At 38.1% G+C, this 72,089-nt stretch overlaps 3 protein-coding genes and 1 long non-coding RNA gene across 4 annotated transcripts; 1 reads left to right on the forward strand and 3 right to left on the reverse strand.

Moving 5' to 3' along the window:
• Positions 1-9,338: 9,338 nt before the first annotated feature.
• LOC145131943 (uncharacterized) lies at positions 9,339-10,598 on the reverse strand. Its single transcript, XM_079066584.1, has one exon. It carries the CDS (start codon positions 10,596-10,598, stop codon positions 9,339-9,341), a length of 1,260 nt encoding a protein of 419 aa, XP_078922710.1.
• Positions 10,599-29,065: 18,467 nt separating this feature from the next.
• Positions 29,066-31,560, reverse strand: LOC145128346 (uncharacterized). Its single transcript, XR_013716829.1, has 3 exons — positions 30,766-31,560; positions 29,786-29,843; positions 29,066-29,226 (listed from the first exon to the last, which is right to left on the reverse strand). It is a non-coding gene; the product is annotated as an uncharacterized LOC145128346 (long non-coding RNA).
• A 27,875-nt stretch (positions 31,561-59,435) lies between these two features.
• LOC145130010 (ALA-interacting subunit 1-like) lies at positions 59,436-61,050 on the forward strand. Its single transcript, XM_079064859.1, has 3 exons — positions 59,436-59,872; positions 59,942-60,242; positions 60,623-61,050. Exons 1-3 carry the CDS (start codon positions 59,514-59,516, stop codon positions 60,962-60,964), a joined length of 1,002 nt encoding a protein of 333 aa, XP_078920985.1. The 5' UTR covers positions 59,436-59,513; the 3' UTR covers positions 60,965-61,050.
• A 47-nt stretch (positions 61,051-61,097) lies between these two features.
• Positions 61,098-63,995, reverse strand: LOC145130009 (uncharacterized). The gene is made up of 7 exons (XM_079064858.1): positions 63,508-63,995; positions 63,165-63,305; positions 62,717-63,082; positions 61,996-62,238; positions 61,832-61,924; positions 61,534-61,734; positions 61,098-61,460 (listed from the first exon to the last, which is right to left on the reverse strand). The coding sequence occupies exons 1-7, from the start codon at positions 63,811-63,813 to the stop codon at positions 61,248-61,250; spliced, it is 1,563 nt and encodes a 520-aa protein (XP_078920984.1). The 5' UTR covers positions 63,814-63,995; the 3' UTR covers positions 61,098-61,247.
• Positions 63,996-72,089: the final 8,094 nt, after the last annotated feature.

Raw genomic sequence — 72,089 nt, forward strand, 5'->3', positions numbered from 1 at the left:
ACCCCCAAGTGGTACTCATGTCCCAACTGGAACTCCCAACCGATTCCTCTACAATCTGCTACCAGACATCTCGAGAATGAGGTCTCACAATTGGCAAGTTTTTCCAAACTTCCAATTCACACTGTCCTCAATTCATACAGCCACCTGGGCCGTCTTCCTTTCTGACATGAGAGCGAAACTTATCCTAGTTTCAAAACTGCTTCTGCTCCCATAACATGATTGTTTCTCCCCCACTTAGCTTCAGCTAAGTCTTTCCTGCCTGCGAAAACCCGAGGATTTCCATTCCTTCCTCCCTTGCACGAAAGGCATGATAACTACCATCACCTTGATGCCGCTAGCGATCCATCACTAGTCCGTTCCAAATACCGTACGATTACCGAATACTAGATGAACACCTCCTGCATCCCCGATACGGATAATCCCCTGAGCTCCAACTAATGCCCTTAAGGTCCGAATGACTAATGCTCCGAGCAACCCCAGCAGTGATAGACCACTTCCCTTGATGCCTCTAAAAGCTATCCCAAGTACCAAGACTAGAACCACCAAACCCTAATGATGGTGGAGGGCTACTCCATGGACTCTGTCCACCAACCTCCACGCAACGCTCCTGAACCGCTTTGGTCATAATCGAGATAATACTGGACACTTCGAACCCGAAGTGAGGGATGACCCTACACTAGCTACTAATAGTTCCCGGTATGCAATTGGCATATGACAATTCTGAAAGTTCAATCCGAATACAAACAGAGAGACAACTCATACATACTATTACCTGAGTCCGGGGTAAGAACAACCCTAATACACATAGAATCGAAAATATCCATAGATACGTACCTGCAACATTCCCTGCTGTAATCCAGATCTCCCTCATCTGTCACTGCAAGGCCCTACCCTCTCACCCATCCGTAATCCTCGAAGTTGTCGGGGCAGACGTACTCCCTGCTCCTCCCCTCACCGTCGGGCAGTCGGCCTTCTTGTGTCCCACCTGATTACAGTGAAAACATAATGGGCTTGCCCCCTGTGGGCAGTCCCTGCTGACGTGACCATCACTGCCACACTTGTAGCAGCCTAAACAGTAATCATAGTCAAACATAGTGCCTAATGATTAATCATATGAAAAGGTTACGTCTTGCGAAACTGAAATCTGAGTTTTTAGCCTGACATGGCTAAAAACGGATTACAAACAGTGGAAATAGAATCTAAACGATAAATCTTACTAAACTACGGATTTGAATCGAATCGTCTCCTTTAGATCTGCGTTCTTCACTTGAAAACCTCTGAAAATCGCCTCTGAATCGCCAGGAATCGCCAATTAGGGTTACTGGAAGAGTATGGGGCAGTATTTATACGTCTAGCTGTCAAAACGACGTACCTGCGATCGCAGGTAGGGAACCTGCGATCGCATGTATCACCAAAAATGTGTCACGAGACTCTTTAATGAAGTATGTTGCTCTTTTGAGGCAGTTTGACCAACCTGCGATCGCAAAGGCACAACCTGCGATCGCAGGTTCTCTTTTTTTTCTCATCTGATGAATTTTGTGACTCGTTGGAACCTCGATGGCAACCAGCGACCCAACATGCGATCGCAAGGTAAAACCTGCGATCGCAAAGGCATAACTTGCGATCGCAAATGAGGCTTTTTGGCTCTTTTTGTTCGTCGTTCCTCCTTCCAAGTAGTTCTCGATCATTTCCCCGCATCCTTCCTTGGTCTAGACTCCAATTAAGCTGCTAAGCATCCACAAACGCATCCCGAACTTGCTCAATCATCCATGTGCTCCAAATAGCCCTGAAAAGTCATAACAAACGTGAGTAGTACGGGCATTCTACAAAATAATCATGAAACACGAAATACATAAGAATAATCGGGAATTAGTTAACTATTTATAACGAAATACGTAGGACATTATGCTAAAAGATGCATATAAAATGCATCTAACAAACCTCCCCAAGCTTAGACCTTACTTGCCCTCGAGTAAGGAAACGATAACTTTGGAAACGGAATTGGGGCTAAAGGCAATAACGGGACAACCTAGACACACGTTAACTAAAAAACAAAAACCTAAATAATAAGAACTACCAAAGCTAAACATAAAACATACATGCAAAGATAAAGAAAATGAACAATGAACTAAAATAGTATGCAAATGAAAAACGAACAACTAAAATGAAACATGCTTCTCTCTTTTTTTTTATATATATTTTTTTCTTTTTATATTTTTCTTTTTACGATCAGACTTTACATCGATAATGTGCTCCAATCACTAACACCAAAGCAACCATCCTGCTATCTTTCATGTATCACAGACTCCCAAAGTAAGGAAGACCACAAAACGGTGTAACACAATAATCAAACTCTAGTTTTATTTAAACTTTGCACCTTAATTAGCTTTATGAGCGAAAATAACATAGCCCGGATCTCATGTCCTTAAGACTAGATGGCCAAGAATCAGAATCGACGCATCCTTAAGAACCCGCACGACCGAATCAGCTTTCGCCGACGCAGCAAGGGCCAACCCCCGTAGGAGCCCGAGCTCTATGCTTTCACTTTTTCGAGAGCCACAAGTATCATATCACACAGTTCTTTATTCGCCAAATGTAACTTTGGAACGGCTTCTAATTTGATTGAACTTGATTTATACTTCGTTTTGAGCTTGATTCCTTCAATCTTTTTTTTTTTTTGGAATTTCTTGAAGTTTCTTCAATTAAGCGCTTGAAATTCTTTGATTTGGGTACTAGATATAACGTTGTACCCTTTATTCATTTTGACTGTGTGGATCTGATACTTAAGCTCTCTGTTACCGTGAGGGTAACGCCTGTCAACAAATAGGGCCATGTTCTATGGGTTCAGAGTTGCCGATAAAGATTCTTTTTAAACATTAATAAGCAAATCATCCTAGAGCTGTTATTACCGCCCAAAAACGTTTCAGTACGCTATTTTTTTTATTATCTAAGGCTGGGGTCTCGAATCACGGTGTCTTGGGTCCCCTGGTTATGACAGCTGATTCTACACTTCCAATAACAATCAAGTCGCTTCGGATTTTTTTCATTTTCAATTCTCAATATCCCACTTCATGGAGCTATCGTATGTAAAGAGTGTCATCATCTCGTAATTTATTTTTTTTTTATTTTTTTTTTGCAAATGCAGAATGCAACAAAATGAAATTTTTTTTAGAAAAACTAGGAATAAATAAAATGATAAATAAAAGAAACATAAATGAAAAATCTTTTTGGATTTTTTAAACTTTTCTAATTTTTTTGGATTTTTTTTTAAAACAAAATAAAAACTTTTTACAAAAAAGATAGGAAATCCCCTCCCCAAGCTTAAAATTAAGCATTGTCCTCAATGCTTAGGGAGGAGTGGAAGACGACTACTCGGACGGGGGAGCATAGCGACGAAAGAACTGGTCGCGGAAATCGTCGCGCAGACCTAAGAGCTCGTCACGATAGTCGGTAACCTGAGTGCTATATTACTGATAGTCGAGGCGAAGACCAGTCATCGTCTGCTGAAGGGAAGCAATATCCCCACGGAGGTCAAGATAATGCTGGTAAGTGAAGGGAGAATTGGGGTGAGGGTGGGATGGCTGGGTGGGTGGGGGCTGATCCTGAATGTCAGTCTGCATAGGATCAGGCTGGCTAAAGGATATAGGTGTGGCGTCTGCGTAGGCTGGGTGCTGAGTGGATGAAGATGGTCGATCAGACTGTGGACGCTGTCCCGGACGTGGGCGAGGGGGTGATTGGATGTTCGAAGGAAGCACCCACTCAGTCTCGCTAATGGGGTCAGCGAGAGCTATGACATCAGGTCCAATGACCTTGAAATAAAGGGAGCGACCCTGCATCCAAACATACCCACCTGGGGCAGTACGAAGTATGTGCATAGCCCGTAGGTTCTGCAGGGACAAACGAAAAGAATCACCCTGGAAAAAGGTGTACCCGGGAGGAGATCGCACCGTGAGGGCGTGGGAAATGACAGAAATCAAACCACCACAACGAATTGCACCGCCGGTGCGAAGGGCTATAACTCTATGGAACCGTCTGCTGATAATATCACCAAGATGCGGGCAGTGCGACCCGGTAATCATGCACCACAAAAGAAAAAGCTCGGCTTTGTCGGATTTCGTAGTCTCAGTCTGTGCATAAATGATATTGCATATAATTTTCAATGCAATTTTGAGAACAGGGTGCACGATACTGGTCTGTACGGATGAGGTTGAGTCATAAGAGTCCAAACCGGTAATAGAGTACCAAAACTCACGTACGTCAAAAGCGGGGGTGGGCTGGGATAAACTGGTGATAGGGGTATGGAAGAAAGTACATAACTGGTCGACGTGAATAGTGTGAGGGGTGCTAAAAATACGAAAAGCTACGTTTCCCTCATGATTTACCTCACTAAGTGTAGCTAAAAACTCTCGGGTCAGTAGAGGACAAGTGGCAAAATCCGCAGATAATAGGCGCTCCCAGCCAATATTGGCAAAAAGAGCGTGAACACCATCATAAATATGGAGTTCCCACATGAGTGTGCGGCTAGGGGCCCAGGCCTGTGGCATAATCTCGCGGTCAAGAAGCCGCTGGTAACAGTCAAGTGCGGCCTGTGAACCTAAATCTACAGTGACATTGTCCGCCTGGACTGTGTATGACGACTCTGGAGCGTCAACATGTCTGCGTGAACGAGATGGTCGAGGGGGCATTTTGCAAGGTAAATTGGGGCAAGGTAGACACAATTTCCAAGTAAAAATAATAATAATATGAAAATAAGTATTTCTAACTACTCCCAAACGACCGCACAAATATATAACAAAACAGAAATTCAGTTTCAGAACGAAAATACCTGACTGTGCGCTGAGCAGCAGTATATTTTTCGTGCCGAATTTTTTTTTGATTTTTGAAATTCCGTTCGGATGAATCTCTTCTGAATTGCGTCGTGAGCAAATGTTTCTACTTTTCGTGGCTTGCGGATGACTAACGGAACGTAGATCTGAAAAAGAAACTCACAAAAAATTCGAATTTCAAATGAATAAAATGAGATTTTTGGAGAACTTCAACCGTGAAAACATGATTTCGTTACCGCATAGATGTTGTAGGAGTAAAATAGAAGAGATTGATACCTTTTTTTTCTTGATTTGGACGAAAAACGAGCGATTTGGGTGTTTGTTGGTGAAAGAACTCGAAGTATAATGGATTTCAGAGAGTGTTTTTGAAATGTGGTGGTTACAAATGAAGGATGCGATCGCAATTTATAGGGAAAACACAAACTGCGACCGCAAGGAGGGAACCTGCGATCGTAGGTTTGACTTTTTGACCGTTGGGCACGTTTTCCAATGCAAGGTAACGGATAGATTATAAGAAACGGATACTTGCGATCGCAAGGGGGAAACCTGCGATCGCAGGTTCTGAAAAACGTCCTCAAATTGATTTTTTTTTCAAAAGTGAGACGGGAACAAAAACGAGATACATGCGATCGCAAGGGGCAAACCTGCGATCGCAGGTTTGCTGATTATCTCAAAATTTTGATCTTAAAAGGGTCGAGGGTAAAATCGTCATAAATTTTGTTACATGCGATCGCATGGGCTTTACCTGCGATCGCAGGTTTGCTTTTTTGAAAAAAATGACCCAAAAAATCCCCGACTTCCTGATGCGACCCTAATCCGTATAACCTGCGATCGCAAAGACTGGACTCGCGGTCGGAGGTTCCACCAAAATCTTATTTTTCAACTTTTTACAAAATCTCTCTGTTCCTTTTTATTTTAAAAACACGATTCAATTAAAAAGAAACGACCTAAGTTGCTAAAAATACACAAAAATAAAAAAGAAGTTTCAAAAACGAAAACCAAAACAAACGCCCGGGTTGCCTTCCGGTAAGCTGCCCGTTTTTACTGTCGTTGGTTCCACATTGTTACTTGGTTTCCTTAGTTGCGGTAAGTCGGGAGCTCGACTACCTCCACTTCTTCATTTGTGACTTGAAACCCTTCGTAAAATGGTTTGAGACGATGACCATTCACCTTAAAAAAATTTCCTGTTTGTTCACTCTTAATTTCTATAGCACCATGATCAAACACGTTAGTAACAACAAAAGGCCCCACCCAACGAGACCTCAATTTACCAGAAATAAGTTTGAAACGAGAATGGTATAAGAGTACCTTTTGACCGGTAGTAAATACCTTTCGCAAGATCATCTTATCGTGAAACGCTTTCGTCTTCTCCTTATAGATTGCCTCGTTCTCGTAAGCATCATTCCTGATTTCTTCTAACTCTTGAATATCCAATCTTCTTTTCTTACCAGCCTCATCCATGCTCATATTCAGATTTTTGACAGCCCAATATGCTCGATGCTCCAATTCAACCGGTAATCGACAAGGTTTGCCAAAAACTATTCGATATGGTGACATAGCGATAGAAGTCTTGTAAGCTGTCCGGTGAGCCCATAACGCATCGTCCAATCGAATACCCCAATCTTTCTTGACCGGACTGATGGTTTTCTCTATAATGCCCTTGATCTGTCTGTTTGAAGCTTCAGCCTGTCCATTGGTTTGCGGGTGATATGATGTGGATACCCGATGTGTGACACCATATTTCTTGAGGACAGCTTCGAGGGTGCGGTTGCAGAAATACGTACCCCGATCACTAATAATGGCTTTTGGTGTCCCAAACCTAGCAAATATATTTTTCTTGACAAAATCAACCACAACCTTGGCATCGTCGGTTCGTGTAGCTTTTGCCTCGACCCATTTGGACACGTAATCCACAGCAAGTAAGATGTACACAAACCCGAAAGAAGGCGAAAACGGACCCATGAAATCTATACCCCAAACGTCAAAGATTTCACATATTAAGATTGGAGTAAGTGGCATCTGATTACGAGATGTCAAAGACCCAATCATTTGACATCTTTCACAGGTTTTGCAAAATAGAAAAGAGTCACGAAAAATATGAGGCCAATAAAGACCGCTGTCCAAGACCTTGCGTGCGGTTCGTTGCGGACCATAATGCCCTCCACAAGCTTCTGAATGGCAGAAATTCAGGATTGACTTGACTTCATCTTGAGGTACACATCTTCTAATCACCTGATCAGCACAGTGTTTCCATAGATACGGCTCGTCCCAAACATATCTTTTCGCCTCCTTTTTTATTTTATCTTTCTGGGCTCGGGTGATATCTGAAGGGAGTTCTCTGGAGACAAAGTAGTTCACAATATCAGCAAACCAAGGAGGGTTCTGAACAGCGAATAGATGCTCGTCAGGAAATGTTTCGCGGATCGGTGTCGGGTCTTCAGGTGGGGTGAGTCGGCTCAAATGATCAGCTACCAAATTTTCTCTACCACTTTTATCCATGATTTCTATATCAAACTCGTATAGCAGCAAAATCCATCTAATCAGCCTTGGCTTTGAGTCTTTTTTGGCAAGAAGGTAACGAATGGCTGCGTGATCCGAAAAGATTATGACTTTTGTGCCCAACAAATACTGTCTGAATTTTTCCAATGCAAAAACAATTGACAGCAACTCTTTTTCAGTGGTGGAGTAGTTTGCTTGGGCGCTGTCCAAAGTCTTTGATGCATAATATATAACGTGGGGGACCCGGTCTTTTCTCTGTCCTAGAACAGCTCCAACAGCAGTGTTACTGGCGTCACACATTATCTCGAATGGTAAACTCCAATCTGGGGGCTGAATGATGGGGGTAGAAGTAAGAAGATTTTTCAGCACATCAAAAGCCTTCTTGCAATCTTCATTGAAGTCAAATTCAGCGTCTTTCTGCAATAACTGGCACATGGGAACTGATATTTTTGAAAAATCTTTTATAAACCTCCTGTAAAACCCTACATGACCAAGAAAGGAACGCACTTCCCGAACATTCTTTGGGTAGGGTAAGCTCTTTATAACATCTATTTTTGCTTTATCAACTTCCAAACCTCTTTTTGAAACAATATGTCCAAGAATCAGACCTTGGTCAACCATAAAGTGACATTTTTCAAAATTTAAAACCAGGTCTGTTTCTATACATCTTTGTAAAATTTTTGTGAGGTTTTTCAAACAAATATCAAAGGAGTCACCATAGACGGTAAAATCATCCATGAAGACTTCTATGGTATTTTCGACATACTCAGAAAATATACTAACCATACACCTTTGAAAGGTAGCAGGTGCGTTGCAGAGTCTGAGTGGCATACGCCTATACGCGAATGTCCCGAAAGGGCAGGTGAAGGTCGTTTTCTCCTGGTCTTCTGGAATCTGATGGAAACCTGAAAATCCATCCAAGCAACAGTAGTGGGATTTTCCAGCAAGCCTCTCTAGCATCTGATCTATGAATGGGAGAGGAAAATGATCTTTCCGGGTGGCTGCGTTTAATTTTCTATAATCAATACAAACGCGCCATCCGTTCTGAACCCGAGTTGGAACCAACTCTCCTTCTTTGTTCTCTACCACTGTCACTCCAGCCTTCTTAGGAACAACTTGAACTGGGCTGACCCACTTGCTGTCAGAAATTGGGTATATCATCCCAGCATCCAGTAACTTCATAATTTCTTTTTTAACCACCTCGATCATTGGTGGGTTTAATCTGCGTTGGGCTTCTCGCGATGGCTTATAATCTTCTTCCATCAAAATTTTGTGCATGCATAGAGATGGGCTGAGTCCTTTAATGTCTGCAATAGTCCACCCGATTGCGCTTTTATACTCCTTCAGAATTCTGATCAGCTCTAACTCTTCTTTTTCTGACAGCTTGTTGGATATGATAACTGGTAATGTTTCTTTTTCTCCAAGATATGCATATTTCAGATGTTCTGGAAGTGTCTTCAGCTCCAAGATGGGGGCTTGCACTACAGAAGGAAAAAGCTTGGAGTTAGAAATTGGTAATTTAAGAGTTTGGGTACCATACCTCAGCTTTCTCTGCTGGTCCATATGAGCTGCCATTTCTTGAACTTCTCTATCAACCACATAATTTTCTGATATAACCTGAGCTACATTAATAGACAAATTTCCGTGGAGCACTAATGCTAGTGACTCACGGTTAGCAATCTCAAAATTGTCTGCAGTTAGTGGTTCAATTACATCAATAAAATTAAGGGCTGAAACATCATCAGGATAACACATGGCATCATAAATATTGAAGTTGATAACTTCACCATCAAATTCCATTGAAAGGGTACCATCATAAACATCTATTTTGGTTCTGGCAGTTTTTAAAAATGGTCTCCCCAAAAGAATGGAACATGAGTTTGGTGAGTCGTCATCTCCCATATCCAAAACATAGAAATCATCTGGGAATATGAGTTCATTCACTTGAACCAAAACGTCTTCCAGTACACCTTTTGGGTGTACCAGAGAACGATAAGCTAACTAAATGATGACTTATGTTCTTTTTAAAGGCCCTACCCCGATAGTTTTAAAAAGTGAATATGGTAAAACATTTATAGAAGCTCCTAAGTCCAACATAGCTCTTGGCACTGAAAGGTTCCCCAATTTGCAAGGAACAGTAAATACTCCTGGATCCTTACACTTTGGGGGTAGCCTTTTTTGTAAAACAGCTGAAACATTCTCGCTTACTTTAACTGTTTCGTTTCCTTTTAATTTTCTTTTTAAAGTACACAACTCTTTTAAAAATTTAGCATATCGGGGTAGTTGTTTAATTGCATCAAGAAGGGGAATATTTACCTCAACCTTTCTGAAGAAATCCATAATTTCTTTATCTTCCTTTTCTTTTTTCGTGTTTTTCAGTCTTGAGGGAAAAGGAGGAGGGGTAATTTTTACTTCAGGTCCATCTTTTTTCTGCACCTCTTCAGTTGCCTCAGATTCTTGCTCAACCACGATCTCTTCTTCCTCATCTTCTTGCTGATCTGGTCCTTTGTAGTTTTTACCACTTCTGAGGGTGACAGCACAAGCATTGTGCTTCGGGTTTTTCTCAGTCTGAGATGGGAATTTTCCTTGGGTTTGTGCTTCTAGTTTGCTCATGGAGTTCGCGAGTTGTGATACTTGCTGCTCCAGATTTTTGATACTGGACTTTGTTTCATTCTGGAAAGCTTGGGTACTGGTAGCAAGACTTTTAACTATGTCTTCCAAAGACATGCTGGAACTACTAGCTTGTGACTGAACAGGTGGTTGCTGAAAATTGCTCTGGTGCTGATTTTGCTGAAAAGATTGCTGAAACCCGGGTGGAGCTTGATATTGGTTTCTTTGCTGAAAACTCTGTTGAGGTCTTGGCTGGAAATTGTTATTTAGAGGCCCTCCCCAAGCTTGGTTGTTGCGATGCTGATCAAATGGCCTTTGCTGAAATCCTCCCATAGCTTGCACAGATTCATTATCTTCTTGAAGTATTGGGCACATATCAGTTGGGTGCCCGGTTTTGCAGCAGATCCCGCAAGGTTTGACCTTTGGCTCTACACCTTTTTCTTTTGTCAACAAAAGAACAGCTTTAGTCAATTCTGAAATCTGGGATTCCAGGTGGGCATTGCTCATCTCCTTGACTCCTCTTGAATGGTCTGGGTACCACTCTTCCTCAGTTGCTGACTGTTTTGATTCATTAGCCAGCTTCTCTATTAATGCCCTGATCTCTGTTGGTGTCATGTCTGAAAGTGACCCTCCACTAGATGCATTTTTTAGTCGCCTCTCCATAGGTATCAATCCTTCACAGAAACACTGATAAACTGATAATCACTAATGCCATGTTGTGGGCATCGGACTAACAGCTTCTTGAATCGCTCCCAATAAGTGTGGAGAGCTTCTCTTTTGCCTTGCTTTATACCCAAAATCTCTCTGCGTAGATTTGACACTTTCGTCTCGGGAATATATTTTTCTAGGAAGAGCTTGGCGAGTTCATTCCAGCTTGTTATTGAGCCAGATGGAAGGTCATATAACCACTCCTTTGCTGCATCTTGAACTGAGAAGGGAAACGCCCTGAGTTTGATCTTGTCTTCAGTAACTCCATGGGGTTTCATTCCAGAGCAGACAACATGGAATTCCTTGAGAAATTTATGAGGATCTTCATTCTCAAGGCCTCGAAATGGGGGTAGCAGATGGATTAAACTGGATTTGAGCTCAAAATTTCGAGCTTCTGGAAAGGTGATACACAAGGGCTGCTGGGTAACCTCTTGTGTTGCCCACTCACGGAGAGTTTTTTCAGCTTCATCTCCGTTTTCACTCATGATGAATTCTGATTCGGTTTCAGAAGAATCTGTGAGTTCGGGTTTGTCTGAAGATGATGATGAGTATGTTTTGAACGGGCTGTTAACGGGTGAAGTAGGTGGTGCTTTCGGAAAAGGTTGAAATGAGTGTTCAGGTTCGTTCCACAAGGGAGTGCCTTGTGGTATGGGTGAGGTTGAGGTTCCTGTTTGTTGCTTTCGAAGTTTTTCTTCCTTCTTTAGCTTCCTAGCAGTCTTCTCAATCTCTGGATCAAAAATCAGATTACCTGTACGTGAAGATCTTGGCATAAAACTATTAGTGTTTTACCGTGTCCCCGGCAACGGCACCAATTTTTTAATACCGCTGTCGTACATGATTTAAACAAATAAAAATAATAAATAAACTGCTTTATGGCACTAACAGGTAGTACAGGTAAGCAGGGTCGGATCCTCAGGGACATGTTCTAATGTTTACACCTCTTTGCGTAAGGTGTGGTCTAATTCTTGATGAATGCAATAAACATAAAAAGGGGGGGGGGTTATTTCTGAAAATTAAACTAATAGAAATCGAAATTGACAAAAGAATAAATAAATTTAAAGTGATGAAAATTCAATTAAAAGAAAGCAATTCCAGTTTCGCGGTGACTCCTCTAATCATATAATTAACCTTCAACACAATATTTGACTATGCACTTGTTTAAACTGGTACTAAGGTTCATTAACAAGCTCTAATGACCTTTATTACAAAAATTCATTTAATCAAAATAAGTTCTCTGAATTAAATCTAACTTTTTACTAAATTAACCAAACAAGCTCTTGATTAACAAAGAAAAGTTGTATTAGACACAGTGTAATTCCCAGTAAAGTTCAATACCTCTCATAAGCTCGGAGGCGTTAAAACTTGTTTGATCATTTCATATTAGAGTTAACCCTAAACTCATAATTAATCTAATACTTGTCACTTTTCACTAATTAATCTAGACAATTACGGATCTAAACAATTAGATGACTAGAATGATTCACAAACAATTTAAGTGGCCAACAAAAACTGAAATCAACATCAAACATTCAATTTATCACAGAACTGATCAAACTAAACAGTAATCATAGTCAAACATAGTGCCTAATGATTAATCATATGAAAAGGTTACGTCTTGCGAAACTGAAATCTGAGTTTTTAGCCTGACATGGCTAAAAACGGATTACAAACAGTGGAAATAGAATCTAAACGATAAATCTTACTAAACTACGGATTTGAATCGAATCGTCTCCTTTAGATCTGCGTTCTTCACTTGAAAACCTCTGAAAATCGCCTCTGAATCGCCAGGAATCGCCAATTAGGGTTACTGGAAGAGTATGGGGCAGTATTTATACGTCTAGCTGTCAAAACGACGTACATGCGATCGCAGGTAGGGAACCTGCGATCGCATGTATCACCAAAAATGTGTCACGGGACTCTTTAATGAAGTACGTTGCTATTTTGAGGCCGTTTGACCAACCTGCGACCGCAAAGGCACAACCTGCGATCGCAGGTTCTCTTTTTTTCTCATCTGATGAATTTTGTGACTCGTTGGAACCTCGATGGCAACCTGCGACCCAACCTGCGATCGCAAGGTCAAACCTGCGATCGCAAAGGCATAACTTGCGATCGCAAATGAGGCTTTTTGGCTCTTTTTGTTCGTCGTTCCTCCTTCCAAGTAGTTCTCGATCATTTCCCGGCATCCTTCCTTGATCTAGACTCCAATTAAGCTCCTAAGCATCCACAAACGCATCCCGAACTGGCTCAATCATCCATGTGCTCCAAATAGCCCTGAAAAGTCATAACAAACGTGAGCAGTACGGGCATTCTACAAAATAATCATGAAACACGAAATACATAAGAATAATCGGGAATTAGTTAACTATTTATAACGAAATACGTAGGAAATTGTGCTAAAAGATGCATATAAAATGCATCTAACACTACTCCTGCCACATATCACATATCACATAACTATAAAAGTTATCTCTACCATTGGCAGATATCATTTAGCTATACAAGCTATCTCTACCGTTAGCCACAAAGGCTATCTCTACCATTAGCCACAAGGCTATCTCTACCATCAGCCATAAAGGCTGTCTCTACCATTAGCCACAAAGGCTATCTCTACCGCATATCACGCATACATACAAATCACACACCTCTACATAGCAAGTATAGCAACTATCATAAAGTGGGTCGGCCTTGGTGCCTTAGACCCATAAGTATGGTGAGAAGACTCGCCTCTCGAATGCTGAACTGATGACCTAAGATGGCTTGAAACGACGATCTTCAGGCATCGGAATAGTTATGACATTTGTCACCTTAGGCCTGCCGGCCTAACTCTAGCTAAGAGTTAAGGTGCGGGATTGTCAGTCCCATATAGATCTATACACAAATTTACGCTCTCCCTCCAGGAGACTCTGGTTATAATTTCAGGGCTTGGTTGGTAATTAGGTAAGTACTTGAAGTATGTCTCACAAAGCTATACTGACGGTTACGTGTAGAATAAATGAAAATCACTTTGTAATGAATAATTGTATGCATGTTTCATAAACTATACCTATTATAGTTTATATTTGTGTTTCCGTAGTGTAACCTGAACTTAGTAAAAATAGTACATATGTTCCATAAACTATACCTATTATAGTTTATATGTTTGTTTTGTGTTGTATCTCTGAATTTAGTAACAATGATGTAAGTGTTCCATAAATTATACCTATTATAGTTTATTATGTAAGTTCTTGTATTGTTTTGTGACAACCGTCAATTTTTGGTCAAGACAAATTCAAATAAAGTCAACAAGTCAAACCCTTGTATATTAGGGTTTACATTATGTTTACTATTGTACAACGCACCATCTTAATACAAAGTATCCCTTAGAGGTTTCATGTGTTCAGGAAATCTAAGCCCTAATCAGAATAAGCGATGAAACGACTCGATAAAACACAACTACATACCTTACAGGGGCATATAACACTCATAACGAGGCATAACGGGGTTTACAAAACTTGCATTAAGAGTCTAAACACTAACAAAAGTCACAAAAAAAATCTCTCCCAAATCTCTCTCAAAATCTCTTTTAACTGTTTATAATCACCCGGGGGATCCCGACCCTTAACTTAGTCAACAATCACTCGAAACGAGAAGTTTATTTGAAAATCAGCCATATATGGCCGAACCCTCTTAGAACCGAACCCTCTTAGAGCCGAAGCTCTTAAAACCGAACCCTCTTAGAACCGAACCTCTTAGGACCGAAGCTACTTATGAACCGAACCCCCCTTAAAGACCGAACACACCCTTCGGCCCGAAACCTACTTCGGTTCATCCCACCTTCGGTTCGGGTTAGTCACTTCGGTTCAGATCAAGCCCTTTCGGTCCATTTTGCTTTCGGTCCATTTCGCCTTCGCCTCCCATACACCTTCGCCTGCGAGCTTCATGGACCGAACCTACTTTCGGTTCTAGGCTTCATGAACTGAACCCTCGTAGGTTCGCTCCTCACTTCCGGTTTTCGACCACATTCACGTTTTAAGCCCGTTTTTCATGATTTTAACGTGTGATTTTCACCCAAAACCATATTTTACTATTTTCAACCTTCTAAAATCATAATGTATCCATATCTTAGCAATTTCTAAGATATAACTCATATTATTGATTAAGATAAAGTGCAAAGTACAAGGTACAAGAAGGTACTTTTGAGTTTTCCCATAAAGCTATGACAACAAGCCGTCCCCCATACCCACTCTATGACAACCTCCAGTCACTATTCACATCAGCCTTAGTCTACTCATTGTACTCCTACCCTTATTCAACAAGTTTCCTTAATCCCACACACACAAAGAGTCAATACTCCTCACATCCTTTAGATCTCATTCACTTCCACCAAAAAGCAAACTCATTTCTCTCTCACATTCTCTCTCCAAAAACTCGAAATTCCCAGGAAGATCTTGAGTTTCTCCTCTACTCTTGGTAAGTGTCTTCATCCTACACTTGAACATTCTACACTTCTTCACACAAATCACGTATTTTTTATACAAATATCGTCATAATCGTTCTTAGATCTTCAAATCTTCAAGCATCTTTCAAGTGTTCTTGACTTGGAAACTCCTTTTCTTCATCATCCATCTCAGAAAATCACTCAAGGTGAGTTCATACCCCTACATTTTCATGTTTTCTTCAAGTTTTAGGGGGGGGGGGATACAAGTTATAACACCAAAAACTTAACTAAAATCAAACATCAGCTTTCATCAGGAAAGTTTAGTTCCATTCACGGACTGTTTTTAACATCTTAAACTTTTTAGTTTTCAAAACTGTACAAGGTACAAATAGTTTAGGTTTATACCTTTCTAATGACTACTTGCACATATTCATACGATTTTTCTACAATTTATGGCGATTTTTACAAAACTGCCTATCATTTCAGAAACAACTTCGGACCAGTCTGTGAAGTTGAACATTTTCACACACGTTAGAGACTTCTAAAAATCATGATAAAAATTATGAACAAACTAGACACATTTTCTAAAATTTCAGAGTTTACGGATTCAGTTTTCGACTTCGTATGATTTTTCTGTGATTTTTCTAAAACAGTGCAGAAAAGTTAAACAGCTTATAATATTAACAACACTTTGTAACATGTTGAGGAAAGTGTATAACAATAAGTTTCTAAATGTTGGATGCATTCTTGTTAGTTTATCATCATAAACAGAAATTAGTCATTCATGATAAGGGTTCTCATTCACTTCGAACACATACAATAAACTATAATAGGTATAGTTTATGGATTTTACATTACACACATACTACATAAAAGAGGATTTACTTCCAACACATAAAAGATTTTACATTCAAACCACACGTAAACTCGTTAACATAAGTTGCGAGACAATTCTTCATTGTAATCTTAGAGTACGGGTTAAAATTCCTGTAAGTTATAACCAGAGTCTCTTGTAGGGAGAGCGTGATAATTGTATATAGATCTATATTGGGATTGACACCCCACACCTTGCTGCTAGCTATAGCGGGACCTGCACGTCTACGGGTGACAAATGTCATAATAGTTCCGACGCCTGAAGTACGTCGCAGCAGGTCTACCCTGTCATAGTATGGTTGTAGTGACTCACATAGGGAGTTAACGACATTTCAAGTTTACGGGAAATTCTACTTTAAAAAGGGGGTTTTATCTATTTAAAACTCCATACATCGTTACAAGTACGAAACACACACATACATTCGGTCTTGGGATTTAAGACTACATAACATTTTATAAGAAAAATATTGGATTTTTCTTGAGTATACATTACATTTACAAACACGTTACAAGTACGAAACATACACATACATTCGGTCTTGGGATTTAAGACTACACAACATTTTATAAGGAAAACATTGGATTTTTCTTGAGTATACATTACATTTACAAACACGTTACAAGTACGAAACACACACATACATTCGGTATTGGGATTTAAGACTACATAACATTTTATAAGGAAAATATTGGATTTTTCTTGAGTATACGTTACATTTACAAACAAAGGCTTTCAAACTCTACATCCAAAAGCTTATGAACTCACCAACTTAATTGTTGACACTTTTTCAAAACTACTTGTATTCTCAGGAAATTAGTAAAACAGGTAAACCACAGCTTTTGAGGATAGGACGCTAAGGCGTCAAATAGTTCATTATGTCATCATAGTGTAATTGATCTTGAAATATGTAAACTCATACCATGGTGTAACTTTTTCAATTATATTATGATGGTTGTATTTGCTTTGGTCACTATTATACTCGTTGTTATGATACTATACATGAAGTCATTCTCACCCCCGGACGTTTCCGCCATCCTTGGTTTGGGGGTGTGACAGATTGGTATCAGAGCATTGTTTATAGTGAACTAAGTATATCAAACCACATAAGATATACAAACTATAAATGCATTGGGGCTAAAAGTCTCTGATTTAACATTTTCAAAATAACTATACTTTTAGAAACAAATCGTTTCTTGTTAAAAAGTATGAATACATGCGCACATGCGAATATAGTGTCATATCTAGGTCGATACAAAAGTAAAATGAGGAGTTGGACACTACGAGTAGACCTTGGGATATGTAACCAGACTTGGGATGAATATTACCTTATCAACTATATTTATCTGAGGTGTGACTAATGTATGCCGGGGAAGGGTCGTAGTGAGCAACAAGCCTAAAAGCTTCCCATACAAGAAAATCGTTAAGAACCAAACATAACATTTAAAATACTATATGAGTATTTTGTGGTACTATAACTTATGTGAAAACTAAACAGATTCTTGGTAGTAGGTCTATAATCACTAAGTGGATACGCTAAAGTTATATATAACTTAGATATTATAGACTTAGAATCTGTGATCGTTACTTTACTACCTGTTCCTTGTTTGGTTGTGGTCTTAGAGTAGGATCAATTATTCGAAGGTCTATCATATCTTTTGTTGAGTATATAACTGGTATGCACTATGTCATTATAGAAGTAACTAATGAGAATCAAAACCCTATAAGTATTTCTAGGAATATGACTATATTATATGCCTCTTACCCCTTCTATTCTCGCAAGAACATAATGGCAAGATTCTACTTACCAGGCAACCCCTACTTTCCGAACCCGAGAAAGGGTGGATGGTTAGGAGAAGAACCTGAAGAGGATCCCAAAGAGGTGTTCGAGGAAAGAGCCCGAAAAAGACGAAGGGGAAGAGTTGGAAGTGGAGCCAGAGGTCATCAACTCTCCGTACATAGCCAGGGTTCTCGTGAACCGTTTCGACTACATCGGACATGTGCCCCGTTGGGCAACATTGATCGAGGGGTGGAGTCGCCATCAGCGACAGCGATCACCATTTGGAGACCAACGAGGTTGCAATGGACCGGCTGACGGAGCCCTCCCGGTGATGACCCAGCAGATCACGAACATCGGTGACCAAAACAGGGAGACTACGAATCGATTTCGGGAACTGTGTACTGCTACAGACGCTACCATTTCACATAACCAAGACTTGGAAAGAGACTGCTATTTAGGGACCAACTTCTTAAGTACATTGTCGCCGCTCGGGCGGAGGCAGAAGAGTATCAGAATAGACACTCGACACTCGAAGAGAGAGTGCTTGCATCTCATATATATATATATATATATATATATATATATATATATATATATATATATATATATATATATATATATATCAGAATAGACACTCGGCACAACCAAACAAGGAACAGGAGTTAAGGCGAGAACACTAGTCCTAAGCCTGTTGAATCTCATATATATATATATATATATATATATATATATGTGTGTGTGTGTGTGTGTGTGTGTGTATGTTTTGGTAAAAACAATAGTTGAAACAGTTGAAATAATATAGAATAGCTTGAAACAGTTTAAAATAGTTTGAAACGTTTGAACTCGTTTGAAATTGTTTGGATGTTAACACAAAAATTTATTTGTGTTGTACTTGTACTCCCCCCCTAAAAACATGGAAAAATAGTGAAAACGTAGGGGTATGAACTCCCCTCGAATGCGTGTTCTCGTTTGGATACGAAGTGGTAGCGGTAATCCTCGGGTTAGAACCCGTGTGAATAGTCGTATCCTAATAATAATTATACACGATATCGTATTTAAATTAGCGTAATAATTTAAATAATAATTTAAAAGTGTTAGACAACACTAAATTATGTAAGAAATACTTACAAAAAGCCTTAGGAATTATTTGAAGGAGTTCTTGGTGTTCTTGGGTGAAATATGAAATATTTGAAGATGTGCTTGGTGTTCTTGAGGAAAAACTTGAAGATATGAAGGAACTTATGAAGATTTGAAGGTAGGATGATGATTTCGGTTGAAGATTTTAAGATTGGATGAAGATCTGGGCAATATCTTATGAAGATATGAAGGTTTTCAGATGATATCTGAGAGCAAATTGAAGGTGTTTGCGGCCTAAAAGTTGAGAAATGAATTGTGTTTACGGTTGAATACTTATATATAGAGGGTGTTTTCGGTCCTTAATGGGCCTCAAAACAAAAGGGTTTTCGGTCCTATAGTGGGCCTTATAGTGTTTTCGGTCTTAAAGTCAACAAGGAAAAGGGTTTTTGGTTTTTAGTCACATAGAAAAGGGATTTTGGTCAAGCTTTTCATCCTTTAGGGTTTTCGGTTTTTGACTTCTTTTAAAGAAGGAGTTTTCGGTTTTGCATTGGGATAAGATTCCCTAATTCGAAAACTATATATACAGCTTGAATTATTATATTTTAAGTTAAGTATTAGTCTCCTGTATGAATAAGTGAAACCTTTATTTGAATTAGTTTTACTTACATGGACTTGAAATAAAGGGTTGTTACATTATCCCCCCGTTAGAGGGAATTTCGTCCCGAAATTATTTCTATAGAGAGTATTCATGGACTAGGGAAAAGATGCGGGTACTTTTGTTTCATCTGGACTTCACGCTCCCAAGTGAATTCAGGTCCCCACTTGGCATTCTAGAGAACCTTCACTATGGGTATGCGACTTTATTTCGTTCGTTTGACTTCCCTATCCATGATTTCTTCTGGTTCTTCCACAAAGTTTAGACTCTAGTTTATCTCGATTTCATTGAGTGGAATTACAAGAGTCTCATCAGACAAACACTTCTTTAGGTTAGACACGTGGAAGATAGGATGTACGTTGCTAAGTTCTCGAGGTAGTCGGAGTTTGTAAGCTACTGGGCCGATTCTATCAAGAATCTTGAACGAACTAATGTACCTTGGATTTAGCTTTCCACGTTTTCCGAAACGTATCATACCCTTCCAGGGTGAGACCTTCAACAGAACGCGGTCACCAACCTTGAATTCCAAGGGTTTTCATCTCTTGTTAGCGTAGCTCTTTTGTCTATCTCTAGAAGCTTTCAGTCGTTCTCGGATTTGGACGATCTTTTCTATGGTTTTTAGAATGATCTCCGAGCCGGTGAGAGTGCTGTCAGGAGATTGGCCTCTAGCTAGTTGCGTGTCACCCACTTCAGCCCAGCACAGAGGGGATCTGCACTTACGGCCATAGAGGGCTTGGAACGGGGCAACCTTGATGCTAGTGTGATAGCTATTGTTGTATGAAAACTCGACAAGTGGCAAATGGATATCCCATGCTTTACCAAAGTTGATCACGTAGGCTCTCAACATGTATTCTAAGGTTTAAATAGTTCTCTCACTCTGCCCGTCGGTTTTGTGGATGGTAAGTTGTACTCATGTCCAGCCTAGTTCCCAGAGAATTCTGTAGTTACTGCCAGAACCGTGAGGTGAATCTACTGTCTCTATCAGAGATAATAGATATTGTCACACCATGCAGTCGTACTATCTCTCTAATGTAAGTTCTGGTCAATTTCTCCATCTTGTCTTTTTCCTTTATTGGTAGGAAGTGTGCGGATTTGGTTAATCTATGACGATTACCCAAATGGTGTCATGACCACCCGATGTCTTGGGTAACTTGGTTATGAAATCCATTGTAATCCACTCCCACTTCCACTCAGGTATCTCTGGTTGTTGTAGTAAACCCGAGGGCTTCTAGTATTCTACCTTGACTTTGGTGCAAGTTAGGCACTTGCCCACATAGGTAGCAATCTCGACTTTCATGTTTGGCCACCAATAGAGTTTCTTGAGATCCATATACATCTTATCTGAACCTGGATGAACGGAGTATCGAGTTTTGTGGGCTTCGTTCATGACAACATCTCTGTAGCCACCAAACTTCGGTGTCCATATCCGATTCATGAAATAACGAACTCCGTCACCCTTGCTTTCTAAGTTCTTCTTCATTCCTCTTAAGGCTTCACCTGCCACATTATCAGGCTTCAAGGCTTCCAGCTGGGCCTCTTTGATCTGTGTGGACAGATGTGAATGGATGGTCATGGTTAGTGCTTTTACTCTGCGACCTGAGTACTCCTTTCGACTAAGGGCATCTACTACTACATTGGATTTGTCGGGATGATAGTGAATTTCGCATTCGTAATCATTGAGTAGTTCCACCCATCGTCGTTGTCTCATGTTAAGTTCTTTATGGTCGAAGATGTGTTGGAGCCTTTTGTGGTCGGTGAAGATGGTGCACTTTGTACCGTAAAGGTAGTGCCTCTAGATCTTCAGAGCAAACATTACTGCTCCCAGCTCAAGGTCATGAGTAGTGTAGTTAACTTCGTGTGTCTTTAGCTGTCTCGAGGCATAGGAAATAATCTTTCCCCGTTGCATAAGTACACAGCCTAGTCCCTGATTGGATGCATCGCAGTATACTACGAAGTCTTCTGTTCCTTCCGGAAGGGACAAGATAGGTGTGCTGGACAGGGCTTGCTTCAGTGTTTGGAACGCATTGTCTTGTTTCTCTCCCCAGCTAAAGGTTACACCCTTCTGAGTCAGGGTGGTAAGTGGCTTAGCGATTCAGGAGAAGTTTTGGATGATCCTTCTGTAGTAGCCAGCGAGGCCTATAAATTGACGAATCTCAGTTGGGGTTCTAGGGATCGTCCAATTTTCGATAGCTTTGATTTTGGAGGGATCCACATGAATCCCTTCCTCGCTGACCACATGACCAAGGAAATTCACCTTCCTAATCCAAAACTCGCACTTTGAGAACTTCACATATAGCTTCTCTGCCCTTAATGTTCCCAGAACTTGTCTCAGATGCTGGCTATGTTCTTCCTGACTTCGTGAGTAGATGAGTATATCATCTATGAATACTATCATGAATTTGTCAAGGAAAGGACGACATACCCGATTCATTAAATCCATGAATATTGCGGGTGCATTTATCAGACCGAAGGGCATCACTACAAACTCGTAGTGACCATAACGAGTTCAGAATGTTGTTTTGGTAACATTATCCTCCTGGAATCGTAGTTGGTGATACCACGATCTCAGGTCGATCTTTGAAAAGTAGCTTGCTCCTTGGAGTTGATCGAAGAGGTCATCTATTCGCGGTAGAGGATATCGGTTCTTAATGGTAAGCTTGTTTAGTTCGCAATAATCTATGCACATGCGAAACGATCCATCCTTCTTCTACACGAATAGGACCGGAGCTCCCCAGGGTGAGAAGCTCGGTCTAATGAGTCATTTGATGAGCAGTTCGTTAAGTTTGCTGGATAGTTCCTACATCTCTGCTGGTGCAAGACGATACGGGGATTTGGCTACGGGGGTAGCTCCAGGAATCAAATCGATTCGAAACTCGACTTGGCGTTCAGTAGGAACTCCTGGAAGATCTTCGGGAAAAATGTCGGGAAAATTACAGACTTCGGGAATGCTCTCGATGTCTTTTACGTCTTGCTGCTCATTCACAACATGTGCTAAGAATGCATGGTACTCCTTACGCATGTATATTTGGGCTTTGACATAAGAGATGATGCGAAGGTTCGTACCGGGTTTGTCGCCGTATATAACGAGGGTTTCGCCACTTGACAAATTAAGATGAATGGCTTTTTCAAAACATAAGATATCAGCACGGTGAGGACTTAGCCAATCCATGCCGATGATAACGTTGAAGCTTTTTATGGAGACCGGCATAAGGTCAATTTGAAAAGAATGGTCGTTTAGAGTGAGGGTACAGCCTATGAATATGTCGTTAGTGCTCTCAGTCTTCCTATTTTCCATCTCGACGGTGAATGTTTCGTTTAGTGTTTGTGGTTTTTGTTTGAGTAGATGCTTAAATTTATGGCTAACGAAACTCCTCTCTGCACCACTATCAAAGAGTATGCATGCATAAGAGTTATCGAGAAGGAACGTACCCATGACTACCGTGGGATCTGCTACTGTGTAACACCCCCATTATTAAATAAATAAGTAAATAAATTAATGATTGAATAGTACCCCTAAAATCAATAATTATATAGCAAGGTGTTGGTCTCGAGGAGCTAATTGTCACAATTTTAGAGATTGGGGGTTTAAAGTGTAAAATCTGGACTTAATTTGTAAGCAATATGGAAGATAGGGGCTGCTTGGTAACAATTAGGACTCACTATGAAAGGAATTATGGAAGCAAGGGTTAAAATGTAAATTCTGGATTTAAATTGTAAAGATTTATGGAAGCTGGGGGCTGAATGGTAAATATTGGATCAATGTTGAAAAGAGTTTTTGGGGTCAGGGGCCAAACTTGTTATAATGCTTCAATGTTTCATTTAGAACACAGGATTAAACCGTGTCTTTCTCCCCCCCCCCCCTGTCGCATCTTAAACCCTAAGCATAAAAGACCTTATTCAGCCGCTATCACCTCCCGTGAGCCTCACAACCGCTACCACTCGTCTCCGTTCATTTTTCGCACACAAAGATTAATCTAAGCAATATTGGACTTAATGTATTAAGTCCTTAGTGGATTAAGTCCTTAATGGGTTAAGTAGGGAACTTAACCCTAATCGTCATTTTATGTGAAACCCTAATTTCACTTGGGTTTATTATTGGGCCTTTCTATTGGTCCTTGATGATTGGGTTATTAATGGGCCATCCAAGATCAAGCAAATGGACTTAGAATAATGAATGGGATTTGAGGTAAGGCCCATATGAGGAGTTGGGCCCAATTTGGAAAATTGGGCCATAGATGGGCCATAGTTTGGGCCTTTATGATTATGTGATATTGGGTCATTAGAATGTTGAATGTTGGACTGGACTAAATGGTTGGGCCTTATGGTGAGACCTTATAAAGGTTTGGGCCCAATTTGGAAAATTAGGCCATGAGTTGGGCTTTGAGCCATGGTTGGACTTTTGGGCCCTTGGATTGGGCCTTGGGCTTGAATCAACCCAAGTTAGGGGTAGAGTAGTCTCTTACCCTAAGCATGGACTTATGATTATGAGTTGGAACCGAATTATTAATTGGGTGATGCTTTGTTATTGGCAGTTCAGGAATCTGTCGTCCAGCAGCTGGGATTGTGTCTACGGGACTTCTGCAGTGCGAGGTGAGTCTCCTCACTGTGTGCATGGGTCTACGGCCATAATGCCGACCCATTTAGTTTATGTATGGTAGGAAGACCCGGGGGTTATGTAACGCCCGTGTTTCTGGGCTAGGCATTAATGTTGATGTAATAGTCTAGGTTAACCTTTGTAACTCATTTTGAAATAATAAGAATGTATTATTTGAGTATTATTTGTTTTGTGCTTAATTGTGTGACATAAATGAATTAAGGATAAAAATAAGCGTCAAAATGAAATGTTAGATAAACCCGATATCTATGAAGGATGTGGTAGTGGTCGTGGAAAGGTTTCCGAATATATAAAGAATGCCGAAATCCGAGTTATAACGAAGAAGTTATGACCTGTCGAAATTTCGCGACAGAACCGGCACGACACTGTATGACGCAAAATACGAATTTAAGATAGAGCGACATTTAGCCTTATCGATCTAAACGAAAGTCGTAGAATACGTTAAACCGAGAGCGTGCATGAAAAGAACGTCTAAATCTGACTTCGTATGAGGAAGTTATGATTTTTCGAAGTTTCGACTTAGCGGTATGCAGCCCAAATCTCGAAATTGAGATCGAGTGATATTTGGCCGAAACAATCTAAATGAGAATCGAAGATCTCGTCGTTAGTAGTCCAATGGTAAAAAGACAGACGAAAACGGACGTCGCATGAAGAAGTTATGATTTTATAACAGAGTTTTCCTGTCCCGGCCTACTAAAAATAATACAATAAAAATAAAGTCAAAATTAGCCGACGGAGTCTAAACGAAAGTTGTAGAGCATAGTCTCACCTACGCGTGGATATAAAGAAAGTTGAAAATGGAGCTCGTATGCGAAAGTTATGAATTTTTGAAGTTCGAGGCACGCATACCAAAGCTTATCCGAACTACGCCCCGCGTAGATCTTCGTACGCCCAGCGTACTGCTTGTAGAGGCATTACGCCCAGCGTAATCAGGATTTACGCCCAGCGTAAATCAGGATTTAAGCCCCTATAAATAGAACTCAAGGGCTGCCGAGTTTTGTTGCCCAATTCTTCTCTGTCTTTCATTATTGCCTCGTTTTGCGTGCAACTTATACGCCGAAGCCCCGGTATCATTCCCGACACCCGAAGCAAGTCCCGAAGCCCTGAAGATCCCGAGAAGTAAAGTTTTCGAGCCAAAACTCTGCCCGCAAGAAGCCCGGTTTTCAAGAAAAACATCCCGGTTTTATCGGAAAAGATTATTTTAAGAGGCGAGGTGCTGTCCGATCATCTTCTTATCAAGTGATTGTATATTCGTTTTCTTATAACACATAGATATGAAGTATTTTTTATAAAATACGTGCTATGTGTTTATATATTATTTGTTTATTTGAACTAGTTGTTGAATGGATGTTTTGTACAGGTTTTAAGCTGTATATAAATGTATATATTTTATCTACTAATATGTTGGGTAGAACATGGGTAGATAGTTGGTGTGTGATAAAATAAAATGATGAGAGGCCTCGATGTTGTTGTTGATCTAGTCATCTAGCGGAGTATGGATGACGACCACAGACTCTTTCTAGACAGTCCAGTGGAACGTTAGCAGGCTCATAACCTGTAGGTGTTGTGAACAATGTGTTCACCGGTGTACTCTATCCCCCTCATGGTTGCCTTTAGGACATCTATTGTTAAGGAAACCCCTTTCCAGTAATGTCCGTCCCGATGAAAATCCTAGATTAGGTCCCTTGTAATAGTTGTTGCTTTAGGGACATAAAGTGATGATAACGGGAATGGGTAATCGGGTTATTGTTGGTTGCTGAACTAAATATAATTATTTATTGTGGGTTGAAAACCCTGTATGCTCACCAGGCTCCTAAGCCTGACCCACTCAGTTTTTCTTTGTATTACAGGTAGTGACATGAGAGCATAAGTTGGATGACATTGTCAAGATATTTTTAGATTATAGACCAGTAGTTATATGTAACTGTTGTAAGGTCTATTTTGTATTGTTTATGCTTTTGGTCTGTATCGGAACATGACATCCCGAGGTTTTGTTATATAATGAAAATACATTTCTTTATGAAATGCTTTGATAAATTCTTATCATATTTTGTTTTGGGAACAAATTCCGCAACTCTTTTAATCAAAGGATTACTCTGATTTTATTTAAAAGCATAAATTAAATCGGTCTTTTCTGGCCGTGATTTTGGGAATGCCACAGTTGGTATCAGAGCATTAGTTTAAGCGAACTAGGAATTTGTAGGATTTCTAGACTTAAACTTAGAATGCTAAGCGATGATTGTGAGATGTGAGCACTAGCTTATTTAGGAAAGTATGCCTAATATGCTTTATGTGCTAAATGATTTATGCCTTATATGCTGTTATTTGTTCGGATCTATGGTCTGTTGCCGACCGGATCTGGAAACCTTATGTGTTTAGGATTATAAACGTACGACTACGATATTAGAACTAACATGTAAACGTTTCGAAGTGATATGGACGATTTAATTATCTATCATGATTGGGGATCTAAATTCACCTTATTCGGTGTATAGATCAAAAATGGTGAGAACGAGAAGTGGAGTTAGAAATGCTGACGAAAACAGGAATCAACCACCTGTAATCGAGCAAATACCTGTTGTAGCTGCTGCACCTGAGCCGGTGACAATGGCTAGTGTATAATTGATGATTCAGACGATGTTGGATCGTCAGATGGAAGAAACTAGACGCCCGCTTCAACAAAATCGCGAAGAACTTTCAATTCAAGTTGAAGAGCCCGAAGTGAATGGAGGGTCGTCGGAAGGAGGTAACTTCAGTGGGACTATTGGTCAAGCCAACCCACCGATTGTTAGACAAAACAATCGTGATGGAGGAAATGATGGAAGAGGATGTAAATACAAGGATTTTATGGCATCTAAGCCACCGTGTCTATCCGGAAGCCCGACGCCGGTGCAAGTTATGGACTGGATCTTCGAAATGGAGACAATGTTTGAAAGTTTGGAATGCAGCAACAGGCAGAAGACCGCTCTTGCGATCCCTTTATTAAAATCTGGCGTGTTGAGTTGGTGGAAGCTGTTAGCTGACTCTATGCCCAAGGGAGAAGCGAGCAAAATGTCTTGGGAAGACTTTGTGGAACAACTGAAATTGCAATACTGCTCCGAGCAGGACCTTCTGGAAATCAATAATGAGTTTCAGAATTTGAACAAGGGAAAAATAAGTGTTACTGAATACACTGCAAGTTTCACAGAAAAGATGAAGATTATTCCATATTTAGTTCCAACAGATCTCTCAAAGGTCAACAAGTTTGCCCTCAGACTACCAGCGGACTATGGTCCCATGGTTAAGCAAGCAACCACATTGAAAGCCGCCATCTGGGCTGCTAGAAATGTTGAGACCCAGATTAGGGAGAAGGGTCTAGAGAGATCTGAGGTTGGTGAGAAGAGGAAGTCTGATGGGCCTTCAGGGTCCAACAAGAAAAATAAATTCTCGAAGTCTAGTTTGAGAGGAGGAGGAGGCGAAGCGAAGTGGTGCGACAAATGCAAGAAGAAGCATCATGAGAAATGTGACGGGGAAGTCACATGCTTCAAATGTGGAAAGCCAGGGCACTATGCCAATGAATGCACCCTCGCCAAGAAAGTTTGTTATGGGTGTGGGGAGGAGGGGCACATCTCGAGGGATTGTCCGAAAAAGAAGGAAGCAGCAAGACCCAACATTCCACCGAAGCCGAAGGTGAGAGCCTTCCAGATGACACTGAAAGCTGCGAAAGATGAAGCTGATGTCGCTTCAGGTACCTTTCTCGTAAACGAATTGTCTGCCCAAATTTTATTTGATTCTGGAGCCAACTACTCCTTTATTTCACATGAATTTGGTAGAAAACTAGCTTTGCCTGTCGATAGACTAGATAATGCTTTATTAGTCGAAGTTGCTAGTGGCAAGTTTGTACCTGTTAGCCATCGTATGAAAAGCATCTTAATCGACCTGAATGGGAATAAGTTTCACGAGGAATTATTGCCTATCAAACTAAATGGTTTCGACATCGTGCTGGGAATGGATTGGATTAGCGCCAATGACGCCGAGATATTGTGCAGAAAGAAGATAGTCAAAGTAAACCCGCCAGGGAAAGAATCATTTATGGTGTATGGGGACAAACGCAGGGTAAATTCTGGAATCATTTCTCTAATGAAAGCCAGAAAGTGTTTGGCCAAAGGATGTACATCGTATTTGGCATTCGTGATTGACGCAAAGAAGGAGAAAAAGGAGATGAAGAACGTTCCTGTCGTGTGTGAGTATCCGGAAGTATTTCCCGAAGATCTTCCCGGATTACCGCCTGATAGACAAGTGGAGTTCAGAATAGACTTGTTACCAGGGACAACACCAATAGCAAAAGCACCTTATCGATTAGCACCAACGGAGATGAAGGAGCTGATGATGCAACTTCAGGAGTTATTGGACAAAGGTTTCATTAGACCTAGTTCATCACCCTGGGGAGCCCCGGTGTTATTTGTAAAGAAAAATGACGGGAGTATGAGAATGTGCATTGACTACAGAGAGCTGAATAAGGAAACGATAAAGAATAGATATCCGTTGCCGAGGATTGATGACCTGTTCGATCAACTACAAGGTTCAAGTTAATTTTCAAAGATCGATCTAAGATCAGGATATCATCAGCTGAAAGTAAGAGAGCAGGATATCGAGAAAACTGCATTTAGAACGCGATATGGACACTACGAGTTTTTGGTTATGTCGTTTGGACTAACCAATGCTCCAACAGCATTCATGGATTTAATGAACAGGGTTTGTAAACCGTTCCTTAATAAATCTGTGATAGTGTTCATAGACGACATTCTGATTTATTCGAAAAGCCAAGAGGAGCATAGCAGACACTTGCGAGAAGTGTTAGAAGTCTTGAAGAAGGAGAAGCTGTATGCTAAGTTCTCCAAATGTGATTTTTGGATTCGAGAAGTCCAATTCTTGGGTCACGTGGTCAACCAAGAAGGGATAATGGTTGATCCAGCCAAGATTGAAGCTGTGGTGAAGTGGGAACAACCGAAAATGTAACACCCAAAATTTTCAAGCCAATTTAAAACTTTTAAAACAATTCAAAACCCATTAGTCATTACAAAAATGTTTTCAAAATAGTTTAATATTAGATTATCCCGGAAACAAAGTCATAAAAAGTGAGGAGCTGTACGATCACGCCTTTGCCTTGCCACGATCCCCTGATGCACCTGAAACAATAAACTGAAACTGTAAGCCCGAAAGCTTAGTGAGTTACCCCCAAAATACCGATACACATACAGTCCACATAACCATGTCAGCAACATTATAACATAACAAACTGAACAGCATGTAATGGGTCCACAGCCTTACAGACTGGATTACCCCTGGGCCCACAATGTGAGTCTGGATTGTCTTACGGGCCCACAACTCACATCTGGCTTGCCATCGAGCCCACAGTACGAGTCTCCCTTAGCCCATAACTGGAATGCTCCCGAGCCCACAGTACGAGTCTCCCTTAGCCCGTAACTGGAATGCTCCTAGGGTTTGTTGGCTACTGCACGGAGCGGTACAACCTCAACCCATCCCACATAACATATAACATACCACATAACCACTGAGCATGCAATAATCATATAGCATCACAGGTAGTCCTACAGGTCTACCTAACTGGCATAACCACTAGCATGCAACACTAAATCATACTCAACATCTAACACTGCTAGGATAACATATCCAATGGGTCGGCCTTGGTGCCTTAGACCCCTTAGTATAGTAAGGATAACTCACCTGACACTGCTGAAGTCCCGCTGATACCACTCCAGCTGTTGGTTGACAGATTCCCGAACTGTCAACATCAAACAACACCCAATTAATAATTGGGTTACAAGCCCAAGGTCCAACTCACACTACAAAAGCCCAAAAGTCAAATAATGGGTCAAAGCCCCAACATATGGCCCAATTTTGCCCAGACCTTTACATGGTCTTTACTTAAGGCACATTCAATTATTCCAATCCAATTCCCATGGCCCAATATCACATAATCATAAAGGCCCAGTTATGGCCCATCTATGGCCCAATTTTCCAAATTGGGCCCAAGACTCTCACATGGGCCTTATCATAAAATCCATACAATTATTTAGTCCATTTACTTATTCTTGAAAAGCCCATTAATAGTCCAATCACCAAAACCCAAAAAGGAAGGCCCAACTCAAGGCCCAAGTGGAATTAGGGTTTCCACATGAAATGACGATTAGGGTTAAGTGTTTCTTACTTAACCCATTAAGGCTTAATCCATTAAGGACTTAATCCATTAAGTCCAATATTGCTTAGATTAATCTTTGCCAATGATTATTATTTAATATTTCAAACTATTAAATAATTCCCGTGTGTGTGTCTCGATAAATTCTCAAAATTAGGGTTTTATTGGCATTAGGGTTTTCCAACCCAATTACTAGCCCATTTATCAATTTGTTGGGCTTTTAGGTCCATTATGGCTTCATTGGGTCCATTAAGATCTCATTGGGCCCACTAGGGTTTTTTTTTTGGCCCATTAGGGTTTAGTAGTCCCTTGTCCAAACATCCAAACGAGTCACAAACCAAACACGGCACACCGCCACCCGACACGGCAGCTGGTTGCGGCAGCCACCACCCTACGGTGGTGGTTTGAGCTTTTCTTTTCATTATTCATATTCTATTACAGTATAATTTTACAATAACATCCAATAACCCACACACACTCATAAAATAACACACACACACATAGCCACCTTGTGGCGGCAGGCGGCTATACCCGGTGGCAGCCACCACCCTACGGTGGTGGCGGTGGGGTTTTGTTCTTCGGATCTCCAGCCAAGGGACAATTCGGCGGCCTTGTCCCATCACAGTACATGAACATACATCCATAAGCCCGGAAAATGAACCCAACACCCACTGAGGTGGGTTGCAACAGCAGCAGCACAAGAACCGGGCAACAACAGCGGCGGTAAAACGAAGGAGGAAGGAGAGAGAGAGAGAGAGAGAGAGAGAGAGAGAGAGAGAGAGAGCGACGCAATCAACCGGCTATGGCGGAGCTGGACTCGGCTGGGTCTTCAATGGCGCGGCAGGAACCACAGCGGCGGCCTCTTGGCGGCAGGGTACCGACGAACAGAAGAGGAAGAAGGATGGAGGGAGGCGGCTGCGTCGGTCTCGTCCGTTCATCGGAGTCACAGCAACGAGGTAGCAACAGTCATGCTTCGTTGGTTTCCTGGCAGCCCTCGAAGTCCGGTCGTAGAAACGTCGCTAGCAGCCTTGCTGATCGGGAAAACGGAACGAGAGGGCGGCGGCGAGAGAGCAGTGGCGGCATGAGTAATCACTTCCCGATTGAACGCCGCCCAAACAGTGGCTTCGCTCTCAGCCACAACAAGAACAATGACGACTGGGCTCTTCGACCTCCACAATGAAGACAGCAGCGGCGGCGAACAGTAAGAAGAAGGGACGGAGAAGGAGTCTCAAAGGGTAGTGGCGGCTGTGGAAATCACGATCTAGGGTTTGGGTTCTTTGGCTGCCCCCTTTGACGAGATAATGAGAGATCGGATATATCCCGTAACTCCAAACTAAACTACCCTGCCAAAAATACACTTTTGGTCCCTCATCCCCATATAATTTTCAGCATCAATCCAAAATTTACCTTTAAACCCTGATCCCATAAATTCCTTTCACAATAGATCCCTATATTACCAATAAGTCCCTTAAGCCTTCAAATCTTTTCAATTTAAATCCATTTATTACCAAACGGACCCTGGCTTCTGAAATCCTTTTCGAATTAAGTCCAGGACTTGCACTTTTAACCCCCAATTCCTAAAATTGTAATAATTAATCCTCGAGACCAACACCTCACTAATTATTATTTAAATTTTTGAGCTCTAACAATATAAAAATAATAATAATTACTTCCTGGGTTCCCGATTTATTATATAATTAATCCCTTTAAAATGGCATGTTACAACTCTCCCCCACTTAAATTTGATTTCGTCCTCGAAATTGTTTCTTCTCATTCCTTACATGCCAAACAATCATGAACTACATTCCCGAGCTTCACCCTAGCCTTTCCAAGGCAACCGTAACCAACCCTCGCATGGTTCTAAAACCTGAACATAAACGAATCCCTTGCAATATGATCACATTTACTCAATCCGTAATCTGAAGTCTCGAGATAGTCTGGGTCCCTGACAGACTGCCCACACTGGATCATTGTTGTTGTATTTATGGCCCTTATCTCCCAACTGGCTACCCAACTGCTACAAACCTGGGGTTCCCGCCCGAAAATAAAATCACAAATCCCACACTGCTACCTATAATCTTCTTCTTGGCAAGAGATCAGGTACTAATTCAAGAGAAATTCATCTTGATCACCAATTCCTATAATAACCGGCTCATAAGCCCGAACACTCATACCTGGTCCAATCAGCCTCGGGCTGGAATACCAGGCATGCCTACGACGGGTCCAGTCATCCTCGAGATAGAATACCCTCGTATCATGCGCATGTTTGGCCCAATCAACCCTCGGGTTGGAATACCAACCCGCCATGTCCAATCAATCATAGGGTCCGGTCATCCTCGGGATGAATACCCTAGATCAGAATACCACTATGTACGAAACTCGGGTCTAAACTCATAACTTGAAGTTCAAGAACCTACCTTTTTATTTCTCACAAAATCTTCTGATTCCTCCTGGCCGATTACGGCTCGCCCGGATCTCAACAACATGTCTATTCCGAAAGCTCTCGAACTGAAGAATATAGACTGCTTAAGATCACCAGGCCCACAACCTATTACTGGAATATCCCTACAATGCCCTCAACATAGGTCTGGATTGCCTCTGAGCCCACAGCATGAGTCTGGTATGCCCTACCTGGCCCTCAGCTCATGACTGGAATGCTCCTGATAAACTATCAATCTTGTCCAAAAGAAAGGCCTAACCAACGTCCTTCACAACACCAACAAGCGCCACAATGTTGAAATCCCACTACGCAAGATCCAGCCATAGAACAAGTTGCTATCCAAGCAAAATCCTACAAAACCTGGGTCGCACTTGACCCTAAAATAGAATGATAGTCGAACTCTAGATCCAATGGCAGACTATAACCCAGACCTGATCACACGTATGCCGAACCGACTCTATTGCCACCTTGAATACCCCCAGATCCACGTGAAGAATCATTGCCATGCATATGATTGGGAATACCTAACTCCATACTTACTTACCACAAAGCCCATACTCGATCGAGACTGATCCGCTTCTATTAATACCAACCCAAAGACTTAGGAAATATAAGCACACTACACAAGGAAGTTGGTGACGCGTTCCTAGCTTTTCAACGATCACCTCTTGAATTCCTTCAGAGAATTCCCGCTTCCTGAGAGGTCCACCGATTAACGCCGGTCCGACCCTTCTTGAACCTGCAATCTGAACAGCAACAGACGAAACTTTCGATGGCTGACGCTTAACCTAAGAATTCCCAATTCTGCTATCAAGTACCGAGATGACACGGTTCACACGCTGGGGAGTTTTACTGAACTCCCAACTCACACAACCTCAAACCGATCAGCCACTTGAGTTATCTTCCTTTCTAACAACGATGCGAAACTTATCCCACTTTCAAAACCGCTCCTGCTTATGAATCTCATGATAATTCTGTTGGGTTTTGAGCATTCTAACAATCCTAAGTGTACATGCAACCCTAAATACCTTGGATCTATGTTTTCTCTATTATACATGCAAATATGAATATTCCAAGGTATTACCCTATCTAGCATACAATCCTTGATACTTGGGTAATATAACAAGTTAGAATACATACCTTTTAATGAAGCTTGAAGTCTTGAACTTTAAGAGCTTAGCCCTAATAGTGTGGAAGCCTCAAGTGGAATCATAAATCACCAAAACACCTTGGAAGACTTTAGAGAATATGGATACTTGGCTCACACTTATGAAATCGGTTATTGCCCTCTTTAGTGTATCCACACTAGCCACTAGCATAATTTCATGAACCATAAGACCCTTTATATAGTGTGGAGGATTAGGGTTAAAACCTAATACCCATGACCTTTCATTTCCAAGGATCTATGGGTTAAAGCTCCATGGACTATCCATGAAGACTTAGCCCAACCTAAATGAACTTGGCCCACTACACATATATATATCTAAGAGTCCATATTTAATTAGCTCCTTTTGATCACTTAATTAATTATAAATTAATTCTTGATCAATACTAATTAAATAATATGATTATATATTAATATATTAGAACTTATAATATATTAATATAAATCATAAATATACTATTCTCAAAAGACTATCCATATAAATTGTGTCGGTGAAGTGCAACCCAAATGGACCATGCCGGGTCAGGTCAAGTACATACCAAATATAGTTATGGACTTAGACATTAATCCAACAGTCTCCCACTTGGATAAGTCTAAAACTATTATTGAGTATGACTTCAAAAACCAACTGGCAATCGTAGCTCTTAAAGCCGCTGTCGAACTCTGATCTTGTCAATGAACTCTGACCTTTGTCAATGACTTGTCTATTAGATAAGGGATCATATATTCCTCCATTCTAGATATCATATGGACTAAGACATGGATTATCAATCATTCTCTCTGTCCATTTTTTGTTTCCCGATTTATGATTTATGATGACTGACTGATTGAACAAATCAAATCAGTCCTGGCTTGGCCAAGCACTCACATGTGTCATCACTAAATCATCGAGGGGCCCACATATATCGCTTTTATCCCGAAGGTAAAAGGAATGGATAAACTTCGACTCATATGGCTTGTTCTACTACTTGTTGAATCATACACAAAGGCACGTTTTATAACATCGAGTTACCGAATGCGTTTTCGTGCAATCAATGTACAACCAACTCATAGTAACAACTCATATCTCTAGGTTTGAAGAATATAAGATATTATCGTCTCATGATCACTCGTGATAAAATCCATGAAGTGATTCAAATGAGCGCGGGTTGAATCCAGTACTCAGAACTTATGATCACTCATGAGTGTTGTAGCACAACTTTGTCCACCAACTTGGACCTCTACAAGCCAACCCATGACAGTCTTGATTCATATCTACTTCCAACATATGACCGACTGTGGATGGTTTGAATAACTTAGTCATTCCGGAAGAATAACCTAGTTATTATGGAAGTCAAAACATGCAAAGTGAAACACAAGAATAAATGAATCAAATATGGTATCAAACCCTATGAATTAAAAGAGACCACTTTTATTTATCACCATACTGATTACTCATTATTCATTGTTTCGGTTTTATCAACTTTATACCTGAATTAAAAACACTAGTTGTCCCATGCTCCAAGCATGTACACTATATTTTTCTAAACAATAGCTTTGCCATACACCAAGTATGCACTCTATGTTTATCTATGATCCTTACTTTGTGAACTAGATCAATTGAACATAATTTCAATGATTCTCTTTTCACACTTCCAAATCCTTGTCGTAAATGTAAGAATTCCTAGCATTTATCGAAATCTGTTTAGATTTTAAACTTATATGCACTGTTCCTCTTGTAATGATTATGCACAAAGCCACAAAGACTTGGCAACAATCATTACAGAGTATTCCAATGGAGAGAAATTCCATGGAAACGATGTCTCAAATTCAAAGCGCATTGCTTTGAACATGCTTCTTGCATTAAGTTTATTTAACCTTACACAGATTGCTTCCACCTATGAAGACAACTCTATATTCCCATTTTGACTACCACTTCTGAGCAAGAGTTGCCTCTTTTCAGACTATGTCAATATGGTCCTTCCAATATTAACAGTATACTTCCAACTGTCCTTGAGCAACCAATCTTTGGTAAACCTTAGATTGTCCTCGACAATTGCTTAATCACTTTAGTCATATCCAATTCTAGACATTTTCCTCCTTAATGCCGCAAGGCATTTGGAAAATTCAGAAAGGATAAATATTATAGCACATGTAATCGATCTTGTACCCAAAGCAAATGGGACACGATTCATGATGTCTCACATAAAGACATGATTCTAGACCAGTCTTTTGCTACAATATTTTTATTTGCCATGTTTCCAAAATTTGACTACGAAGAGGGATGCCGTAATCATAATCGAATTTTGAGAACACAATATATAGAGTTTTTCCTTATGTTGAACCAATTCAACATGAAATTAATATATATATTCTTGACTAAAGATGATTAAAATCTCAATCTAAGCTTAAAATCCCACTCTAAGCCTTTTAGAATTGACATGAAGTATAATTTCCTCTCCCTTAATTATAGCAAAACAACTTTTTCAACCCCTGCAACCTCACGAATTGAAACTTTTGTTTTCTATAATTAACATTGCTAATATGCAATACTTATCATAATTATCATGCTCCCACTAACATGATGATTATTAGCATAACACTTATGCTCCCACTAGCTTTGACATGTATCCAGAAAACAGTTGGACCTCTAGAAGTCAATACTTTATTGACATTCTTACTAAAGTTCAGATTTCTGATACTAGATTGCTTTGATAAGGCTTTATCAAAATTATACACCTTATCTTAGATAGCTCACAGGTGTGTCTAAACAATTTCAGAACTATGAAAAGGGATGTCGTAATCATAGTCTCAATTTTTTAGACCTTTGCCATTTCTCATAAGTCCATGTTAGTGTGTCGGTTAACCACGCACGCTCCACTAACGACTTTGAGAACTGCAAATATCACAATTGCTATCTACTTAAAATCTACTTAGTGAAAGAATTTCCTCACCATCAATTTCATGAATCGGAGAGAAACCTTATGACACTTAGATTTTATGGTGTATGTGTTCTTATCCATGTGAATTTGTCAAACCATAATCACAAGACTAGGTTAGTGAAAAATCCTAACTCATATGGATTGAACTTGTGCAATCTTAACCTCTTGCCACCTAGCAGCACAAGGGCCTACCATTGCTTCCAAGTAGTTATGCAAATAATTGAGAACATGTAGAACTCAAATATATATAGCCAACTTAACTGGAATGGGCACATAAATGTCAACATGATAGGTTATAAACCTCTAGTTGTGTGCTAGTGATGAAATACAGGTTTTATTCTTGATTACCTCTTGAAACCCTTTCAGGATCTTTTAGACTCCCACTGTCTCCTTGACCTATAATACTTTCTTTCCAAATATTCAAGAGATAGTGTGGATTCTAATCAAGACAAACACTTAACACAATTGGCCTAAGTTGGTCTCTGTTTTATCCAAAACATCACAACTTACCAAATTCAAATGTACAAGAGTAGAAAACCTTTTACTCTTACATTTCACTAGTGTTAATAAACCTTCTTTAAGATGTATCACTCAAGTTACATTTGTGGTGGGCTTGATCAGTGCACAAAAATGTGTACTCGATCCCTTAGTCATTTACTTGACTCACACATCCATGTGAACAAGTAATTAGTCTTAATTTTCCAATGCTTGAAAGTTCTTATTCATCATACTATACAACTTGCATGATTCGAAGTTTCTATCCAACTGAAACTTGGGTGATGAGAATCTTTCCTTATTTGGAAAATTTAGACACTACCACAAATGAAAGAATCAAATTCATATTTCCACTCTTGCTATTAATGGAATCATATAAGCAACATTTTTTTTTCCTTTTCACAAATGTCATTGTAAGGATATTTTAAAATAAATAAAAACAATTTTTTTTCTTTTATTTTAAAAACTTTGCGGAAAAACTATCCTTATTGTGCAAAAGCACATGAAAAACTTTGTTGTTATCTATTCCTAAGCAATATATCATAACTCCTAAGCAACAGCTCAAAATTCTGATGACAGAACCATGCGATCGAGATCCATCTTCGCGATCAGAATCAGCATATACTTTCTTTAAGTTTCTTCACTTTTCTTTGATTCTTAAAACATCAACATGTGACCCAGTCACATCATGTAACAAGAATCTCAGAATAGAAACTTAACAAAGTTAGATAATGGACTTTACCTGAAGTAGAGTCAATCTTCTTGACTTGATCAACCTTATGATCTTTCAGGTAAATAGGCTGCTTCGCAATCAATGCCCCTTCCTTTGGCAAGAGAAACATAGGGACTCTTTGGGAATGGTACATAGGACTATCGCAGACTTAGCATTTCTCTTTACCATTTGGTCAACCTAGTTGACTATGGTCAATCCCTTTCCTTGGGAAGAGAAGGCTTTTCTAGATATCCAATGTTACCATTGTCAATGTCCATGGTAGTTTGGGAAGTTGATCTACTAATCAAATTTGCTCTCCCAGTGCTCCAAATTATTGCTGATTAAGCAGCACCAAGCAAATAGATAAGATCATTAAGGGTCATGTCATAGTCTGTTTCATAGTAGTCCCAAAGGAATTCACTATGTGACTTAGAAAGTGATTGAACCACGAACTTTCTCAAGAGTTTGACACCCAACTCTCCCGGCTTGTCAATATGTGACTTCATCTCCAAGATGCGATCACACATAGACCTTGCTTGCCAATAGGGCTTGAGTGACCTTGAACTTATGGGTTAGGGAGAATAATTGGAGGAGGTGGAGGAAGTGAAGTTCCAAGAGATTTAGGAGGATCATAGATGTCTGAAACAGACATCTTTTTGGGAGATATTCAAGATAGTTGATCTAAAGTCCTTAATATAACACCCAATATGAAATATTAAGGCTAAGACCCAACAAACTATTTTATAACTTGGAAGAGGGATGCCGTAATCCAAGCTATAAAATATTTGAAGGTAGGTGAATGACGATTACCAATTTCCACCAAGATAAACGAAATGTATTATTAGGTTTTAATTGGTTTTGAAACTCCTAGATTTTTTTGAGATTCATTGAACTTTTCAAAGGCATGTTTCAATCTCGAGTGTGCCCTTCAGGTTTTGTGACTGGGATGCCGAGGATCACAAAACAAGGTGTGAATAACCATGCAAATATACTTGGTACCCTTAATATTTACCCCTCAATCGATGTGCCGGTTAACCACACACGCTCCACCGATACTATGATAAACATTAAGTTACCCTTTGCCTACCCTGTTAAATCAAGCTAGTGTGCCGGTTAACCACACACGCTCCACTAACTGACTTAAGCAAAGTGCAAAGTGTAATTTCATGGGTTAGCACCAAATTCACATTTTCCTAAGTAACTAAGATTGGGTATTATTAAGAGTTTAGTTAGTTAGTATTTATCATTAATACTTTTAATGAAGGGAGAATTATAGTCCTTGTCCTACCCGTTCGGCTAACGACCCTCCACCGGTCAAGGAAGCGGTGGGTGAGAGTGGACACCCATTAAACTGCCATTTTATAGGCAGTAACCTTATACCCCCCCTTATAGACCGGCTTCGTGAATGAGGCCTACTAATGGTAAGACGAATTTACTCTTATACATATATATAAATATTATTAACTTATAATATTATAAAGTATAAGGGTTGAATTTTAACTTTTAAAATTCTAAGGGCTCAACTTTGAATTAAAGGATTCATAAGTGAAAACTTTACAAATTCCAAAACTTGAGGGCAAGTTTTTGAAACTATTCAAAACTTTTCATTTCATAACTTATGAGTTTAATGGTTCATTAAAATGAAGACTCTTCATTTTTTATGTAACCTCTTATTCTTTAATAACACTTTTAAAGAAGTGACCCTTAAACATCCATAACTTAAGGACAAGTTATGGAGTCATAATACTATTTAATGAAAAAGACTCTTCATTTTTTTTATGTAACCTATGACACTTTTACGAGTTTTAAGATTCATAAATGTGACCTTTTATGTAACTTGAGGACAAGTTACAAAAACACATTTTATGAACTACCTCTAGATTAATTAGGATTGAAAACAACTAAAACACAAAAAAAAATTTCATTAATCTAAACTAACTCGTAAATCAAGGAAACATAAACACTTTTGGTAATCCATAACTTATGGAGTTAAATGCTTGTTTTATGATGAAACTTTTCATGTTCCATAACTTAAGAATAAGTTATGGAATTCTTTAAAACATTAACACCAAATTTTGTAACTCCATAAAAACTTTGAATCAATTTTTTTAAAACCTTTTCATATCCATAACTTATGGAGGTTTCAAAACACTTAAGATCACAACTTAAAAAAAAACTTTTGAGCTCCAAAATTTTATGACAAAATTTGTAACTCCTTAAAACATTTAGATCAAACTTTTAAAACTAATAAAATAATCATATCATTTTATCTTTTACTAAATTTGACCTAATTCAACTCATATAGCAAATGATTTAAATTTTACAAATAATTAGTTTTTCACAAAACAAGTAATTATCTTAAAATTTGACAAACTTCATGTTTTTTTTTCTTTTTTTTTCCAACTTTAAAAATCAAACATTTGCATGAATATAACAGAAAACAACCCATGGCTCTGATACCACTGTTGGGTTTTGAGCATTCTTACAATCCTAAGTGTACATGCAACCCTAAATACCTTGGATCTATGTTTTCTCTATTATACATGCAAATATGAATATTCCAAGGTATTACCCTATCTAGCATACAATCCTTGATACTTGGGTAATATAACAAGTTAGAATACATACCTTTTAATGAAGCTTGAAGTCTTGAACTTTAAGAGCTTAGCCCCAATAGTGTGGAAGCCTCAAGTGGAATCACAAATCACCAAAACACCTTGGAAGACTTTAGAGAATATGGATACTTGGCTCACACTTATGAAATCGGTTATTACCCTCTTTAGTGTATCCATACTAGCCACTAGCATAATTTCATGAACCATAAGACCCTTTATATAGTGTGGAGGATTAGGGTTAAACCCTAATACCCATGACCTTTCATTTCCTAGGATCCATGGGTTAAAGCTCCATGGACTATCCATGAAGACTTAACCCAACCTAAATGAACTTGGCCCACTACACATATATATATCTAAGAGTCCATAGTTAATTAGCTCCTTTTGATCACTTAATTAATTATAAATTAATTCTTGATCAATACTAATTAAATAATATGATTATATATTAATATATTAGAACTTATAATATATTAATATAAATCATAAATATACTATTCTCAAAAGACTATCCATATAAATTGTGTCGGTGAAGTGCAACCCAAATGGACCATGCCGGGTCGGGTCAAGTACATACCAAATATAGTTATGGACTTAGAAATTAATCCAACAAATTCTCCCCCACTTAGAACACTACACCCACTGGTGTGGAACCCGACATCACCTAGCCGACAGTCCCTGATACTTGAATGATCCCCCACTCAAATCCTAAAGTCAAAAGATAGATGCTCTACTAATACTTCAGCAACAAGCTATTTCCCTTGGCGTTCTCATACGCCAATCAATAACAATTACTAACACCACTGAATCCTGACAATGTCGAATAACCATCCTATGGAACTCTGTCCGCAACCTCCCACATAATACCCTTCTTCCCAAGTGCTCCAAACAATCTCTCGCTCTCGAGCTTTAGAAATCATATCATTTAGGGTCTCGCACCCTGACTCACTCACCAGGTCAATCCTCCACAACTGAACTGCAGTAGTTGAAACAACCTTTGCCCCAAACCGGGCTATAACTGCTCCCCAAACATAGTCTATAATCCCAAGAGTGCAATAGACCGCACAATCAATCCATATCGTCCGATACAAGAGATCCAAGGCGAACTGGACCTCCAAATACTTATGCCACATCGACCTACCCGTGCTTACCAGCGCTGAGCTACCGTCGCCAATCCCGTTGACCAACTGACTCCGAGCTGGAATACAACCTGATCCTGGGTCACAAACCTGCTCAATCCTTCGAGCTCGTAAACTGAAAGGACACAATCCTTGCCCTATAAAACGACATTCCAATCCTATCAATTAACCATTCTAATTCCAGGTGCATAACTCCAGCTGAACATAATCATTACTCCTTTCCGGAGTCCCCACGACTCACATTCCGCCCTCGAGCAAACCCCCGAAGCCTCAAATCTAGAAACTCATGTGCTAGACTCTCCCGCTTAACCCGCGGAATGTAACAAGTACAGAACATCTCCCTGATCCCAAGTAACTGCAGCCCTCTACTCATCAGAATATGTCCCAGTAACAAGTCCCGGTACTGGAAAGCTCGACCAGCTCCTCCCCCTGCCGTCGTTACAGCTGTTGAATCTGCTGTGGCAGTTGTCCCAACAATGGCTGCATGACGCTCGACAAATACCCAACCATGGCGGTCTTAATAGACCGAAACATCCCCGGAAACTGTCCCCAGACAAACTCGATCACCTCCTCCCGCATGATCTCACTGACACGGTCATCTGACAATGCTGGCCTATCCTGGCTACCAGCTCTCGATCCTAACCTGGATCCGATCTCAAGACGTCTCGTAACCATCATTCTGGTAAAACACCAGAAGGATCACTGATAACCCATATAGAGATAGGGAACCAACTCCTAACCCAACCCTAGGGGTTGTGACTTCCTTGCTACGCGTACGAGTCCTGTGCTTTCAGTAGTATGGGCCCCTACTACCTTCCACACCTACCCATATTTGTCTCAAGTATCACCACAACACCCTAACAATATACACTACATGGTGAGCGCTCAATCCTCACTCCTAGACGAATGCTAAATATCTCATAACTGGCCTCCCGGCCTCACACAACCCACCCATCCATGAAACTTCCACCAACCCTGCAGCACTAGTGTATGATAGCCATACATAACACTGGACCCTATAGACTTTCGAATATCCAATCCTACCCTAAGCTCCCAATCAAACAAGAACAGAACCTAAGGCCAAATCAAACATTCTCAAGCTATAAGATCTTAGTTATGTATAACCGTGATGCATACACTAAGCAACTACAGTAATGATGTCAATCTCATATAAAGGAGACCCTAGGCTAGCAGGCATCATGTAATCATGCAATTCCTGAAGATCCCTAGCCTAGTACTAACATGCTATTCTAACATATCTCATAATCAAATAACTTGTATGGTATTTTGGGGTCTACTTACTGGCTTCGGCTGATCGTACACCCTGCATCCTCCTTTACTTATTTTGAAAACCTTTTTGAAAAATCGTTTTGAAAATCCTTTCCTTGATTTGAGACTGGAGTTACACGCATGTTCCTCCAATTCCCTCAAACCAAGGCTCTGATACCAACTTGTAACACCCAAAAATTTCAAGCCAATTTAAAACTTTTAAAACAATTCAAAACCCATTAGTCATTACAAACTTGTTATAATGCTTCAATGTTTCATTTAGAACACGGGATTAAACAGTGTCTTTCTCTCCCCCCCCCTCGTCGCATCTTAAATAGGCCTGGCAATCGTGTCGTGTTCGGGTTGGCGTGTCGCGGGTTGGCGGGTCAAAATATGCCAACCCAAACACGACCCATTTGAATATACAGGTCACAGGTTGGCAGGTCACGTGTTGGCGGGTTTGGAACATAAACCCATATATGACCCGCCAACCCATTTATTTATACGGGTTCACAGGTTGGCGGGTTCGTGGGTCTGAATTTTAGACATTTAAGTATTAAACATCTAAATGAAAATTAAAAACATTCATAGAAACATGTTACAGACTTAGCCTTATAGGTTATGACTTACGACCTTAGACCATCCACTACGAGTCAAAATGTCAATACAGTCAAATGGTCTATGAATCAATGGTATATATTATATAATATTTATTAAATATTAATACTTGATACATAAATACATTTAAAAATAAAATAATTTTTTTATTAAGAATATAAACGGGTTGGCGGGTCAACCTGTTTATTTTTTGAGAAACCCATATATGACCAGTTTAATAAACGGGTTGGCGGGTTGAAAAACTCAACCCAAACCCATTTATTTCGTGTCGTGTCGCGGGTCGTGTCGCGTGTCATGTCGAGAATTGCCAGCCCTAATCTTAAACCCTAAGCATAAAAGACCTTATTCAGCCGCCATCACCTCCCGTGAGCCTCACAGCCGCTACCACTCGTCTCCGTTCATTTTCCGATCAGACGACGCCGCCAAGCAGCCACTTCATCATTGAAACATAACCTCGCTACCTGAGACGTGTGTGCAACCGGAGAACCGCCGATACCGGGAAGTAAGCTTGGTTCGTCGTGTGCGGGTCGTGAGCCACCAGAAACGCCGGTAAGTCAGCCTCAATCCACCTTATTCTCTCTCCCTCTCGTTGTTTACTGTGGGTACGACGTTGGAAACGTCGTTACCGTCGTCGGTGGTCATGGGGCCACTGTTTCGCTTTTCCGGTGACACCGGCCGCCTAGACTGTGGTTGTGGGAGTGTGTGTTCGAGTATACATGTTGCTGTCGGCATTTGTGGTGTGGCATGTGTGTTATTTGGCTGGTACTACCCGAGAAAAACCACCATGGCTGCCAACCATGGTGGCTGCCACCATGCCATCTCTTTTTGCCGCCACCAGCCACCATGTGGAGGTGGTTGTGTGCGTGAATTGCTGTGTGTATGACTGTATCTTGTAAGGATAATGCTGTATGGTTTCTCTTAGGCAGGAAAACAAAAGAAGCTCATCACCGCCGCCTGCTGCCGCCGTTCTGCCAACTGCCGCCGCTGCTCCGTCACTGTTTGCCACCATCTTCGGTGGCTGTGGGCTTTCGGGTGCGTTAGATTGATGTTTGGAGTGCTTTTGGTGTTGCGTTGGCCCAAGATCATAACCACCACCACCGTGAGGTGGTGGCTGCCACCATGTGCCGCCATGTGTGTGTGTTTATGTTAGTTAGTGTGTATGTTATTTTTGGATTTTTTCGTTGTAAACTGTAATCATGTCGGAATAATGAAAAGAAAACTCAAACCACCACCGTAGGGTGGTGGCTGCCGCCTCCTGCCGCCGTGTCGGGTGGCGGTGTGCTTTGCCTCGTTGTGTTGACTCGTTTGGGGTGCTTGAAACCCTAATGGGCCCAAAGAAGTCCTAATGGGCCCAATGAAGCCTAATGGGCTTAGTAAAAACCCTAACGGGCTTAATGATATTCTAGTGGGCCTATTAGGCCCAATAAAGCCCTAATTGACCTAAAAGCCCAACAAATTGATAAATGGGCTAGTATTTGGGTTGGAAACCCTAATTAGTGTTTGGAAAACCCTAATGCCAATAAAACCCAAATTTTGAGAATTAATCGGGACACACACACGGGAATTATTTAATAGCTTGAAATATTAAATAATAATCATTGGCAAAGATTAATCTAAGCAATATTGGACTTAATGTATTAAGGCCTTAGTGGATTAAGTCCTTAATGGGTTAAGTAGGAAACTTAACCCTAATCGTCATTTTATGTGAAACCCTAATTTCACTTGGGTTTATTATTGGGCCTTTCTATTGGTCCTTGATGATTGGGTTATTAATGGGCCATCCAAGATCAAGCAAATGGACTTAGAATAATGAATGGGCTTTGAGGTAAGGCCTATATGAGGAGTTGGGCCCAATTTGGAAAATTGGGCCATAGATGGGCCATAGTTTGGGCCTTTATGATTATGTGATATTGGGCCATTAGAATGTTGAATGTTGGACTGGACTAAATGGTCGGGCCTTATGGTGAGACCTTATAAAGGTTTGGGCCCAATTTGGAAAATTAGGCCATGAGTTGGGCTTTGAGCCATGGTTGGACTTTTGGGCCCTTGGATTGGGCCTTGGGCTTGAATCAACCCAAGTTACGGGTAGAGTAGTCTCTTACCCTAAGCATGGACTTATGATTATGAGTTGGAACCCAATTATTAATTGGGTGATGCTTTGTTATTGGCAGTTCGGGAATCTGTCGTCCAGCAGCTGGGATTGTGTCTACGGGATTTCGGCAGTACGAGGTGAGTCTCCTCACTATGTGCATGGGTCTACGGCCACAATGCCGACCCATTTAGTTTATGTATGGTAGGAAGACCCGGGGGTTAGCCCTAGGCATTATGCATGGAAGACCAGGAGGAGGCTCCTGGCACTCAATATGTTATTATGTATGGTAGGAAGACCCGGGGGTTAGCCCTAGGCAATATGTATGAAAGACCAGGAGGTGGCTCCTGGCGCACTATATGCTATTACGTATGAAAGACCAGGAAGTGGCTCCTGGCACACTATATGCTGATTTGCTAAGTAGAGTAGTATGAATGCTAGTTGTCTTTGTGATGCTTGCATGGAAGACCAGGAGGTGGCTCTTGGCACTTGTCTGTGGGACCGAGGGGGTGGCCCCCGGCTTGGCAAGAAAGACCACGTGGTGGCCCGTGGCATATGGCAAGACTATGTTTGGCACATAGCATCTTTACTGATTATGATATATGTATGGCTCATGTTTATGTATGACAGTATGCGAGTATGTGTTTATATGCTAGACAGTATTCGGTTGAAAGAGATCGAAGGGGTAGGCCAGCACCCAGATATGCTAGGCAGTATGTTGATATGTATGGTATGTGGTATTTGGGGAACGCACTAAGCTTCGTGCTTACGGTTTTCAGTTTTGGTTTCAGGTATTTCGTTTTCAAAAGAAAGGAGCCGGCTTGATCGCAGCGCATCACACTATGTTTTTCGCACAGGAGATCTTTGGGATTATACTCTGATATGATTTTATGATGACATGTTTTGATTATTGACGTACTGGTTTTGACATGATATGTTATTATGGATGTTTTCTTATACTGTTAGTTTTATAATAACTTAATTAAAACGAAATTTTTGGCCTGTATTTTTGGGATGTTACATACTGCCTCCTCGTGGCCTATTGCCAATACTCTTCCCACACCACCATCATTATTTGTCTTAGGATAATCCCTCTTGAAGTATCCTGTTTCACCACACCCATAACAAGCTTGGCTTACTCCTCCGCTAGGGGTCTGGGTGGTTGGTTGTACTGGCGCCTTACAAAAGCGGACGTTGTGCCCCTTTTTGTTGTAGTTCTTGCAATGCATTTCTCTGCAAACTCTCGTGTGATGGAAGTTGCACTTGTTACACAATGGAAGGTTTCCAACATATCGACTGGGAGGTGCTGGTGCAGCAGGAACAACAGCAGGAATGGTAGCAGCGTGGACTGCCACTGTTTGCTGTTTCTTTGAGGACTCTTGCGAAGATTGGCCCTTTCTTTTGTTCCAGAACTTCTTTTTGTTACTGCTCTCTTTGGGTTGCTTAGGAACAACTGTCATGAAGCCTTGACGAACTCCATGATCCACTAGTGTCTGTTCCAGATGCTTGGAACTATCGAAAGTAAGTGGATTTGCAGCTATCACGTTCCCTTGGATCTGTGGAGATAGTCCCCATATGTACCTTTCCACTTTCTTGCTCTCCGGGGTGACCATCCCAGGACAAATAATTGCCAGGTCACTGAATCTGGCAGTGTAAGCAGCAATATCGGAGTCCTTCATCGTCAGACCCTAGAGCTCTTGCTCTAGCTTTTGTATCTCGCCTCTTGGACAATATTCTTCCAGCATCAGAACTTTTAAGTCTTCCCAGCTCATGGCATTGGCTACCGGGAGAGTCAATGACTTGACATAGCTGTTCCACCAAGAGAGGGCTCTGTCCATGAAAGTGCATGCTGCAAATTTGACTTTGCTAGCTTTGGGGCACGCACAAATTTCAAAACACCGATTCTATTTTCTCGAACCAACGTGTGAGGGGAATGACACCTCCAATCCCATTAAAAGTTCTAGGTTTGGCGTTCGTGAAATCTTTGTATGAACACTCTCTCGGGTGTCTGTGGCTTTCTCCGTGATTAGAAGGGTTGCCACCACTACCCGCCCCACTAGTGCCACTTGCATTGATTTGCGACATGGAGGCTGCCACGGCGGCTGTTACTGTTGCTTGGAAAACAGCAGGATCATACTGAGGAAGTGGTGGCGGGGGTGGAGTTGATTGTGTGTTGTTGACACGTCTTCTTGATCTACGTGGCGGCATCTTTTTCTAAAAAGATTTAAGAGGAAGTGACGATAAGTCCTCTATAGTTGTCAAGAGTCATGTGATATATTGAACAAGCTATATCTTTATTCTAAACGCATCCTATCCTGACTTTCATAGTGTTCTATCAGCGATTTACAATAGAAGTCTACTAAATATAAGTAAACAATCGCTGTTTCAAATTTACGAAATTTATAGCAACACTGGCTAGTGAATTTGTATAGTGTGACTCATATTGGGTCCTCCTATAAGTACATAGTGTATACAAACTATATATAACTAAGATCAAATAGACCTTCGAATAAGTGATCCTACTCTAAGTCCACAACCAAACAAGGAACAATAAATAAAGCTAAATCACAAATTCTAAGTCTATAAAGTCTTAATTATATATAACCCTAATGTATACACTTAGTAATTATAGGTCTACCAATAAGGGTTATTTGTTTTCACTTTGTTGATTTCTGGTAAGAAAGCCCATCTCGACTATTAGTTTATATAACTATCGAGGCCTAAATGTTTTTGTTCTAGTGTTGTAGTGGCATAAAATACTCTTATAGTATTTTAACTTCATGTTTGGTTCTAGAGTTTCTCTTGTATATAGAGTTGGTAAGTTTTAGACTTGTTGCAACACCACGATCACTCCCAAACACATGTTGGTTGTATCTCAAATAAATATAGTTGACTAGGCTATATTTATCCTAGATATGATTACATAACTGTCTAGGTTTAACTGCAGTGTCCAACATCTAAATACTTTTGTGTAGTTCTTACTGTGATACTGTTTCTGGTATGGATGTATGTTTGTATACTTCTTATGAAATACTTAGATTTTAAAAGTATACTTTTAGTCAGAGTGCTTCAGCCCCATTGTGTTTATAGTTGTATATCTTGTTTGGTTTGATATACTTAGTTCACTATAAACAATGCTCTGATACCAATCTGTCACACCCCCAAACCGGAACGGCGGAAACGTTCGGGGGCGGAGGACGTCATGTACAGTATCACAACAATTGTATAATAGTAATCAAAGCAAACACAACCATTACATTGATAAAGTATAGTTTTACATTTTTTCATAACATAGTTTGTATGACATCAAAAGTGTATAACAAAAACTACAAGATGTGACTGTATAGTGCTCTGTCTTCTCAAAACCTGTAAGTGTACCTGTCTACTGGTTCCCTGAGAATACAAGTGATTTTGAAAGTGTATCAACATTTAAGTTGGTAAGTTCATAAGCATGTTTGTATTTGAAATCAGTATACTGTTCTTTGAAAATGTAAGTATGTTCTTCTAGAAAATCTTATATTTTCTGTTGTAAATAAAATTTAGTCTTAATACCATAAGGCCAAAATGTGTAAATGTTGTTGTACTCAGTAATAGTATATCATAGTCTTATTATTAAATAAAACCAAGTGAAAATGAATGTTTCTCTGAAATGTAAGTTTCTCTGTACTGGAAAAATAGTATACTGTATGTGTACTAGTATGAAAACTCTGTAAATGTATGTGCCTGGATTCCACCAGCTGTAATGTAAAATACTGTATTGTAGTTCTAATAATTAATTAAAACCATTTGAAGTTGTTTACATATTCTTACACTAATCGTATTGTTCAATACCAAATTGTGAGTTATTATAACCATGCTTGATGACCTAAGATGGCTTGAAACGACGATCTTCAGGCATCAGAATAGTTATGACATTTGTCACCTTAGGCCTGCCGGCCTAACTCTAGCTAACAGTTAAGGTGCGGGATTGTCAGTCCCGTATAGATCTATACACAAATTTACGCTTTCCCTCCAGGAGACTCTGGTTATAATTTCAGGGCTTGGTTGGTACTTAGGTAAGTACTTGAAGTGTGTCTCACAAAGCTATACTGATGGTTACGTGTAGAATAAATGAAAATCACTTTGTAATGAATAATTGTATGCATGTTTCATAAACTATACCTATTATAGTTTATATGTGACTTTCCGTAGTGTAACCTGAACTTAGTAAAAATAGTACATATGTTCCATAAACTATACCTATTATAGTTTATATGTTTGTTTTGTGTTGTATCTCTGAATTTAGTAACAATGATGTAAGCGTTCCATAAACTATACATATTATAGTTTATGATGTAAGTTCTTGTATTGTTTCTTGAACTAGTAGAGTAGTATGTGTATTCCATAAACTATACCTATTATAGTTTATATATATGTTCTATTGGTAATGAAAATATTTCTGAAAATACTCCTTTGCTCAGCATGTTACAAAGGTTTAAAGTTTTATACTCATATATATAGGGCATATATAATTGAAATTAAAAAGACAGTCGGACAAGTGAATTTACCCTAAGCCCACAACCAAACAAGGAACATGAGTTAAGGCGAGAACACCAGTCCTAAGCCTGTTGAATCTCATTTATATATATATATATATATATATATATATATATATATATATATATATATATATGTGTGTGTGTGTGTGTGTGTGTTTTGGTAAAAACAATAATTGAAACAGTTGAAATAATTTAGAATAGCTTGAAACAATTTAAAATAGTTTGAAACATTTGAACTCCTTTGAAATCGTTTGGATGTTAACACAAAAAAATTATTTGTGTTGTACTTGTATTCCCCCCCCCCCCCCCTAAAAACGTGGAAAAATAGTGAAAACGTAGGGGTATGAACTCGCCTCGAATGCGTGTTCTCGTTTGGATACGAAGTGGTAGCGGTGATCCTCGGGTTAGAACTCGTGTGAATAGTCGTATCCTAATAATAATTATTATCGATATCGTATTTAAATTAGCGTAATAATTTAAATAATAATTTAAAGTGTTAGACAACACTAAATTATGTAAGAAATACTTACAAAAAGCCTTAGGAATTATTTGAAGGTATTCTTGGTGTTCTTGGGTGAAATATGAATATTTGAGGATGTGCTTGGTGTTCTTGAGGTAAAAACTTGAAGATATGAAGGAACTTATGAAGATTTGAAGGTGGGATGATGATTTCGGTGAAGATTTGAAGATTGGATGAAGATCTGAGCAATATCTTATGAAGATATGAAGGTTTTCGGATATTTGAGAGCAAATTGAAGGTGTTTGCGGCCTAAAAGTTGAGAAATGAATTGTGTTTACAGTTGAATACTTATATATAGAGGGTGTTTTCGGTCCTTAATGGGCCTCAAAACAAAAGGGTTTTCGGTCCTATAGTGGGCCTTATAGTGTTTTCGGTCTTAAAGTTAACAAGGAAAAGGGTTTTCGGTTTTTAGTCACATAGAAAAGGGATTTCAGTCAAGCTTTTCATCCTTTAGGGTTTTCGGTTTTTGACTTCTTTTAAAGAAGGGTTTTTTGGTTTTGCATTGGGATAAGATTCCCTAATTCGAAAACTATATATACACCTTGAATTATTATATTTTAAGTTAAGTATTAGTCTCTTATATGAATAAGTGAAACCTTTATTTGAATTAGTTTCACTTACATGGACTTGAAATAAAGGGTTGTTACAGTTTGTAATCTTTATATAACTTTTATTATATATCATCTTTATTAATTTATTTAATATGTGTCACACTCATTTAGAGATATATATTACCTTTGTGACGACGCATATACAAACACTCGTGGGTTTATGGCTCCGTACCGCAATACTAGGTATTGGTTAGCCGATTTTCGAAGAGGCAGACCTTTAACTAGAGAAGAAAGATTCAATTATGCTCATGCACAACTTAGAAATGTTATTGAGCGTGCTTATGGTGTGTTGAATGTGATATTCTCAATCTTCAAACAAATGGCTCCTTATCCTTTTACAGTGCAAAGAGACATAGTCATTGCTTGTGTCGCGGTCCATAATTTTATAAGGAAATACAATATAGATGATGACTTGTTTATAAATTTTTAGGAGAAAACTATGATTATTCCCGACGTCCAAGGTGGGGGAATTGATAGAGAAAACATACAAGGCATAAAATGGGGTCCAGAAGCTATTCAATATATGTGTGTTTTGCGTGATCAGATTGCAAATCAGCTACTTTCACCTACTTTACATTAAATTATTATGTTATTTTAAATTTCATTATGTTTTTATTTGGATATTAAATTATTTATGTTTAATTTACGTTTTGTATGTCAATTTTATTTGAATTTTTAAATGACTTGTGTGTAATTTACATTTTGTATGACAATCTGTATATTTTTATAATTATTCAGCAACTTCATCCATCACTATATACAACAGCAGGGTACAATGGTCATTTTTCACCAGTCAGCACATTCAATCAGATGTACAATCAAACAACATTATTTCTTACTCAGTCAGGATTTCTTACCCAGACATACATTTCCCAGTCAACACTTTTTTAATCAGCAACTTAGGCATGAGCAAACGGAACGGACCGAACCGGCCGGAACCGGCCCGACCCGGACCCGAAACGGGAACCGGCTTCGGCCAAAATCAAGAACCGAACCGGCCTGGCGGTTCTACCAGTTCCGGTTCCGGGTCCGGTTTTTGCCGGTTTTCGGTTTTGGAACCGGTAAGATTTGACACGCTTCCTTGCGGGGCTTGTAACTCATTCAATTTTTAACCAAATCAAGCGTTTTTATAGTCTAAACTTAACTACAAAACCTAAACTACGTGTAGGAAAAAGATTCAGGTCAAAAAAACTTAAATTGAGTGAGTTATGCACATTTTAACAACAAAGTCAGAGTACGTTTAATTGTTGTAACATAAAAAAATTCTGATTTGACACCCTTCCTTGCGGGGCTTGTAACTCATTCAATTTCTAACCAAATCAAACGTTTTTATAGTCTAAACTTAACCAAAAATCTTAATCTACATGTAGGAAAAAGATTCAGGTCAAAAAAAAGTTAAATTGAGTGAGTTATGTACATTTGAACAACAAAGTCAGATTACATTTAATTGCTGAAACATAAAAAAAGTTCTGATTTGACATCCTTCTTTGTGGGGCTTGTAACTCATTCAATTTTTAACCAAATCAAGCGTTTTTATAGTCTAAACTTAACTACAAATCATAATCTACATGTAGGAAAAAGATTCAGGTCAAAAAAAGTTAAATTGAATGAGTTATGCAACTTTCAAAATTTGAGTGAGTTATCCGGTCCGGTTCCCGGTTTTGGGCCGGTTCCAACGACCGGTTCTTACCGGGTCCCGGTTCCGGCACCGGTTCCGGCCGGTTCCCCGGTCCATATGCTCATCCCTATCAGCAACTATCAAACAGGCCCTTAGTTTTGTAGTTATATTGTTATTTTCGTAATTATAAGTGATTCTTATACATATTCAAACAATCTGAATGCAAGTTGATCAGAGAAGTAGGCTTATACAAATGAAAACATAATAACTCTTTTACAAGAACCATCATAAATAGAAATGTTTTTGTTAAGTGATTGGTTATATCCATCCAGGAGCGGAGAATTTACAGCAGTAGTGACACCATTTTTTTCACTCAACATATACTAGTCGTTGCACATATTTTTAGTGGTTGCACCTTAATACAAAAAAATAAAAATAAAAAAGATTACATTTTTTACACTTATAAGCTGAAAATCGAATAGTGACTCGAGACCCCCGGGGAACCTTCTCAATCCGCTCATGTATCCATCTATTACCTCCACCATTGAATAGCCTCCTATTATATCATACTGCTAACTTTTTATGTGTAGGAAGAAGTACTGGTTATGGATGCTAATGACGTGGAAGATGAAGGCGTTGATGAAACAAAACCAAATCTATAAAGACCAAAGCCATAGATTAATTTAACGAGGTCTCAAATTAAAAAGATATAACAGTTGGGTTTCAGTCAAGCCTTGAGAATGATATAATTTTATATTAGCGCCTGTTTCAATGTGCTTTCGATATTTAGAACTTTCAATATTTAGAACTCCATAAACTATGGATTGTTTATCCATTAGTTAAAAACGAGAAAAAGCAATGTCAAAACATGACATCTTTTTTACATTAACATATGGTTTTCACCTTATATTTGTTAAACCTGTTGAACCTTCATAGTCACAACAATCCACTTAGTCACATCCATCACAACCATTGGCACGCTTGGATGTCAAATAACATATTGTTATTGAATATTGACATTGTGTTGGCCTTCATTTATTGGTTTAAAAATTTGTATGGTCACGTGTAACTTGGAAATCTCGGCTTCAAAAGTCGAGGGCCTTTGACATACAGTCGTTAGGCATATATCATGGATCTTGATTACTTACTATGTCCAACGATATGAGAGATTTTATAAATTTAATAGACAAATTTGAAGTTGTGTATGTATTGCCTGCACCACAAGAAAAACAAATTACATTTACCGACAAGGATGTGTAGTTGATTCAAAGTCCTATTGAATTCTTTGATCTTCACAATGACATTGGTATGAAGGAAGCTCCATAAATATGTGGCAAGTTTCAATTTGTCCTTCACTTATATCATTTTTGCTAAGTTATAAACTTTTATAGCACTAATAAACTTGGTAATAATTATGTAACAAATATGATGCATTTTTTGGTAAGACATATTGTAACACCCGATCCCTTTAGAGAAATAGAATACTATGGTTTTAAACCATTTATTAGTCAAAGTCGCAATTTATCAAAATATGGTCCTACAAAAACAAAATAGTTTATGTTTGTTTTAAAAGACATTATATATATATATATATATATATATATATATATATATATATATATATATATATATATATATATATATATATATATATATATATTAAATCTAAAGAAAGTTAGCAAAACTAACTTTTATGTCTTTAGGTTTTTGCCACAAATATTTAGTGAATATAACACTTTTAGTCCTTAAAGTCAAAACTTTTACATTTTTGTGTTTTGATTAAGTTTTTGTGCTTTTAGGATTTTGCCACAAATCTTTAGTAACTTTGACATTTTTCGCCCTTGCAGTGAAAAGTTTTATATTTTGGTGTTTTTGACACAAATCTTTAATGAATTTGACACTTTTCGTCCGTGTAGTCAAAACTTTTACATTTTGATATAAAAAACACAAAAAACCTCCTTAAGAATTTTGCCACCATATTTTCCCAACTTTGGTAACTTTCACATTATTGCCACAATATTTTTGGATTTTCTCCACCAGTGTCCATTCTTTTGGTTGTTGTACACTTTTGACATCTAATTTTTGGGGTTGTCGACTTTCTCTCCTATTTGTGGTGATTTACACTTTCAGCACATATTTTTTAAAGTTTGCCGATTTTCCCCATATTACCACAAAAATGGCGTAGCCGCGAGTTCTTTGCTAGTTGATATAAATGTTACAACCGATACAAAACAAAACTATAGTAAAATAGTAAATATATACATAACAAAACCATGTCCAACTATTATCCTTCGTAAGCTCATTGCTAAAAGTCACCGCCTTCTAACATTTTATATCTAAACAAAACATACGTAAGACAAAATTGTCTGATAGGTCGTATGAGTTTAGACACGAAACATTATCAATATTCGATAGAAAAAAAAAACATTACTTAAAGAAACTTTAACCAATACTAGTTTTATTTTATACATAACTTGCACTCACACGTGATGCATGTGTTTTTTTTTGTTTATCTCAATCGCACGACAGGTATATACACATAAAAGCATATTATGGGCTTCTTTTTTCCTTCCACAATCGATAAAGAAGGCCAAACTAACCCTTATCATGACTTGTTTAATGACCAATAAAATATTTTCTTTTCTCTTTATATTTCTTTCAATTAAAACAAATAACTAACTCAATATATCACTTTCCATTTCTTTTAATCAGTATTACAGACCAATTAATATCTATACTTTTTAAGCCATTAACATTTGTGTTACGTTTAAAGCCCACATATTACTGATTTTCTGCTGTGATGTAAATAAAAAAGCCCAATTATATTATTTGAACTTTTTACATATTTGTTGAGGTTTCTAGTTAATGAATTTATTTATCTTTATTTTTTTGAATGTTACAACTTCTCCTAAAAAGGATTTAGTTATTGGAATATCTAAGACAAGGATGAGTTCGTCTTCATCATCAAAATGGTATGGTTTTCGTTTAAAAAAAAGCATCATTTTTGTAAAACAATTAAGTTTTAGGTTGGTTTTGTTTTTGGTTCAGTTTTAGTTCTTTTTAGGTTTTTTGCACTATAGCAAAACAAAGTTTGGCGAATTTACATATTTTGTCACTCAAGTTTTTTGTTTGTCCCTAAAGACCATTAAAGTCGAATTTTACCTATCAATTACACCATTATATGATCTATACGTGAACAGTCAGTTACTTGAGTGACTAAATATGTAAATTCGTCAAACTTTGTTGTGTTACAGTGCCAAAAACCCCATATGAGTTTTGCTCAAAACATTAAGTCACGTCAGCATGTCACCCATAAACCGGATACAATTTCCCCCAAACCCTTAATTAGCCGCTATTTCCTAACGTTAAGGACCAATTGAGAACAAAAAAAACTTGAGTGACTAAGGCCCCGTTTGATACGCATCTTTCCAGGTCCAAACAAATATTTCTGGCTGAATGGACCGGAAAGACTGTTTGATTTGCACAAAAAAAGGGTCTTTCCCGATAAGATATGTCTTTCCCAGAAAGCCCCAAAATCATATATTTCTGACTGAATGGGCCGGAAAGACAATTATGCCCCAAACCCCGCCTCTTTCTTTCTTTCTCGGATTATTAATTTTTTTAAATAACTTTTTTGAAATTGATTTTTTATTGAATCATTACTTTTTTAATGTATTATTTTATATTAAGAAATATTATTTTAATATATAATATTTATGTATTAATAAATATTATTTATTGGATTATTTTTTTGAATAATTATTTTTTTTAATTTCCTTTTTATAGATTAATTTTTTTTATTGGATTATTATATATTCATAAATATTATTCATAATATATAATATTTATATATTAATAAATATTATTTATTGGATTATTAATTTCTTTTAGTTAATTTTTTTAATTCATTTTATTGGATTAGTTCTTTTTTTTGGACAACACCACCATCCTAATTTATTTTAAAAAACCACATCCATCCCACTACTATCGGACATAAACCGGGTCATTTTTCATCATTCAGCACAGTCAGTCAGATGTACAATCAAACAACATTAGGGGTGAGCAAAAACCGAACCGCAAACCAAAAAAACCGAAAAAACCGCATAAACCGAAACCGAAAAAACCGCATAAACCGAAACCGAAAAACCGAAACCGAAATGAAAACCGATGGTGCGGTTTTTAGTTTTGCAAAAACCGAAAATACTCGGTGCGGTGCGATTTCTAGTCTCGCAAAAACCGCAAAAAACCGAACCACACCGGTTTTTTTATGTATGTGTATATATAGAAGTAAGTTCAATTAAAAACAGTAAATAGTGTGAGAACGTAAAAACACTATGTTTATATTATTATTCTGTAATGAATGTTGTATATGTGTATTATTGAAGTAATTCTAATATGAATATTAACGTTTGATTATTCATATATTCATTAGAATGTTATTATTCTATTATAAATTTATGTATGTGTATTTTTTAGTAAATTCTAATTTTAGTTTTAACCTGTGATTATTTATTTATTCATTTGCAGAATAATAACATAAAAATAGTGTTTTTACGTTCTCACAGTATTTACTGTATTTATTTGAACTATATATATATATATATATATATATATATATATATATATATATATATATATATATATATATATATATATATTAAGTGTTGATATTTGTAAGAACCAAGAACTTATGACAATTAAAATTTCTATAAATATAAATATCTATCTTATCTATCGGATGATGATTGTATATTTTTAAGCATACAGTCAGTGGTAATTTACAATAACAAATAATGTTTATGATATTTTTTAACATTTAAATATGAAGAGTACTAGTGATGATAGTATCATTTTTATGAATATATTAATTGATATTATTGCATGTACATGTGAAACAAATATTATATTAAATTCGTATTATGTTCAAGCATTAGAAACATGTTGGATGAGTGGTTATGTAATTTGATTTCAAACTAAGAGGTGGTGGTATCGGTTCATCTCCAAAAAATGATTAGCACTCCTCATTTGAGTCAAAGTAACTCGCCGAGTTACTTGAGTTTTAGTAAAAAAGGCAAAATGAAAACCAAAAAAAAAATTAACAAAAAACCGCAAAAACCGAACCACATAAAAACCGAACGGTGCGGTTTCTAAATTTCAAAAAACTGAAGTTGCGGTTTTCGGTTCGGTTTTGGCCAAAAACCACACCGAACCGCACCATGCTCACCCCTAAATAGCATGGTTTCTTTCCCAGTCAGAAAACTTTTCCCAGACAGCACTTTCCCAGACAGAAACTATCAAACGGGACCTAAATGTGTAAATTCATCAAACTTTGTTGTGCTACATTGCCAAAAACCCTTCTTTTTAACATTTCGTAACTTTCAAGGTTTTTCGGTTTTAAAACGGTCCGGTAAACAATTAAACGGTTATCTGATTAATCAAATAACCATTACTAAATTATAAATATACTTTAAAACAAAAAAGCTTATATATTATTATCTAAAACTAGAATAATATTTCAACATAACCTTCTCAAAATGTCACTATTAGAATTTTAATTAAAATTTAATCAAACATCATCAGTTAATCGGGGTTATGAATAAGGACTTTGGAATGGCAGTGCCAATCAAATAATCATGCTTGTTTTTTTTAGTTTCATAGGATTTAGAGTTTAGGATTCATAGGATAACTTGATAGTCAGATTTTAGATGTTATGGTTAACCAAACCATAAAAAGCAAATCAAAATTATATTTAAACCATAAAAAGCGTCAAATTATATGGTCTTTTATATAACTAACCAAAAAAATGTCAACGTCTTTAATATAAAAATAATAATACTGGATAAAAACATGAAAATATGATGTATTTTATGTAATTTGCACTTAATACTTGTTGATTTTTTGTTCAATATACACTTATGTGACAAAAGTTTAGTTTGATTGTAAAGTTTTGAAGACTATACGGGCTTTGATATTGCTGACTAGTGTATTTCATAATCCATATTATGATATTATGTTGGTATGTTTCAATTTTTTGTTTTAACTAAACAACATCATCGGAAGGAGTTATGAATCGATCAAAATTTGATTGTTTATCAAGAGTATTGAAGGATGTGTAGGTCACATCTACATTATTATTATCATTTTATTTCTAGTTTCAGCAATCTATATTCTAAACAAATTAAATATGATATTTCTTTCAATCATCCAATGAATTTGCTTTTTTTTTTTTTTTAACATAAGCACGTCCATATACATACATATATCGTTCTAAAATATATGGATTAGACTCAACCGACTTTGATTCAACATTGATTCTCACATCTCCTAAATTTCCTGTCCACGGTAAGAAATTTAGACAAATTGTTAAGAAGATTTTTTCCTAAAAAAAGGTTAATCAAATCACCCTCATGCATTTCTCTCATCCCAAAACAGAATCATTTCAAGATTCATAGCTTAACAATCGTAGAATAGATTAGGATCTTCATCTTCATCAAAAACTCAAAAAAATGGATCAGAAAAACAAAAACTCAAAAAAACCTAAATATTCAAAATTCTCACAACAAGAACTTCCCGCATGGAAACCAATCTTAACCCCGGGATGGGTGATCACAACGTTCATAATAATCGGTGCACTTTTCATCCCAACCGGGCTTTTAGCCCTTGCAGCATCCGATAGTGTGGTGGAAATCATTGACCGTTATGATGAAGCGTGTATCCCCGATGCCTATACTCAAAAGGCCGAGTCATATATTCAAAACCCTAATGAAAAGAAAACGTGCACACGGACTATAAGAGTACCAAAAAAGATGGTTGCCCCAATCTTCGTATATTATCAGCTAGAGAACTTTTATCAGAATCATCGTCGGTACGTCAACTAGTTTTCAGATTTTGTTTCCTTATGTTCGATTACTTCATTTGTTTAGTTGCTTTTCAGATTTGTGAAAAGCAAAAGTGATAAACAGTTGCGGGACCCACAGGCCGAAGACGACACGCAAAATTGTTTCCCGATAGATTACACTACCGATAATAAACCGATTGTTCCTTGTGGACTTATTGCTTGGAGTTTGTTTAATGACACTTATAAATTATCGGCCCGAGGCAAAGCGATAGACATTGATAAGAAGGGCATTGCATGGAAAAGTGACATGGAAGCCAAGTTTGGGTCGGATGTGTATCCGAAAAATTTCCAAAATGGACCCTTGATCGGTGGCGCGAAGCTAGACGATAGCATACCCGTAAGTAAAATTTTGAGTTGCACTAAACTTTCTCTAAAGTGTAGTACCTATTATTCTAAGATGGTATAGTTGTAGAAATGTTCTAGGGTTCAAACCTAGCACCCAATATATGAGATTCTCTCGGGACAGGATTGTATATTTGTAGAAATATTCAAAAGTTCAAGCCTCGAAAGCCGCATTATAAAAAGTTCCAATTCCAACGTTGATTTGTCTCGTAGTATGCATTAGACTTTATATAAGCTACCGAGCAGACTGTTATGTATACTGATTTACGTGTCAACTCAACAGATTGTTAGAAAAACAACCATTTTCGCAGAATAGCACGAAGCTACATTTTAAAAAAAACTCATAGAGTAACATTCTCATTCGTTTTGTTTCAGTTGAGCAAGCAAGAAGATCTTATAGTTTGGATGAGAACCGCAGCGTTACCCAAGTTTCGAAAGCTATACGGGAAAATAAACACTGATTTAGACGCACACGAGACGATCACTGCCGAAGTTGAGAATAACTACAACACGTATAGATTTGGCGGAAGAAAAAAGCTTGTCCTTTCAACAACTACATGGATTGGTGGCAAAAATGATTTTCTAGGGATCGCATATATTTCGGTTGGTGGTTTATGTTTATTTATGGCAATAAACTTCATACTTCTATACGTCTTCCGCCCACGACGCCTCGGAGATCCATCGTATTTGTCATGGAACAGACAGCCGATCGTATGATCCCCCCAATTATAGCAGTATACTTTTAGTTTCTTTTTCTTATTAGGACATTATACTATGAAAATATAAACCCTAGCATATTTTGTACTCGGATGACATCGTTATAATCTAATAGATTTTTCAAACTGCAACATAGCAAATACTCACTAAGCAACACCAATATGTATGACAAACTTTTAACTATTTGAACAAGTTCGACTATTTTTTTTTTTTTTAATTTCAAACTAAAACACACGAAAACATCAACGAAAGTCCTATGAACAATATACACAATTCTAGATTTCTAGCAAAGAGAAGGCCTATTGTACAATGGAGGAAGAGAAGGGCAGTTTTCATTCATTTTGGCATACGGTTGTAAGGTGTTGTATAAAGGGAGTTCCATTCGATACTCACCAAGAATTTGGCAAAATGGAAGGTGATCATCACCATTGTTGCACCACTTTGGTAGCCGTGTGTTGTTGCTCTCAAAGATTTTGAGCATATACGCATCACGAATCTGTAAAAAAATAGTTTTATTGCAATAATATGAATGAAAATTAGATTATGAGAGAATGAGTTAGCGTTCTTACAGTGAATTCGGTGACTTGAATAGAATCAGAAACAGAACCGAAAATTCCAGCTGCTTTATACATTTGTAAAATGAATGCAACACAAGTTGTTGATTTTCCATCACTGTATACCCATTCATCATTTTCTGGGATTGTTAGCAACTCATCAAAGGACATGCCTCGTTTTTCTGTCTCTTCAAGAATTCCATACAAATCCAAAACCTGTTAAATGTTTCAAAAACTTTTAACATTATTTGCATATATGTCATCTAAAAGAGAAAATGAACCTCAAGAGTCAAGATTTGCTATTTTTTTTTACCTTTGTTCCAAGACGTATATTTAGGGCTTCATTCCACATATTTGCAGCATATGCAGGCTGCATTCTAGTCCACATAGACATGACAGAAATCACCTGAAACCAGATACACATGAGAGGGGCATTCATGTCTTTTGTATACAATCACAAAGATAAGAAACACATACCAAGTGAGCATCAAGAGGTGGTGGATAGTTGTCACCAATAGTATCAATCCAACTAAAAATCATGTTGTGATAACCATATGGCTTCCCAGACATGCTCTGAGCATATTCCCATGCTGCACTATTGTTCCATTTTGCACGAACATCAGGATGTAATGGTAATAAAGCTATTTGAGGGTTAGAATCGTCCTTTAGTGCCAAATTCCACCATTCATCCCAAGGAATCGTCACAATAATTTCCTCACCCTACAAGATTCAAGATTCATCATTCAAGATTCATGATTCAAGATTCAAGATTCAAGATTAAAGATTAAAGATTAAAGATTAAAGATTCAAGATTCAAGATTCATCATTCAAGATTAAAGATTCAAGATTCATCATTCAAGATTCAAGATTCAAGATTCATCATTCATGATTCAAGATTCAAGATTAAAGATTCAAGATTCATCATTCAAGATTAAAGATTCAAGATTAAAGATTCAAGATTCAAGATTCAAGATTCAAGATTAAAGATTCAAGATTCAAGATTCAAGATTCAAGATTCAAGATTCAAGATTCATCATTCAAGATTCAAGATTCAAGATTCAAGATTCAAGATTCAAGATTCAAGATTTAAGATTTAAGATTCAAGATTCAAGATTCAAGATTCAAGATTCATCATTCAAGATTCAAGATTAAAGATTCAAGATTCAAGATTCAAGATTCAAGATGAAGAGCACCATACCTTTTCATTCTCGTGTCCTGATTCTCCAACCCAAAGATTACCAAATTCATCCTTCAAACAAACTGCTGTATGACCAGCAAATGAGCCAGTGACCCACTTCTCCAATGTTTCAAAGCCACCCCATCTTCCACGAATCTTTGAAACAGCTAAAAAATCACCAGAATGGACATCAACCGGATTGATAACTGTCTTCCATGGCTGAGACCTCTTCTCAAAAGATGCACCCATGTGACTCTTCAAGAATGCAAGATTAGCATTTTGGCCAAAACCCGTGTTGGAAAACAGAGGCAAAACATCAACTAAAGAAACAAAGGTCCCTAGCATTCCCGCAGGCATTAGAAACACTGAGATCCCATGTTGTTTTACCTAAGAAACAAGAATGCAAGATAGTATAATCAATCACATTATTATTAAGTAAATCATGATAATGAAATGGACATGAGCTTACATATTCCAATTCAGCAGGTTCTTCCCACGATTCAAATGTCAATGTATGCTCACGAGCTGTGAAGTAGTAGTCCCATGTAATCCTGTAAGGTGTTGCAAAAACATACAGATCCATACATGTCCAACTGTGTGCATCTGATGTCTGTAGAATGAAAAAACGAAAGATATCGACAAGTGAATTAATCATTATAATCTATCTTGAACATTACAGATATCGACAAGTGAATTAGCTGATCGATTGATCAAAAGAAACAATTATACTCTATATCTTCACTATAAATTGAGGAATCAGAGAGATATAGACCAATTTATTGACCATGTAATATAAGGATGTCAATACGAACCTTGAGATAGATAACACCGCCACCCAAACCACGATCATCGCCTTGAGTGAAGTCCATACGAGCGTCATTGCCATAGAAACAAGCACCTTTCCACCCAATTGACCCGTTATGTGGGGAAATCGTTCCGACGAACGATGGCAACAAATCGACGGCACTGCCGAAAGTGTTCATAACAGGCCATGAAACTTGACGTGGTAGAACAGGTAAGACATCGTTGACCCTAAAAGGCAACTTCAGAGCATCACCAAACTCCAGAGAAAACCCTAACACTAACCCTAGAAAGCATAACAGTGTCCGTGGCAACATCCTTGATGAACTTGGGCAATTCGAAAGATTATCGTGGCTTGGTGGGTGTTACTTGTGACTTCGATCCATTGAATTTGTTGGAACTGATTTTTGTTTGATTGGAAGGATGAATATTGTGTTGAAGTTGGGGATAACTCAAGCTTTTGATGGAAAGAAGCGCAAGTTAGCCCGAAGGATTATAGTTTTTTTTGGCTCCATTATAGTAAAGATTAACGACAAAATTGGTTATCAAGTTTTGGCTTTTTTTTCGTTATTTATTCATTAATTTTAAATCGTATTAAATTAAGAGAAAATTACAAATATAACCAAAACCGATAATTACTTTGTAGAAAATAGCAAAAAAAAAAAAACTCAATTACAAAAATAGCCTGCAAAGCCATCTGCTAAAGCACATCCATGCTTTAGCGACTTGTACGTTCGCAGATAGACTAGTCCATCTGTTATTTCACATTCCATCTGCGATTTCACCTTTTTCGCAGGTATAAAAACGTAAATTTTTTTGTTTGTTTCATTTTTCACACTTTTCGTTGAAAAACTCTCTCTGGAAGCACTATGGACGATATGACAAAACAAATATTAATTCATTTTATTAAAAAGATTTTAAACAAAATTTTCAAAGAAATTACAACAAAAGTGATAATTTTTTGCAAGAATTTATATATAATATGGTTGTTTCATAGTCAAATCCTATCAATTTCGTAGTCAAAAATTAAATAAAAAAAAAACGAAATCACAGATGAACTGAGAGGAAATCGCAGATGAACTTAGTTCATCTGCGATTTTAGTCACTTGTACCCCCTATTTATACCATAAAAAAAATAAAAAATAAAAATAAAAAAAATCATCTGCGAACGTACAAATCGCTAAAGTACGGATGTGCTTTAGCGACTTGTACGTTCGCAGAAGGTTTTTGGTGAAATCGCAGATGGGCTTAATCCATCTGCAATTTTGATGGCTATTTTTGTTATTTGGATTTTTTTTGGTTATTTTTACAAAGTAATTAACTATTTTGGTTATATTTGTAATTTTCTCTTAAATTAAACTTTTTAATTTTTGTAAATATAACAATTAAACAAGTGGTAGAAACTATATAAACTCAAACAGATTATAGGTTTAAGCGGGCATGTCATGTAGACAAATTCGGATTCCTTTATATTCATTCACCTATGACATTACATCTATATTGATTTAAAATAAATAATTAATTAATACTATTAAAAGAAAACAAATCATCTCCACATCACCCTACTCTTCATCGCTTCATCGAATCTAGGATTCAAACTCACATGTGTCTCACTTAAATGAAATGATAAAATAAAATTGGTTAGCAAGTCGGGTAAAAAAATTATATATCAGGTCGGTTTTTCCATATACTTTTATAAAGGTGTTTGTTGTTTATGTTTTGTTGTGGGTTATCAATTATCATCATGATCATAAGATAAAAAAAACTTGTTTCTTTTAAATAAAATTTTAACATTATATCTAAAATATACATCTAACACTATAACTATGTATCTATAAGATAAAACATCAAAAAAGATAATATATATAAAAAATAAAATTAGAAAAGTAAATTAAATTAACAGCATGTTGTTTATTATACCTAGCAACAAAAATATGTCCTTTTGGTTTCATTCAAGCTTTCTTACGTTATACTACGTATATGATAAGACATTAAAGTCATATTGTTTGTTATACCAAGCAACAAAAGTATGTCTTTTTGGTTTCATTCAAGCTTTCCTATGTTATATATAGAAGAAATTAAATCCATACAAATATATATTATTTCTAAATTCACATCAATTTGATTTATTCAATATACATTAGTTACTATGATATGAGTGTATTCAATATATATTAGTTACTATGATTTGAGTGAAGTAAATTAGAGTTTTTATCTATAATAGGGTTATTTAAAAAAACTAATTTCATTTTAATATAGTTTCAATCTATTTACCATGCTAGTATTATTTTAAATTTAAAATTAAAAATATTGTTTAAAGAAAAAAGAAAACACGTTTGTTCCTATCCCTATCCCTGGAACAGAACATCAAACATAAAAAAAGGAAAACGAAAACTAGGGCTCCACTTGTCTCTCCTCCGCCCATCGCCGACCATCTGCGTCCTCCTCCACCCATCTCTGGCCACCTGCGGCTTCATCCATCCAGCCACCTGCAGCTTCGTTAAAGGTAAGCTCGATTCTTATTCTGTTTCAACTTGTTTTAGCTCCTATGTTGTTGATTCCAGTTTCAATGTTTCTGGTGCAATTGAGAAACTGGTGGAATCGGTTTCTAGCTCCAAAAAGTCCGATTTTGTTTGGTTTAAAAATTGCCCATGTTCTATTTTCCTATGTTAAGTTCGTTTTTTAGCTCCAAAAACCCGATTTTGTTTGGTTTTCTCTTGGTTTTTAGGTTAAACTACATTGGTTTTCATTTTGTTTATTTGTTTTCAGTTTTTTAGTTTGATAAAGTTATAATATTAGCAATAGTATATATAGACTTGGTGAAGTTAAAATCAATCGAATCATGAATAAGATATAGCAAACATATCATTTTTTGATCAAATTTTGCTTGTTTTTGTAGATGAATTCTATTATAGACATGATTGACAATGATGATTTTTCTTTAATCTTTCAAGCTGCTGTTGTGACTAATGTTATGAATATAGACAATGAAGTTGAGTTAAATGAAATATTGAAAGATGGAATTCGATATGAAGATGATGAAGAAGCATCTTTTGACAACAATGTTCATGTAACACTTGTTCCAGGTATTATTTAATTGTTTAAGTTTTAGGGTTTTGTACTGGGACTCGACGAGTTGGGGAGCTCCAACTCGTCGAGTAAATATTGTTATGAGGACGCGGATTTTAAATCCTACTCGACGATTCGAAAGGCCCCGACTCGACGAGTAGGCGCTGTAAAGGAAAACCCTAATTTTTAGGGTTTTCACCCTATTTAAAGAACATAATCCACCTCTTGTGGCCTCCCTTACCATTTCATTAGCCAGAGAAAACCCTAGTTGAACCTTGCACCTTCTTGAGTGAGAGGGAGAGCTTTTGTGAGCAAATTTGGTGTGTTGTGAAGGATTTTGGAGCTTGAAGAAGAAGGAGCAAGGAGAGAAGCAGTATATCTGACATCTACTCTGTATTGGCAACCATCTTGAGGTATAAAGTCATTACCATGATCTTTAGTTGCTTAGATCCCTTTTCTTTGAAGTAAATGGCCACGTTTGGTGCAAAATGGGGTCATACTCGGATTTGGACTTATCACAAGGATATAGTTCAAGATCTGGACCTCTCTAGGTCCCCAATGACATAAAGTTGTTCACTTTATCCATCTTAGGCCATTTCCATGCACTAAAACCTTGTAGGGAGCTTAGTTTTGATGTTTTAGCCTTATGAGGCCTTGCATGCACGTAAAGTTTGCAACTTTACGTGGTAACTGCATTAGGGGAGGTTGGATCTGAAGTTTGGGACCTTAGATCCCACTGAAAAGGGATGAACACAAAATGGACTGAAGGAACTCATCGAGTCCCTTAGTCGACTCGACGAGTCGGGGTAGGGTTTGCCCATTTTCGAGTTTCTGAATGAGTGTAGTGAAGGATTAGAGTTTTGGTCTGAATGGACTTTAGGTCTTCTGGACATTAGATGAACTCGACGAGTAACGTAGGTGACTCGGCGAGTTGACTCGGGATTCAGTGGAATGGACTCAGGAGGAACTCGACGAGTTACATAGGTAACTCGGCCAGTTGACGAGTTATTCAGTTAACTCGACGAGTTGTTGTATGCACTCGACGAGTTGAGGTCAACATGGACTGTTGAGCTTGACTTTGACCAGGGTTGACTTTGAGGATGATTATGGTATTTCGGGATTGTGACAAGTTAATCATATGATGATTATAGGCGGTTGAGTTGGAGCAGTACGTGGGATTTATCTGATCTTAGCTTCTCAGTTCAGCATTCGAGAGGTGAGTATCCTCACCATACCAATGGGTCTAAGACACCAAGGGCGGCCCATTTTTTTATATGTGTTACACTAGCTGTAGTAGAGATATATGGTATGATAGTTAGCTATATGCTAAGTGGTATGCTAGTGATTATATGATACTTGCAGGGAAGACCATGGGGGGAGCCCATGACACTTGGATAAGACCATGTGGGGGAGCCCATGGCTTGATAGTTAAAGACCATGGGGGAGCCCATGGCAGTCGGATGAAAGACCATGTGGGGGATCCCATGGCTTGTCAGTTAAAGACCATGGGGGAGTCCATGACACTTTGGTATAAGACCATGCGAGGGGAGCCCATGGGATCCTTATATGTTTGTATGCATGGCTTATGTGATATATGTAGCTTTTATAGCTAATATGATATGTGTTATGTGGATTGTGTGTGGGGTATGCTCTGGGGAACTCACTAAGCATTAGCTTACAGTTTGTGGATTTGTTTCAGGTACATCCGAGCCCAAGGGCAAGGGCAAGGCTTGATGGCGCGACGTGCACTCTCTCTCAGACGTTTTTATGGGACACTCTGATGATTTGAAATAAAATTGTAATGGTTATGAATTTTGAAAACAATTGTATTTGGGATTTCATGGTTTGTGGAAAGTATTTTGGTTAATCAAAAATGAAAACAAAAACTTTTGAAAATTGGGTCGTTACAGTTCAAGTACCTTCAACTTTTACTAATATGGAAGGAACAAATTTGAATATTGATGACAATTGGATTGTATCACAATCAACGAGTAAGATTGATTTTACGCGAGATTTGGGAAAATATTCTTTCAAGGATAAAGAGAAACTTGTTAGAGCAATCAAGATCCATTGCATTAGGACACACAGACAATTTGAGGTCATTGACTCACGCCCAACTATTTGAACTCTAAGATGGAAGTTATACTAGGTGCACTTCAAAAGTTCAATCCAGGAACTATAGTTGAATGGTGTGTTTCAAGATCCACCGATGTGGATGAAGTTGAATTTAGGCGTGTTTTTGTTAGGCTTTTGCTCCCTCTATCAAAGGGTTTCATTATTTTCGACCGGTGATTAGCATCGATGGCACACACTTGTATGGTAAGAATTTGTTACCTGTCAAAGAAATTACAGTTGAATGGTGTGTTTCTTTCTTTTTTACAGGTAAGGGTTTCACTTTTGCTCCCTTTATCAAAGGGCTTTTGCTCCCTCTATCAAAGGAACTATAGTTGAATGGTGTGTTTCTTTCTTTTTTAAAGGTAAGGATTTGTTATCGTTAAAATTCAAGCTAATTGTGATGTTTTTCTTTTTGTAACAAACAATGTTGGAGTTTTTAATTAATTGTGGTGTTTTTTTTGTACCTTAAAAACATTGTATGTGTAAAGTTGGGAGTTTTTGCACCTTAAAAATGTTGTATGTGTAATGTTGGGAGTTTTTGCACCTTAAAATATATTATATGTTTAAAAAGATAAATAAAAAACTGTTATTAAAAAAATAGTAAAAACAAGTAAAAAACTAAAATAAAAACTGTTATTTAAAAATAATAATAAAAAAACAGTAAAAATGTGAAATAAAAGAGAAAAAAAGAAAATTTGGATATTTAAAATAAAAAAAATAAGAAAAGCTGAAAAAATAAAGAAAGATGAAAATAAATAATAATATGGTAAATATTTTTGAAAATACGAAATAGTTTTTTCAATCACACTATTATGGAAAAAACTCAAGTAAATTAAATTAATAGTTATAATTATTTCTTATACCTAGCGACAAGACATCTCATGTCTGACATAATTATCACATCTAGACTTGATTTTTCTAGTTTGTAGGTAGACTATGCGGCTATGCCTATTCATTTAATTGCTTTACAATCCATACGAACACCACAAACAAATTAAGTTCTAAAAGAGAGAAAGACTTACCCAAATATAAGTTACATGCAGTAGAAGCAGATCAAGTTTCTAGTTGCAGCGCCGACGACAAATGCTTCAGCCCGATCGGATAATGGCAGAGATGGTATCCGATACGAGTGGCAAAGTGAGGTTGGGAGACAACCGGTAGTCCTAAACTTTGACCCCAATAATTGTTGAAGACAACTTGCGATCATCGGAGCTCAAGATGGCCAGAGTTGAGATCGTCGACGACACCAAAAATCAGCGGCGACAATATGATTTTGAAGACGAAGTCACTCAAAAATCGTAATTTTTGTAGTTTTTTTCCCACTTTACTATATTTCTTCCTTTCATAGTTTACAGATTAGTCCCAGTTTGAAATATATTCTTTTTTATTATATTTTTGAAAAATATTTTATTTATTTAAGTAACTCCTAAAATTTTGCAATTAATTTGTTTCGTAAGTTTTAAAGGTTAATAATAGATTATGATCGATAAATATGAAATATGAAAATATTCTATTGTTTTTTCTTTTGTGATATTTTATTTGAAGGATGTTTGGATTTTTTTGCCAACATGTGTCCCATAGAATTTATTCTATACCATGTAAACAAAATTTAAAATTTAGGGGTGCCCACGGACACCCTTTATAACACTGTAGACTCGCCCATGTTCCTTATCCCCATCGATCCCCCTCCCTTTTCAGTCACTTGCACCACCACCAAATCATTACACCCAGCTACCCTCCTCTCCCTACTTCCATAAACGTTTTTTTTGGAGGTTTTCTAGGAAAACAAAGTTTAAAACATTACCAGAAACTCAAGAAACTCAAATGACAACACCAACTCTACGATGACGTTTCTGTAACAATTGAGTTTCAGGCACTCTTTGTCATTGGAATTGATTTTAAAAAAATGCAATTTTGGTCCTTGAGTACGATGGGCGTACCATGGAGTACGCTGGGCGTACTCCCTTAAGTGGGTCGTGTGTGTTGATGGCATACGCTGGGCGTACCCATACGTACGTTGGGCGTACGTAAGCAGACCATAAACCCTAATTTTTTAGGGTTTGGCCCCTATTTAAATGCCATTATGGACCTTGACGATGCCCCTTTATCAGCCTCCTTCCCTCTAAAGACTCCCCACAAGACCCTAGCCTTTCCTTGTGTGTTCTTGAGCCTTGGAAGTAAACTTTTGGTGTTTTGGTGCATTGTGAAGAAGTAGGAGATTGGTGATCAAGCATTTGTTGGAGTGGAGCTTGAAGATCCAGAATCTTCATCATCTTGGCAAGTCCCATAAGGTATAAAGTTGTAACCTTAATGATTTATCTTTTAGATCTAGATAGCTTGAAGTTTTTGGCATATGTTGGTCTTTTGAGTTGTTCTTGTGAGTATAAGCTACTCCAAAAGCTTAAGATGTTAGTGTTGGATTAGTGCCTAAGCCCATAACTATTTTGGTATGTATTTGACCCGATTGCGAGCATGGTCCTTTTGGGTTGCCTTCACCAAAGCAACTTGATAGGATGATTTATGGAGAAAGAGATTAATTATGATTTATTAATATATTATGTGAATAATATATTAAGAGAGAAATCATATTATTTAATTAATAATAGTCAAGAATTAATCAGAATTAATTTTGTGGCTAAAAGACATTAATTAAATAAAGGGGACTAGAACTGTCAATTGTGTGATAGTTGGATATTGGGCTAATGGACTCCATAGAGGATGGAGTGGACGAAATCTATGGGGAAACCCATTAGAGTTCGTCCAAGGCCTCTAAAGGAGGAGTCCATGGGCTGCTTAGGGCCTAAGCAGTCAGATTAGGGTTTCCTAGTTCAAAACCCTAATAGCCTCACATATTTAAGGACCCCTAGGGCACCAAAAACGTGGCTAACTGATTCCTTAGGGTTTCTAGACGTTTTTGGTGTCCTCTTTCTCCTCCTTCTTCATCCTTATTGCTTATGGTGTTTGTGACTCCATTAGAGGTGTGACATTTGTGACACTAAGCTTTCAGAACCCAATTACAAGAAGGAATTGAGATTGTTATCGCTACATAACAATCAAGGTAATATCTAAACCCTAATTCATATGTTATTTGATTTTCACATGCTAGATCTAGGGTTTTTGGCTTTGGATGATTATTGCATGTTCATTAGACAAACTAGATCCAAAGCTTTAGGGTTTTCATGTACACCATAGGAATGTTGTAGTGCTAATAACCCATCAGTGGTATCAGAGCCTAGGGTGTTTGTTGATGAATTGATGCATATTTGATCGTTTATTGCTTGAAAAACGAAGTTTTTTTCCTTCTGACTGGCAGACTCGCCGAGTCCATGAATGGACTCGACGAGTAGGTCCTACTCGACGAGTTCCATTGTGGACTCGACGAGTCCAAGGGTCTGTTGCCGGATTTTTC

This window comes from Lactuca virosa, chromosome 8 (assembly GCF_052849685.1).
Source record: "Lactuca virosa cultivar CGN04683 chromosome 8, Lactuca_virosa_CGN04683_v6, whole genome shotgun sequence".
Taxonomy (NCBI): domain Eukaryota; kingdom Viridiplantae; phylum Streptophyta; class Magnoliopsida; order Asterales; family Asteraceae; genus Lactuca; species Lactuca virosa.

Coding starts and splice junctions, on each gene's coding strand:
- LOC145131943 (XM_079066584.1), bottom strand. CDS start 10,598: ATGGAGAGGCGACTAAAAAATGCATCTAGTGGAGGGTCACTTTCAGAC.
- LOC145130010 (XM_079064859.1), top strand. CDS start 59,514: ATGGATCAGAAAAACAAAAACTCAAAAAAACCTAAATATTCAAAATTC. Junction 59,873..59,941: donor TTTTATCAGAATCATCGTCG/GTACGTCAACTA, acceptor GTTGCTTTTCAG/ATTTGTGAAAAGCAAAAGTG. Junction 60,243..60,622: donor AGCTAGACGATAGCATACCC/GTAAGTAAAATT, acceptor GTTTTGTTTCAG/TTGAGCAAGCAAGAAGATCT.
- LOC145130009 (XM_079064858.1), bottom strand. CDS start 63,813: ATGTTGCCACGGACACTGTTATGCTTTCTAGGGTTAGTGTTAGGGTTT. Junction 61,925..61,995: donor CACCTCTTGATGCTCACTTG/GTATGTGTTTCT, acceptor ATCTGGTTTCAG/GTGATTTCTGTCATGTCTAT. Junction 61,735..61,831: donor ATATACGTCTTGGAACAAAG/GTAAAAAAAAAT, acceptor AACATTTAACAG/GTTTTGGATTTGTATGGAAT.